This window comes from Schistocerca cancellata, chromosome 1, assembly GCF_023864275.1.
Source record: "Schistocerca cancellata isolate TAMUIC-IGC-003103 chromosome 1, iqSchCanc2.1, whole genome shotgun sequence".
NCBI classification, from domain to species: Eukaryota; Metazoa; Arthropoda; class Insecta; order Orthoptera; family Acrididae; genus Schistocerca; species Schistocerca cancellata.
The window spans coordinates 849,321,267-849,393,355 of NC_064626.1; positions in this window are offsets into that span (position 1 = coordinate 849,321,267).

Sequence of the window (72,089 nt, forward strand, 5' to 3'; positions counted from 1 at the left end):
CATATGAATGACATTCATTCAGAGCATGTTCACCAAAGATTGAATCTTCCTTTCGCGGTCTCCAACTCCTTTCATGCCCAGTCAGTTTAGTAGTTATAGCCCTACCTGATTGACCTACATATAATTTGCCACACAGATTGCAGATAATTCTATAAATTGCACGCTGTTATAAAGGTGGAATCATATCTTTACTTTTAACAGAATGTGAGCAACAGTATTCCTAGTGCAAAAATCTGGAGTATATTTTCTGGATTTTATTTCCCTGGCAAGAACCTGCGAAGTCCCGCAAATAGCAAGGGGGGGCTAACTTGTTATCAGTGTGGTTTTGTGCTGTCTGAAGTGGAAAAAGGAGAGCTGTTATCCTCTGTCTCTTCTCTTTGCTGAGGATACTGTTAATCAGTATTGTACTATAACGATTACTGTATGTTATTTTTTAATTATTTTCAATTCGTTTTCAGGATCGGGTTTGTTTTGGGGTACAGATAGCAGGCGGTGCACCACGGAGTGGAAAGCTGCATTTTAATGTGTTATAGGATGCTGGGAACTAAGTGGTATTAATGTTTCTGTTGAGGTTACATTCCTCTATATGTTAAATGAATGTTGTTGGTTACTGATGTCAATGGTGATGTCTAAAAGTTGATATAGTCTCCTCCCGACTCCATTGTAAACTTGATTTTACTGTGGCATGAATTCAAAAGTTGCAAAAATTTATTTAATAGTTTTGTGGTACCTGTCCACAAGCTCAGTACATCATCCACATACCTAGTCCAGTATTGTATTTTATAACTTAGAGGCTATTTATCTAAAAATGTTTGCTCAAAATTTTCCATAAGTATTTCAGCTAATAAGAGACTCAGTGGTGACCCCATTGCTAATCCATCTGACTGACTTTACAGGGTCTGCTGGAATTGGAATTTTTCTTTAAGCATGTTGTCATCCTTATGTCTTCTGTCTCTATTGTATTTGTTGTGGTTTTATGTAGCCATTCTGTTAAAATTTCCTTTGCCTCTGCAACAGGAATTTTTAGAAAGCAGGTTGCCAACATCAAGTGAGACTACTTTTGCTCTAGTTGGAATCGGTACATCTTTTAGTTTTTTCACTAATGCAAGTGAATTAGGTATTCCAGATTTTGGCTGAAATTTATTTTGTGTTTTAATTAGTGAATCTCTTGCTAATTTATGACTAGGTGTTGAAAACGAAGATATTAAAAAGCTTACTGGAGCACCTTCTTTGAGAAGCTTAGGTAATCTGTTTAACCCCCGGTGCTATTAGATCCATATTTGTGGTGTATTTGGCATACGTTCAGTTCCCGTATGTCATAATAAATACTCAACCTTCTGAACGGTGACAAAACGCGGTCGTACCAGTTTGATCCAGAGGTTAAGTGGCTATTACGGTTATGGGTATTACCGCTATTGTTCGCCAAGAAAGGTTGACTGCACGAAAATAGGCTATAAGACCATAACGGGAAATTAGTATACTGAATGATGCCTTCTTAAACGTTCTCTGTTCTACGTTGCCTGCCCACAAGGATTATAACACTAACATTTCTTAAATATTCCACACAGTTTCGCAACCGTGTCGCAGTTCATATATGGTATTATACGCTTTCTTTCTCGACACAGAGGCGAAGGTAAGCTATCCGTAGGTGAGAAAGCGACTATTTACCTAGGAAGGATTCCTGTGCAACGTCCTCGATGTACAGCGAACACTTCACTTGGTGATCTGCTGGTATGTTGCGGCGAATGTAACTTGAAAGAGAACACGGGAACAAAAAATGGTTCAAATGGCTCTGAGCACTATGGGACTTAACATCTGTGGTCCTCAGTCCCCTAGAACTTAGAACTACTTAAACCTAACTAACCTAAGGACATCACACACATCCATGCCCGAGGCAGGATTCGAACCTGCGACCGTAGCGGTCATGCGGTTCCAGACAAAAGCGCCAAGAACCGCACGGCCACACCGGCCTGCGAACACGGGAACAGTATGTGAATTCAAGTATATAACGAAAATCAGGGAAATATGTGGTTAGGTTCTAAAATTTTGGAGTGACTACCAGAAGGATTTCGACTCGCGCACACATGCGACGAGGGCTTACGTTTTAGGAACTAGAGAAAGAACAGTAAATAACCATTGACCGCAAAGACAGTTAAGTTAGCTTATTAATGTAAAATGATTGTTACGCAACATTGAGGCCCAGGTTCGAGGTACTAAGTGAGATGAACACTTCTGGTATGCTTGTCGGAAATCAATGAATGGTAAAGGTTTTTTCAGACATGTCAATATACGAGTAGTTATACAATGTGAAAGGCTGAAACGGACCAACCAGTAGCGACTCACTGTCAGAGCTTATATGATGAGTATCTCCAAAGAAGCACGGTTGGCATACGAGCAGCTGCATCCCTCAAGTAGCAGATTATTCTACATGCCTCCACATCGTGTTCGGACGAGAAACACTAATTTGTATCTACTTCATTTTAGTTCATTAACGGAAACTTATTTTAGCAAGAACTATAATATTTATGGCAATGTGTACATTAACAGAACTAGAGTGGAACATGAGGACTCGAACAAACACGCTTTCCATACCATCCTTTGCTTAAGGAAACACACACTACAAAGCTACCTGCTTCTGTAGAAAAATCTGTTATGCAATATTAATCTCAACAAAAGTAAGCGACTGATTTCGATTTCTTAAATGTCATCAAGCGACAATTTGCAGGTACAGATTTTACTTCAGTTTTTACAGCGTATCTAAGGGAGAGCGTAGCTCAGACTTTAAAAAGAAATGCTGCCAGTTTTTCCGTTTCCAGAGCGCCAGGACATGTAAATTGCTGGTGGAGTGGACATATCTTTTCAGCTAATAGAACAATTGTTTAACGGTCGTAGCATTTCAGGTAAGCGCGAGAAGATTCATACATATTATGTGACAAACTTGGTGATCTAACACTGACTATAGAAAGAAAACAAAAGAATGGCAAACAGTAGGAGGCAAAATTACCTCCGAATATCTTTAGGACTCATTCGAATTCGTTATTAGTGAACACTAATGATGTCAAAACATAAGAAAAACTTGATAAGACGCAGAAAAGAACCTTGGGGCATGACCGCTATACAGTGGGAACTAGAAAACATAAAGAAAAAATGGTTCAAATGGCTCTGAGCACTATGGGACTCAACATCTTAGGTCATAAGTCCCCTAGAACTTAGAACTACTTAAACCTAACTAACCTAAGGACATCACACACACCCATGCCCGAGGCAGGATTCGAACCTGCGACCGTAGCAGTCCCGCGGTTCCGGACTGCAGCGCCAGAACCGCTAGACCACTGCGGCCGGCCATAAAGAAAAGGAGATTCTGAAACGTATCATGTGAACTGTGAAAAGAGTGACCGCAAGAAATATTACTATTTACGAAAAGTTCGAGCGCCTAAATATTTTAACTCTTGAAACTTTGTGTAACTATAATTTAATGGAATTGGGATTCTGCAGATCTCAATGTGAACAGTGCTTTATGCAAATTTATAAGAAGTCCATTTAAAACGAGTACCAAGTTGGAGGCGCATTTACGCCGTTAAGCAAGCACCTACACAAAAGCTTTATCAGATGTGACAAGTCCACTGGAGTGGATTAAGGATTAAAAACGCTGACACCTCCTCGTGTCCGCATTGATCAAGCGGACAGAAAGACGCCCTTGTAACGAGAATCGATAGTCCAACAGCGTCATGACAGCAGACGAAACACGAGGTGACGTCTTTGGGATGGTGCGTGTTCAGCGACGTGCCACGGCGACAAACAACAGTACGTGGAGTGAACTGTCGAGGAAACTAATCCCGTTAACGGAGAACGTTAAAATGTTTCTGTTTTTCACCGAATCCAGTCATAGGACACTCGAGATTTTTAATAAGCTGCAAGAATGGAAAATTTGTGATTGCCGTGTTATTTCTTCCACGCAAAGTCCTTGCGGCTTTCTGCTTCTCCCACGAAACGCTGCCGAAAAAAATTCTGCAAACCGAGAAGACTTCTATAAGATTTCTATATTTGAATTGAGATATGAAAATGACGAATTACTCCTGAATAAGTTCACCTCGCAGATTCTCAGCATAACGAAAAAGGAGAAAGGTTAATGCGGTCTATTAAGATATGAACTGTACATAAGGCTGCTTTTCAAAAGCATTATTTTGAAACTTTTGGGTAAAAAAAAATCGGCCTAAGCGGCGAAACAAGATCACACTCTTACTGAAAAATAGAGTCCTGCATCGCAATAGACAATTCAAAGATATGGGCACTTTGTTAAGTACTATTTAGGAAATAGAGAGAATATCATTGCGAATTGGACAGAGAAGATGTAGGTGAAGAAAAATTATCCGACTTATCTTTCCACACATGAACATAGTGGCAACCCGTACGTAACGTTAGCTATGGGACAAAGCTTCCGGATTCAGAGGTACATCTTTTAGGTACCAATGTATCAGTTATCGCCATACACACACACACACACACACACACACACACACACACGAGAACGTGCGTAAGCGCAGGAACGCATAACCCACTGTATGGCAGTGAAACAACTCTTTCTCCGTCCATATCATTTGTTGCTAAATGGAAGATTAACAGACAAAAGTTTGTTATGTTTCAGAATGGAACATGATAATGATGGGGATGGATAGTTGATAAGCCTAATATTATGATCAGGCTTTCGTTCTTATCTTGCGCGAAGCAATCGTCAGCCATTCACTTAGTGTGTCTGAGACTGAATGAGCCTGACAACATTTTTGCTACCAAGCTGTGAATGCTACACGAGTGAGAAAATGACGCATCACAGAACAAGTACAATTTCGGATCTGTTAGTTTTTAACGTAGAGCAGATTTATTCTGTTGCAAAGCACGTACTAAACTGCTTGCAAGAACGTACAGTTTCAAGTGGAGAAAATTTACCAGAGAAATAATATTACCGAATTTCAGATGAAATAATTACTTTTCAAACATCTGCAAAAATAGTACATTCCGTTCACTTACTTGAATGTAACCCATTCAAGAGTAGTATTTTTCTTCACAACCGCCAAAAATGCTGACAAATAGGGTCACCATCATAAAAACATAACAACCACAAATTCTACGAAGCTTACTCACAGTCCTCACGGGTTAATGACTACTGGTATTTGTACACCAACTGGAATACTGTTCATCATTTGGCTGTTTTATGCTACAAGCTTACTGTTTAAAAGTTTGTCTTACTTCTCGTCGACAACAGTTTTCCATCCATGAAGACGGCAGGATGAGCATTGTGCGTGTATTAAAATTGGTATTCAACAGTATCTTTTTTCTTTTTTTATTGTCATTCGTTTTCTGGATATTTATGTCGTTAGCTGGTCTGAAATTAGAAATGCACAATTCAGAAATCCAGTAGTACCTTCGTTTCAATTTTTAACGTAAAAACACTGTTTAGACATTTAGCTTATCATATCTGATTATTCTTAATTGTTTGCAGTAAAAACTTCCACGTCTAATTTGAATATAGCATGACAAGCGTACCTGACATCAAAAGTTCAACGTTCGTTGGAGACTTCACCATTTTCGTATTCTCGTGTAGCACGGTGCAACTTCGTTGCGCAAAAGCTCCATAACAAATACGCGCTGATGTTTGCCCACACTTATTATTGTTGTTTCTTAGTGCTAAATATTATTATCATACCTATGTATGACTTTTCACTTTTAAAGTAGTAACGTAATATTCAGCGCCAACGATATTTGTAATCTGTTTAAGACTGTTTCCATCGAGTCTCTATAACGATTGTCCTATAGTAATATCAAAGTCTGGCAGTAATGTTTCGTCACTGCCTACGAGTTTAAACACGACAATACCGCGACGGTTTAATACTACAATATGATGAAATAATTTACACTACAATAAAAATTTACATTCCACAATAAACAGAAATGGTTCTCCTTGTTGTAATTTGTTTATTGTTTCTACTTCACATGAAATGGCGTATAAGAATTTCATAAAATATAAAAAGGAGACATACTACTGGATGTGTGTAATAAATATTTTCATCTGTTTTAAAAGAACAAAAACAATATATTGATCCACGCATTAGTTTTCATTTCTGTAGTATGATGAGTTAAGGAAAGGAGGTCACGTGACAAGGCAAATTTCTTTTAAATGCACGGTGCAACACTGGCGAAGTAGAATCTCAGATGGAAAATTTTATCGAAGGAAATACAGAAGGGCAAGGTGAGACTCCGCCTGGCACGGACATGGTGTTTATGCCAAGTAAATTTAATTCCCTTTTACATTAGCAGATGATGCAGCGTAACTAAATCAAGCATGAAATCGATCTGCTTATTAATTTGATTTATGTTGTTCCCATCATCAGTCCTAAGGTTGGTTTGGTGCAGGTCTCAATTCCAATAGCATTCCAGCTAGCCTCTCCATTTCAACGTTACTGCTGCATCCCACAACATCAACGATCTGTTATGTAACATATGATGATCTTATATCCTCCTTTCAAGACACTGTCCTCTCCATTCAACTGGTCTTCCAAGTCCTTTGCTGTCTCTGACAGAATTGCAGTGTCACTGGCAAACCTCGGAGTCCTTATTCTTCTCCTTGGACCTTAATTCCTACTCTAAATTTTTGTTTTTCTTTACTGCTTGCTCAGTGTACAGATTGGATGTTAGAGACAGGCTGCAACTCTGTCTTACTCCCAAGCACTGCTTCCCTTTCATAACCCTCGACTGTTGTAACTCCCATCTGGTTTTGTGTACAATTTATAAATACGAACTTCCAGCACGCTGAAGTAGCTCGGGTCAGCAACTTCTGTTAATCAGTAGAACGAAAAACTAGTCAAAGTTGCAAATTTTTACTTTTTATTCATTCGATGACTGGTTTTGGGGCGAGACCCATTTTCAGATCATCATAATATAGTCGAAAATGGCACTTCCGAAGATGTCAAAAATGTGCAATGAATATTTACAGCAATAGTAAATGTTCATTGCACATTTTTCAGACCTTCGAAAATGCCATTATCGACTACGTTATGATGATTTGAAAATGGGTCTCGGCCCGAAACTAGTCACCGAATGAATAAAAAATAAAATTTACAACTTAGACTGATTTTTCAATCTACTGAATTTATAAATAGCCTTTCGCTCCGTGTATTTTGCCCCTGCTACCTTCAGGATTTCAAAAAGAGTGTTCCAGTCAACATTGGCAAGAGCTTTCTGCAAATCTACAATGATAGAATCGTAGGTTTACCTTTCCTTAGCCTATCTTCTTGGATAAGTCGTAGGATTAGTATTGCCTCGCGTGTTCCTACATATCTCCGAAACTGTAAAGAATTCGTGCTAGTATTTTGCAACCATGGCTTATTAAACTGATAGTTCGGTTATTTTCATAACTGTCAACATCTGTCTTCTTTGGGATTGGAATTATTATATCGTTCTTGAAATCTGAAGGTATCTCGCCTGCCTCCTACATCTCGCATGCCAAACGGATGAGTTTTGTTATGGCTGGCTCTCCCAAGGCTAAAAGTAGTTCTAACGGAATATTGTATACTCCCGGGGTCTTGTTTTGACTTAGGTCTTTCACAGCTCTGACAAATTCTTCTCGCCGTATCATATCTCCCATTTCATCTTAGTCTACTTTCCCTTCCATTTCTATAATGCTGCCTTCAAGTACACCTCCCTTGTACAGACGCTCTAAACACTCCTTTCACCTTTTCCTTCTTTTCTTAGGACTGGTTCTCCATCTTTGCTCTCGATATACAACAGCTGCTTCTCTTTTCTCCAAAGGGCTCTTTAATCCTTCTGTACGCAGTATCTATTTTTCCCCTAATGAAACACCCTTCTAAATCCTTACATTTGTACTCTAGCCACCCCCGTTTAGCCATTTTGCACTTTGTCAGTCTTATTTTTTGGGCGTTTGTATTCGCTTTCGCCTGTTTCATTTGCTGCATTTTTATATTTATGTTTTTTATCAATTAAATTCAATATGTTCTCTTGTATCAAAGGATTTTTACTAGGCCTTGTCTTTTTATCTATTTGATTTCATCTCTGAAAGCTGCCAATTCGTCTTCTGCTGTATTTCTGTCCCCTGTTCTAGTCAACCATTGTTTACTGCTCTCTCTGACACTTTGGTTCTTTCCATTTGTGTATGTCCCCGTCTCCTTAATTTTCTACCTTTCCGCAATTTCTCCAGTTTTGATCTACAGTTCTTAACAAACAAATTCTGGTCAGAATCCACATCTGCCCCTGAAAATGTCTTACAATTTAAAATTCGATTCTGAAATCTCTGTTTACCATTACATAATCAATCTGAAACTTCTAGTTTCTCCAGGTCTCATCCATGTATACAGTTTGCTTTCATGATTCTTAAACCAAGTGTTAGTGATGACTAAATTTGTGCAAAATTCTACCAGACGGCTTCTTCTTTCATTCCTTTGCCCTAGTCCATATTCACCTAGCATTTTTACTTCTTTTCCTTTTCCTACTGTAGAATTCCAGTCCCTCATCACAATTAAATTTTCTTCTCTTCCAATTATCTGAATAATTTCTTTTATCTCATCATACATTTCTTCAATCTCTTCATCTACGGAGGTAATTGCTAACTGGCATGTAAACTAGTACTAGGGTGGTAGTCTTGGCTACAATATTGGGTTCAAAATTCTTTTCTCAGTAGCTTACTCTCATTCCTATTTTATTAATTGTACTCTTCCTGGATTACCTCTACTTGATTTTGTATTCATAACCCTGTATTCACCTGACCAGAAGTTCTATTCTTCTTGCCACCGAACTTCGCTAATTTCCACTATATCTAACTTCAAATTATCCGTGACCGTTTTTGCATCTTCTAATCTATATGCCCTACTAAGGGAGTCGACATTCCACACTCCGATCCTCAGAACGCCAGTTTTGTTTCCTTTAGTGACGACATCGTTCTGAGAAGCCCCCGTCCGGAGATCTGAATTGGGGCTACTAAAACTAAACTAAACTCCGTCCGAACAGGCCTTGGAAGGCCCAACGGCACCAACCGGCCGCCGTGTCATCCTCACACTTTGCCTCCGGAATATTTTACGCAAGAGGACGCCCTCATCACTTAACCATACAGTAGAGTAGCATGCCCTTGGGAAAAATTACGGCTGTAGTTTCATCTTGCGTTCAGGCGTCCGCAATACCAACAGAGCAAGGCCGTTTTGGTTGATGTTACAAGGCCTTACCGTCAATCATCAAGACTGTTGCCCGTGCAACTACTGAAAAGGCTGCTGCCCCTTTTCAGGAACCACGTGTTTGTCTGGTCTCTCAACAAATACCCCTTCTTTGTGGTTGTACCTACGGTACTGGTATTTGTATCTGTATCATTTTACAAAATGATAGAACCTGATGTATTTTGTCATTCTGTTTGAAAGTCTGAGTACGAGTGAGTGAAAATGGGGCAAAGTGGATGAAATTTATGTTCCATGTTTTACCTTCTGGAATATAATCTTAAACATTTTAACAACATTTTTCTGAAATTAGTGAAGTAAAGATAATAGTGGTATCACTGCGAGTGCCCTATAGATTCAACCAACCAACCAAAAATTATCTTCTAGAATGACTGTGCGCCTGTCAGAAAGTGCTTTGCTAGTGGAGAAGCTGAGAAATTTTAAGTATAAATTGTTAAAAATTAGCCTGTTCATCAAATTTCAGTCTGACACCCACTTAATCCCACTTTCAGAGATACCTGTAACAGGAGAACGATACCTACGAGAAATTATAGAGGGTTAGTTTTGTATGTTGCAGATCATCGAGAAATGTAGTTCAAAAATTTAATCTTCTCACAGGGAAAAGTGCATTGACTTAAAAGGTAATTCCGTCGTAAGACATACATAGAATGCATCGTCTTTCACTACGGGCCGTGAACGTACGACGTGGTGCTCAAATTTGAAAACCAAAGTATGTACCTATTGACGAAGAAAGCTGGGGAGAGAAACATCTTGATCGGAACATGTACTCCGAAGAAACTGCGGGCCACGAGGAGTCACTGCAGGAAGGATGGCAGGGTAGAGAGGGAGGGGAAGGGGTAGGCTCGGAATACCGGAGGAGATGAAACCATTCCAAGTTTGTGCTCCACGTCGACCGACCAGTCGGCAAATGGACTTCACGTTCTAATCTCTCTTCTCACCGACGAAATCGCTAAAAGTACTATTCACTGTCCTCCACAGCAGTTGCAGATGCTGTATGTCACCTGGCGTGTCGGTCACTCTGAGAAATTGGAGTTGAGAAGCACTCAATAATCGCAGTTGCACAGGTGACATGACTTCTTGTGGCTATATGTAGTGTCTATTTCTGTATTTGTATCAGCAGTAGAAACAGGGAGGATTACAACTAACGTCCCGTCGAAGTCTCCCAGAGAGGAAACGCTACGCTGATTTGGACAAGAACAGAGAGGAGTGGATTGTGGCTCTGCCTATGGAACCCTACGATCGTTGGAGGATGACATTTGAATCCCACCCGTCCAAACTACACTTATGCTCATAAATTAAGGAGCATTGCAGAATGTGGTGCCACAAAACTGGCGCTAATAGCATAGGCACACAGGGAACACACACGACACAGATCTGTAAGTCCACAGTATTGGTGATAAGTTGAGAAAACCGTCCCGAAACACATGTGCTACAAAACGCCATTGTTACCTGCGCATCTACCCTGACATCAATATTGAATATGATCACTATACACACCTACACAGGCCGCACAACGGGTTGACATACTTTGGATCAGATGGTCGAGCAGCTGCTGGGCTATAGCCTCCCATTCTTGCACCATTGCCCGTTGGAGCTCCTGAAGTGTCCTAGGGGTTTGAAGACATGCAGCGATACGTCGACCGAGAGCATCCCAGACGTGCTCGATCGGATTTAGGTCTGGAGAACAGGCAGGCAACCCCCCATTCGCCTGATATCTTCTGTTTCAAGGTGGGGCCGTGCGTTATCATCCATCAGGAGGAAGGTGGGACCCACTCTACCCCTGAAAAGGTGGAAATACTGGTGCGAATTGACGTCCCTGTACACCTGACCTGTGACAGTTCCTGTGTCAAAGACATGCAGGGGTGTATGTGCACCAATCATAATCCCACCCCATACCTTCAAACCACGACCTCCCTACAGGTCCCTTTCAAGGACATAAAGGTTTGGTATCTGGTTCCTGGTTCACGCCAGATGAAAACCCGGTGAGAGGCACTGTTCAGACTATACATCGACTCGTCCGTGAACATAACCTGGGACCATTGTTCTAATGACCATGTACTGTGTTCTTGACACCAGGCTTTACGGGCTCTCCTGTAACCAGGGCTCAGTGGAATGCACCTTGCAGGTCTCTGGGCGAATAAACCATGTCTGTTCAGTCGTCTGTAGACTGTGTGTCTGGAGACAACTGTTCCAGTGGCTGCGGTAAGGTCCTTAGCAAGGCTACCTGCAGTACTCTATGGCCGTCTGCGGGCACTGGTGGTGAGATATCGGTCTTCTTGTGGTGTTGTACACTGTGGGCGTCCCGTACTGTAGCGCCTGGACACGTTTCCTGTCTGCTGCTTGAGATCACACTTTGTGGCACAGGGAGGGCCCGTGCTACGACCTGCTGTGTTTGACCAGCATCCAGTTACCCTAGTATTATACCCTTCATAACGTCATCAATACGTGTTCTTTGAGCGATTTTCAACACACATTCACCATTAGCATGTCTGAAAACGCCTGTACAGTTACTCGCTGCACCGTACTCTGACATGCACCAACACACCTGCATATGTGAACTGCTGCCAGCGCCACCGTGCAACGACCGTAGGTCAAATGCACCGCATTGTCAGACCCCGAGGTGATTTAAACCCGCAAACCGCCCACCAGAGCGTTGTTTCACCATGTGTCAGCGTTATCCTTAATTTATGAGCATGAGTGTACGAATCCAACATCACTGCGAATATCCCACCTCGTTCGTGCTTGGTAGCAGAAAATTATATAGGGTTAATTATAGTGATTTACAAATTAATAAGTTTCGCATTTCACTCATTGCTTCAAACCTCAGGGAAAATGGTTATACCAGCCTGTAACGGTTTGCCTCTTGATCAAACAGCTGACTATAGTGTTAGTTTCTAGTGCCCCTTTCCAATCCCAGTCTCGTGCGTAAGTGCAAGTACAGGGCCACTATAAATTATTCATTCGTTTTCAAAGCTCTACATTTTTGAAGTATTTCAGGTACAAACATGATTCACGCATGAACAGAGCCACAAACTCACCGATTTTACGTTATGCCCACGAGTCGAAGTTACAATAGCAGTGCCTTGGCAAAATGGCAGGAATATGAGAGATGTTTAGCTGTTATTACAGAGCAGCCTGCTTTCAGAAGGAATTATGCGAAACAACCGTCAAGTAAGTAGAATATTATGGGTTGGTCGACCAAGTGTGCCAGAGGCAGAGGCAACCGTGGAGAGGGTGAAGGAAATCGGTAAAAAGAACCGGAAGATTACGGCCGACGCCCACAATTTAGCATCACAATGCAGCAAGCACTTGTGGACGGAAATTCTCCACCAAGCTGATTTCAGCGACGAAGAAACCTTCCATCGTCACAGTGTGAGAGTGTGGGGTGCTTTAAATCCTCATGGAATTGTGGCGCATGAATGACATTTGTCGAAGTTTAATTTTTTCTGTGCGGTATGAAGCTGTATGGGATGTTTTTCTTCTGTGAGGAGACTGTGACGGGTATCTCTTACCTTGATGTGTTGCAGTTGTGGTTGTTCCTCAGCTATAATTCTTTCCACAACTGAACGCAGATTACGAGAATTTCATCTTCCAACAGTGTGGGGCTTCCCTCATTGGACCAACAATGTTCGTCACTACCGAAACGACGAACTTCCGCTTCGCTGGATTGGGCGTAGTGATGAAGACGACGTGGTATCCCTTGTCACCTTGTGACTTTTCGTTTCGAGTAAATTCAGGATCGTGTTCACGTAGGCTCACTGCCAAGAACACTGGAGCAGCTCAGATAACGCTTAAGTGCTGCTGTTATGATCACTGACAGGATGTTGCTACATAAGGTACGGAAAGAACTTGACTACCGCTTGAACGTTTGTTTTGTGATCTGAGGGACAGTCACAGAACATTTCTAGTGTGTGAAAATGCAGACTTGTCGAGTTCACGATTCTGTTCATGAGTCAGTCATATTTGTACATGTAATACTTCGGAAAGCATAGAACTTTGAAAACTATTGAATCATTTACAGTAGCCCTGTACACAAAAATGGAGCTGACTGTTGTCTATTCTTTTGATTCAATCTGTGCAACAAGTAATAGAAAACAAATTTTAGTAGCCCCACTTTTTCATACTGCTTTCTAGGATTAACCTGGACCGTTCTTCGCTAACATTGAACTTAACAGTATGTTATGATTGTTCAGTCCCCTATCATTCTGCACTAGTTTCACTGATTTCCACATTCTAGCCGATCTGAGAACATACAGGGTGCCCATTGAGGGTTTTTGTCATACACGAATATCGTCTTCTTTTTGAACGATTCAACCCTATGGAAAGCCTGTAAACAAATGTTATCATAAATATGTTACCTGTGTAGGTGGGTTTTGTTTTTATCTAATTTTGAATCAAATTTTCGCTCGAGCAACTTGCTAGAGACTTGGGCGTAAATAACATAAACGCAAAAAACAAACGTATTATCTGATGTAAAAGTAATCGACAGCTGCGGGAAACATTTGATAAGTATTGTAACCATATCCACTGAGAAAATGAGAATCGCGCAGTGTGTCCAGTTACGCTGCGCCGTCGGAGAAAGCGAATACGTTGTGTACGTCGTCTAGGCGGTCTTCACCTGCGTCTTTAATGATGTTCCTCATTATACGTCTAGAGTCTTCTGCGTCTGTTTGCTACTTTTTTCTTCGTGTTTTGTTCCTCTTTCTCCTTAAGCACAGCATTACGTGGCATTACGTCTTTAGCTCGGCCTTTTCCACTGCCATTTGCCGCGCTAACCATAAAGTCGACGACAAACGCCAAGTAGCAAAATATGAGACCATGAGAACCATCAGCAAAGATGGTGGAAGGTGTGCGACAAATATTTACCAGCACTCCAAAAATTTGTAAAATGCAGAAGACGTAAACAAAGGGTGACGCAGAGAACTGTCTGGAACATTACAAACAAATGTCTTCGTGGGGTCCCACAACGGGTGCAGTTGTTGCAGACCGTGGGTCACCAGGATTTCGGGCTTCGTTGCCACTTTTGCACAGAGTCCCGGAAGTTCTAGGTGAAGTCGGCACTTGACAGGCTTTCGTCTGTACTGACGAAGCGAAAGTTCACCTACGAGTTAGGTGAGTCACTGCGTACGCATTTGGGAACAGAAAACTCTCATGTGATCGTGAAATACATTAGTGATTGCCCTAAATAGAATGTGTTTCGTGCTACTCCCGTGCACATACCGCATTTCTTTGTCGAGTGGTTATAGTACAGTGTACTTGGATATATGGAAAGACAATGATTTTTTTAAACCATGACGATGTGCTAACATTCATATGCTGGTAATCACCATAGTACTAAGGTTTAACGGTGCTCACTGAATGAGCCCTACATCATGACTTTCTTCTTCTTATGGTCCTTCACGATCACCTGATGTAACTTGAATTTTTTATTTGTGTAGTCACATAAAAGATTACATGTTCATGCCCCCTTTGCGTAAACTGAAAAAGGTTGTAATATAATGCCCATAAGGGAACTGACCGAAGTACGAATGTGTGTTAGGACAGTGCTTTATAACATTAACTTCGTTAGGATCATTGGACCGTTCAGATAATGAACCCCCAAAAGAGCTTAACAACTTTTCTCGGCGAAGTCAAAAAACTCTCTTACAAGATACAGGGTGACTCCGTGATGATGTTACAAACTTTTAGGGATGACAGAGAAGAGTAGACGTATCAATTTGAGATAAGAAATGCTCACCCGGAAACGACCAACTCGAAAGTTATAAGCTAAAATCCTCCTGATACCTCTGACAGTGGACCTTTTCTATTACAAACTCTTTGGTTTCCATATTTTGTGAGGAATTAGAATGGATTAAACGAAGAAAAAAACGTCCAATAAACATCTGATCCAAAGTTCATACGTTCGTACGTGTTTTTAATGTGTCGCCTGTTGTACATGAATAGGTGCACTATAAAATTACGGGGAAATTTGTGTCTGTGCTAGCTGAGTATCCAGCATTGCCTATGTATGTATTTACTCCAGACTTCTATTAGTCCATTTGCTCTGCCTCCTTTCCCTTTTCATCTTCTGCTTCCTCTGTCTATTTCCTCCAACCCCTACTTATCGTCCATCTCGTCCTAGCCCTCTTTCCGTCCATCTGCACCTTCTCCCTGCGTCCATCTGCTTCTTCCGTTTCCCCTTCCTCCTCCTCCCCTCTACCTTCACATCACCCCTTTCTGTGTCCATCTCGTCCTCCCCCTCTCTCTCTGTGCATCTCCTCCTTTCCTTTCTCTGTTCGTCTCCTTCTCTACCCTATGTCCATCTCCTCCTCTTTCTGTTCTGGTTACTTCCCTCTCCCCCTGTCGTTGTCCATCTGCTTCTCGCCCCTCCCCCCTCCCAGTATCTATGCCCATCCCCTACTCCACCCCTATCTGTGTCCACCTCCTGCTTCCCCCTCTCTTATCTGTCGCTGTCCATCTCCTCCTTCGCCTTCTCTCTCCACGCTATCACCTCCAACGCAATAGGAGGTTCCTGGTTCTTCACCCCACAGTATTTCTTTCCAGATACTAAGTAATATGTGCACCAGGTTCTGTTACAGCGATACAGGGGTGTAGGAAGAGCTTTTTACTTGTGGTTTTGCCCGCGTACGCTTATGTCACATATTTAATATATTTCACACATATTCGTACGCGTGTTTCACCTTATCTGTAGCGAGTTTTCCTTGCAGTTTCGTTTTTACGCAGCTCAATGTTTATGACTACATATCTTCTGAACTGCGTGTCGTACAACGCTGTATTATTGCAAGCATATTCTGAAGTATGAGTGAATACTGATTGCAAAATTTGTTACAAATAGTATTAGTAATAAAGAAGTAATACGTTAAAAGGTCATGTCTGATGCGACAGTCTTACTGTATGAGCGGCGAAAGTGTAAACGTTTTCAAATTACCTTCCACTAGGACCGTGGAATGCAGTCAACGACTGTTATATGACTTTAAAAATGATGGAGAACAGCAATCAGTCGTCCTTTCCTTTCAGGCTTTATTAAAGCAATTCTAGATATCTGGCAGTCCCTATCCATTATCAACGCAGTATATCAGTTTTAATACATGTTGTAGTACGTCAATCCCTGTTATTCGGACTCCAGACACAGTTCATTAAGGCTACTGTAGTAGATTTGCTTTAATAAAGCGTGAAAGGAAGAGACGACTGATTGCTGTTCTCCATCATTTTGATAAACTTTTTTCCTTTCATCATTTTGTGAGGTTGTGGGCTAGAAAAAGTCTTTGAAAGTTTTGATATTATGTGCAAAGTTTATTGCATGTTACTAAATGCTACAATTCTAAGACACTGGATGAATGTAGTGTAAGATGTCGTTGTCTCCTGACCTTCATTGCTTACATATTCCAACCTCACAATCATATTCTGCACATCAAGACACTTCATTCGAACCCAAACACGATAAGATAAAGTCAGTGTTGTATGAATTCATGCAAACGATTTGCAAATAACAAGTAAGCACACCGTGGTTGAAATATTCGAGGCTGGCGTACACACATACATTCCAGACACGACGGTCACAGGAGCTTTTAGTTCGGGAGAGCAACTGCACACCAGGAGGCTGGCACGAACCTATCTACGTCGGCCGGTGACCACCCGTAGAGCAGACAGCGTTTGCCCAAGTGAAAGGACGACCCCGTGTTCGGCTTAAAAGCAAATTCCACTACATTGTGTGGGAGTGCCCAGCCTACGCATTCTTTACAAATATAGCACGTAGTTTCAGAGATTTTCACAGGGAGACAGCAAACGCCAAACGCCGATGCTACAGATTTCCGGATTGGTCGCCTTAATCGAAACGTCATTCTCCCATTTTAGAAGAGCAATACTGATTGGCAGACGATTTCTGACGCCTTGAGCTGAAGGAGTAATGGAAGAGACTGAACGATATACCTCTTCACGTCTGGTGTGGAGAGGGGCCATTCCATTGTCGCTCTTGGAGCGAGAACATGTAACGAGAGCGTGTGTGCTCGTATGTGTACTCAAAGAGCGAGGAACAAGTCTCTCCTCAGTACTTCACTGGGAGAGCACCTCTGTCGAGAGCGAATCGGAGTGCAACTCTATATTGAGTCCTTGCGATTAAGCGTTGTTCACTGTGTTGGCCGCCACACTTATTCTGTGGTGTGAATGGACAGAGTAGTTACACGCCTGCGAGCGAATTTTTGAGTGGCATCGCGGTGCACTGGTTATCTGACCGGTGTACCACGCCAATAGCTACACTAGGGGCGAATAGGAGTCCTTGACTTCATCAAGGCATAGGGAGAGTTTGATTGGCGAAGGTCAATCCAGATAGAACGAGAGTTATCTTATTTGTCAGCAGCGAGCGGTGCAGACAGCAGTCATCGCAGCTTACGGTATTGTGCGCTACAGCTCTTGCGAGCCCCATATTTCCTGCACAACAGTACACTTCACTGCATTTCACATGCGACAGCCTCGACCGTACGTAGCAACATTCTAACAGATAATTGTTCAAGTTGAGTAGGCGCGGCTCTCAGCCATTCTGCCAAGTCAATAACAATCTTAAACTTTGAATAGAAATTTCATTAGCGAATCCTATCCTTAAGAGGTAACTTCACATTCCGAAAAGAACGTGTTCAGTTCATAACTAAAAGTGCCATTGTGATTCTTCAGAATTTTTGCAAAATAAGTAATAATTTTCGTTAGTTTCATGTTTTTCTTACACTAACTAGCACTACTCCAGTACCCAAGTATCCCACTAGTTACGTAAGAAATTTTGTGAATTTTTGTGTAATTTCCTTACAGCGGACGATTCCAGAAAATATTTATTGGTGAAGGTTTCCAGGCATTTCTCTTTAGAACGTTAGGAGCGTCTGTCTTTCTGTAGTAGTGTGGGGGTGGAAATTGTATCTTGCAGTAGCCACAGGGTAAAGGGTACATCTCAGATTAATCCGTTGCGTAGAATGATAGAATAGCAACCCCACGCTGAGAGTAGTCTTGCTATTTGCTTGTCGTGGGCTACGCACCTTTTCCACCCACACCCACACTCCCACCCCTTTGAGAAATATGTGGATCTTATCTACACAGCGGCCCTTTCTAGACGGTAAGTGATATGTGTACCAATTTTTATTTGAAACCCATTCAGTGGTTTAGGAAGAGAAGTGTAACATAAATACGTAGACCCACTTTTATAATACGTACGGACTTCTCTGGCTGTTTACCCTGGTCGGAGCAGGGACGCAGCAGCCTCCCTTGCGCCCACAATGCGAGTCGGCCGCGATGAGTGGCACAGTGTGGACTGCGCGGCGAGTGCATTAGCGGATGCAGGGCCCTCAGCGCGGGCCGTAAAGCGCCGGCGACACATTGCTCCGGCGGGCTGCCCACCGCCGCAGGGCCATCAATTTTTATGTCGGCGCTCAAATGGCCGGCCGAGTTACGGTCGCGCTTACACGCAACTTACACTGTTTTACTGCACATCCGTTTCATTACAGCTGGTGTCAATCCTCAAGTCGCCCCCCTCATTCGGCACACCCCCACTCGAGCCTCCACACTACTGTACCACCACTGCGGGATGAAAGTGTTTCACGTCTGAGATGCGCGTGCCACTATCCTCGTTTTCACTAAAAGAAATATAAGGAAACGCCTTGAAGATGCACGCACTCTGGCAGTAAAAACGCGCTTACATAAGGCGCTTACGACACTGTATTTATGAGCTCGACTGCTTGTGAGAAAATGTGCGGCGCTACAGGCGCGATTTATAAATCAGTACGACAGCAGTTTCACCATCAGAACTACTGCTGACTGAAAGTTCGAGAAGAAGAGAAGAAAACAACGAATACGTTTGGCCGCAGTGTTGTGACGTCACGAATTCTGACAAGCAAGTCGTATGCGAATCGGAGCAATTCTACATCCTGCCGATAGACGAGAGCTGTATTGCGGAGTTCGCCTTCAACGGAGGAAATCAATGTACCTCGTAGAGTAATGGAACACTTTTTTTTCTGAAGCAGGTTGGTTTTATTTAGAATTCCAGTGAACTATATAATTGCCTAGTCTTTTGGCTACAAACCCTATTTTACAATATAATCGTCATTCAATGCGACTGCCTTACGCCACCTTTTGGGAAGGCTTGTATGCCCGCATGGTGCCACTCTATCGGTCGACGTCGAATGATGATGTTTCGGATCGTGGGGCGCTCAACTGCGCGGTTATCAGGCCCGTACAAATTCCCAATCTTCACTCAGTCTAAACTCGCCACTTTCATGAGTGATGATGAAACGATGAGGACAACACAAACACCTAGTCACCTCGAGGCAGGTGAAAATCCCTGACCTCGCCGGGAATCGAATGCGGGACTCCGTGCTCGGGAAGCGAGAACGCGACCGCGAGACCACGAGCTGCGGTCTCGACGTCGAAGCCAGCGTCTTGCTGCATCAGTAACCTCCCCATCATCTACGTGCTGCTTCTCATGGAGTGCAACAACCATTGAGCCAAACACATGGAAGTCGAAATGTGCGAGATCGGACTGGACGGTAGGTCAGGAAGAATAGTCCAACTAAGTTCTGTGAGCTTCCCCGGGTGCGCAGCCATGTGTGAGGCTGAGAAGGAGAAGTTCGTTTGCATTTTTGTGCCAACGAACACGCTGAAACAGTTTCTTCAGTTTCCTGAGGGTAGCACAATGTACAGTACTGGCCATTAAAATTGCTACACCAAGAAGAAATGCAGATGATAAACGGGTATTCATTGGACAAATATATTATACTAGAACTGAGATTACATTTTCACGCCATTTGTGTGCATAGATCCTGAGAAATCAGTACTCAGAACAGCCATGTCTGGCCGTAATAACGACCTTGATACGCCTGGGCATTGAGTCAAACAGAGCTTGGATGGCGTGTACAGGTACAGCTGCCCATGCAGCTTCAACACGATACCACAATTCACCAAGACTAGTGACTGGCGTATTGTGACGAGCCAGTTGCTCAGCCACCATTGACCAGACGTTTTCAATTGGTGAGAGATCTGGATAATGTGCTGGCCAGGGCAGCAGTCGATCATTTTCTGCATGCAGAACGGGCCGTACAGGACCTGCAACATGCGGTCGTGCATTATCCTGCTGAAATGTAGGGTTTCGCAGGGATCGAATAAAGGGTAGAGGCACGGGTCGTAACATATCTGAAATGTAACGTCCACTGTTCAAAGTACCGTCAATGCGAACAAGAGGTGACCGAGACGTGTAACCAATGGCACCCCATACGATCCCGCCGGTTGATACGCCAGTATGGCGATGACGAATACACACTTCCAATGTACGTTCACCGCGATATCGCCAAACACGGATGCGACCATCAGAACCTGGATTCATCCGAAAAAATGACATTTTGCCATTCGTGCACACAGGTTCGTCGTTGAGTACACCATCGCAGGCGCTCCTGTCTGTGATGCACTGTCAAGGGTAACCGCAGCCATGGACTCCGAGCTGGTAGTCCATGCTGCTGCAAACGTCGTCGAACTGTTCGTGCAGATGATTATTGTCTCGCAAACGTCCCCATCTGTTGCCTCAGGGATCGAGACGTGGCTGCACGATCCGATGCAGCCATGCGGATAAGATGCCTGTCATCTCGACTGCTAGTGATATGAGGCCGTTGGGATCCAGCACGGCGGTCAGTATTACCCTCCAGAACCCACCGATTCCATATGCTGCTAACAGTCATTGGATCTCGACCAACGCGAGCAACAATGTCGCGATACGATAAACCGCAATCGCGATAGGCTACAATCCGACCTTTGTCAAAGTCGGAAACGTGATGGTACGCATTTCTCCTCCTCACACGAGGCATCACAAAAAAGTTTCACCAGGCAACGCCGGTCAACTGCTGTCTGCGTATGAGAAATCGGTTGGAAACTTTCCTCATGTCAGCAAGTTGTAGATGTCGCCACCGGCGCCAACCTTGTGTGACTGCTCTGAAAAGCTAATCATTTGCATATCACAGCATCTTTTTCCTGTCGGTTAAATTTCACGTCTGTAGCACGTCATCTTCGTGGTGTAGCAATTTTAAAGGCCAGTAGTGTAATTCAGAGTTGATCGTTGAACCAGGAGAGAGGACATAAAATAGAATAACCCCTTCAGAGGCCCAGAAGATCGCCGCCATAACTTTAACGGCTGAGGGTGTGGCTTCGAACTTTTTCTGCCGAGGAGAGGTGGTATGGCACCACCCCACGGATTGCCGTTTTGTTTCCGACTGGAAGTGATGAACCCATATCTCATCGCCTATGACGATGTTCGACAAGAGTATGCCACGATCTGCTTCGTAACGCGCAAGCAGTTCAGCACAGATGTTCCTTCGCTGCTCTATACATTCTTTCGTTAGGCGGTGAAGAACCCAGGGGGCACACACCTATCAGAGTCCCAACTGGCGGACGAGTGTGTCAACACTTTCCAATAGAGATGTCCAGTCGAGCAGCGAGGTTTTGCACCACAAGGAACTCAATGACAGCTCTCTGATTGGAACGCACCTCCGTTACAGACACTATCGGATTTCATGAAAGTGTAGGGGCTGAAGCGGGAATATTCTACCATGTCCTATAAAAAAGTCCGCATGTTTTCAATTGAAATTGGCCGAGAAAGGTAGTGCTGTATTACTTATTGAACGACGCTCGTACATATACATCTACACTTATATTCCGCAAACCATCGATTTAACGTACGGTTCCATTCGCCTTTGATCGAAGGAAACATTACTATATTCCTATACACGTGTCCTAATCTCTCTTATCATGATCCCTGCAAATCATGTAAGCTAGTGTCACCACAACAGTCACACAGTCTTTCACAGGTTCTCTGAATTTACCCAAGAAGACTTCGCGAGAAATACACTATCTTTGTTCCATGGGTTGCCAGCTAAGTTCCCCGGTCTCCTTTGTTAAACTTTCGTGATGGTTATTCCGACCAGTTACGATCCTAAGCCGCGCGTCTCTGAATTCATTCGATGCCTATTATCGTACCAGTTTGAAAAGGACTCCAAAGACTCGAACAATACTCTGTTATTACTCACAATAGCACAGTGTATGTGATTTTCGTAACAGACACATTGCGTTTTCTCTATCCCCTCTGGGGTCGCCGCATCCCATATATCTGTGGCAATCGACTTCTATCTTCCCATCCTTCATCATCTTCATTTGTTTCTCCTTTTCTCATGGCCTCCGTTACCACATCTAACCAGGCAGCCTTCGGTCTTCCTCTTTTCCTTTTTCCCACAAGAGGGTACAGCAATTCCCATTATAACTTTTCAGACGCTTTAGGAACACCACCACTGGTCACAATGACGTCAAATTGCAACGGAATACTATCGGAGAAGAGGGAAAACGTATGCCAGAAATAGTGTGAAAAGTAAACAATAGATGGCGCTGTATATACGAAAATGAAAACACCTGTCATGTGTACGGCCCGTTGAAGTTAGTATAAACACGCCGCGGCTTTTCCCCCTTTCGCATCTGCGACGTTCGCCATGACAGTCTCAATTGGTTCAAATGACTCTGAGCACTTGGGACGTAACATCTGTGGTCATCAGTCGCCTAGAACTTAGAACTACTTAAACCTAAGTAACCTAAGGACATCACACACATTCATGCCCGAGGCAGGATTCGAACCTGCGACCGTAGCGGTCACGCGGTTCCAGACTGAAGCACCTAGAACCGCACGGCCACACCGGCCGGCTGACAATCTCAATGCAGGATCGCGCTCTGCTTGGTTCAAATGGTTCAAATGGCTCTGAGCACTATGGGACTTAACTTCTGAGGTCATCAGTCCCCTAGAACTTAGAACTACTTAAACCTAACTAATCTAAGGATATCACACACATCCATGCCCGAGGCAGGATTCGATGATGATGATGATGATGTTTGGTTTGTGGGGCGCTCAACTGCGCGGTTATCAGCGCCCGTACAATTTCCCAACCGTTTGCTCAGTCCAATTTCGCCACTTTCTTGGATGATGATGAAATGATGAGGACAACACATACACCCAGTCATCTCGAGGCAGGTGAAAATCCCTGACCCCGCCGGGAATCAGGATTCGAACCTGCGACCGTAGCGGTCGCTCGACTCCAGACTGTAGCGCCTAGAACCGCACGGCCACTCCGGCCGGCGCGCTCTGCTTCTAAAGTTGTATTACAAGAATGACAGCTGTGCACACCTTGCTCTTCAGAGTTCCGGACACTAAAGGGCTTGAAAAAAGGCGTTGGTCCGATGACTGCCGTGGGTGATGAGAAAATCATTCGGAAATTCGAAAAGACGGTCTTTTGTGTGCAACCTGGTAGACGGAGGAAACAAATTGATTCGACGTCAGTGGAAGCAGTGGCCACAGCAATGCAAGAGCAGTTGAGTGATGGTGTGCAAACGTGTCGTGCACGGAGAACTGCCCGAACATTTGACACATCCGTGAGCACGCTGCGTAAAATCCTACGAAACATCCTTCTTTGCTAGCCATTCAAAATTACCCATGTGCACGAGTTGCTTCCTGTTGACCTGCCAGGAAGAGAGACCTTTGCTTTAGAATTTCTTGCTCGAATGGAAGTGGACAATGATTGGCTGTGGGAGATTTTATGGACAGACGAAGCCCAGTTCCATTTGACATAGAAGTGTCGAATATAGGCAACGGAAAATCCACACGCAAATCAACCAGTACCACTTCATCCTGAAAGGGTCATTGTGTGGTGCGGGTTTAGGGCAGCATTTATCATAGGGCCATATTTTTCGAAGAGACAGGTGTCGTGTTACATGTACCGTCACTGGTAAGCGCTGTGAGTGTCTTTTGTGCAACCATGTCATTCCAGCTCTCCAACAGCGTGGATGTGTGGATGGGACCAGTTTTATGCAAGATGGCGCACCTCCGCACAATGCAAATCCAGTTAAGAAGCTGCTGAAACGCCATTTCGGAAATGATAGAATATCAGCCGCTATTTCCATACAGCCTGGCCGCCCCAATCACCTGATCTTAATCCGTGTGACTTCTGGCTGTGGGGCTATCTGAAAGATGTTATGTTCAGTGTTCCGATTGCAAACTTAACTGCATTGAAGGTACGCATTGCGCAACATATTCTGAACGTGACCCCGGAAACACTTTGATCAGCTGTGGAACATGCTGTTTCTCGATTTCAACTTGTTGCAGAAAACGGTGGACAGCATATTGAACATTTTTGGCGCCTGTCACACGGAAATTAATAATCCGATTTATATTTTGACGCTTTTTGATGCTTTTTATGCGTTTTTTGGCCTCAGGGCAATTAAAAACCGATTCTTTCCTTCTGATGTGATACGACCTTGCCGTGGTGAATGGCGTTACGTTACTAACACTGCCACATCTGTGCACCCATGCACATTGAGTAGTATAGTTTGTTTAACGTCAAACATACAGCTTAGGTTCAAATGGTTCAAACGGCCCTGAGGACCATGGGACTTAACATCTGAGGTCATCAGTCCCCTAGAACTTAGAACTACTTAAACCTAACTAACCTCAGGACATCACACACATCCATGCCCGAGGCAGGATTCGAACGTACAGCTTAGGCATTGTTGTATGCCCTATTTGTCGTTTGTAATCGACCACTATTAAATTACGATGCTTACAAAAAGACACCACACACATCCATGCCAAGGGCAGAATTCGAACCTGCGACCGTAGTAGTTGCGCGGTTCCGGACTGAGCGCCTAGAACCGCTCGGCTACTTGGGCTGGCTCTCCAATAATATTCCATTGCAATTTGGCGTCATTCTGACCAGTGGTGTTAATTCTACAACGGTTTGAAAGTTTAACTTTAATTATAATCACCCTGTATGTTCATACCGGGCAAACTGCCGTTCTTATGTCCTGTCTGTGATGCTTTCTTGAGCCTAGGTCATTTCGCTAATCGTTGTATTTTTAACGTCTGCTCGACGAGATATTCTGCACGATCTTCTGAAGCAGACGATTTCTACAATTAGCAATTTGCTTTTTTTTAAATTTTATTTTACTTTTTTTACAGGAAGCACTCAGCACTCATCCGTAAGTTGTTACAATCTCTATAAGACTTCTATAGACCATCGCTACTTTCCAACTTTGCTTAGAGAGACCGCAGCAGACGGTTCAGCTTTTGGACTGCTGTTTTCCCATGGTCTATTCGTGGCTATATTTCTCAATTACTGAACCCTTTCAACACATCTAAGACCTACGTTCGCCTTTTCCAATACTGATTATTCTTGGTGGCCTCCCTTCGTATCGCTTCTTAGCGTTAACGCTAAACACCTATACTATGTGACCTATTCAGAATCTTCACCACTAATCTTATAATCGTGTAGTTTGATTTGTAATGGGCATTATCTTATATTTAATATTTAACTAGCGAACATGGCAATGCTTCGCAATTGCTGAATATCTATGGGAATTGGATATATATCGTAATCTCCTTCCCCCTTCCCTCCCTGTCCCCCTCCTCCTCACACTTATATTTGTCTGTCTCCTTGTCCTTCCCCTCTCTCTGTCCATCGCCGCCTCACCCTCCCTCACTCTATCTCTTTCTCTCCTCTCACTGTCCATCTCCTCTTCCTCCTCCTCATGTCAATTTTCTCGCCCCCCCTCCCTCTCTGTCCATCTCCTCCCCACACTTATATCTGTCCATCTCCCTGTCTTTCCCCTCTCTCTGTCCACCGCCACCTCACCCTCCTCTCGCTGTCCATCTCCTCCTCCTCCTCCTCCTCTCCATGTCAATATTCTCCCCGCCTCCCATCTCTGTCCATCTCCTCCTCACACTTATATCTGTCCATCTCATTCTCTTTACCCTCTCTCTGTCCATCGCCACCTCACCCTCCTCTCACTGTCCATCTCCTCCTCCTCCTCTCCAAGTCAATATTCTCCCCCTCTTCCATCTCTGTCCATCTCCTCCTCACACTTATATCTGTCATTGTCTTTCCCCTCTCTCTGTCCATCGCCACCTCACCCTCCTCTCGCTGTCCATCTCCTCCTCCTCCACTCCATGTCAATTTTCCTCCCCCCCTCCCCTCTCTGTCCATCTCCTCCTCACACTTATATCTGTCCATCTCCTTGTCTTTCCCCTCTCTCTGCCCATCGCCACCTCACCCTCCACTCGCTGTCCATCTCCTCCTCCTCCTCTCCATGTCAATTTTCTCCCCCCCTCCCCTCTCTGTCCATCTCCTCCTCACACTTATATCTGTCCATCTCTTTGTCTTTCCCCTCTCTCTGTCCATCGCCACCTCACCCTCCTCTCACTGTCCATCTCCTCCTCCTCCTCTCCATGTCAATTTTTCCCCCCTCCCCTCTCTGTCCATTTCCTCCTCACACGTATCCTGTCTGTCTCCTTCTGCTTCCCCTCTCTCTGTCCATCGCCACCTCACCCTCCCTCACTCTATTTCATTCTCTCCTCTTGCTGTCCATCTCGTCCCCCCCCCCTTCGTCTACATGTCAATTTCCCCCCCCCCCAATTGTCTCTGTTCATCTCCTCTTCCCACGTCTCTCTGAACTCGGCAGCTTAAATACATTTGTTATTTGCAAACGTATCATTGATTGGGAACTGAAGTTGTTTGGAGTGAATGGGTAAGCTGGTTACAGCGTATGAGAGAGGCCTCTCCAGCTGCTGGTTCTGTGAGGATAGTGGCTTAAATGACATTATTTCCCATACCTTTAATTTGTGAACGCGCAGGACTGCAAACTTTCGGTCGATTGGGGTTCTATAGTAGTATACTAATCAGTTGCCGATAAGCCATAAATACAACTGCCTTGCATTCTGTTAAAAGTGACTGGGTGGTAGAAAAGAATACAGTTCATCGTTGTGAATACAGTTTTTGCTTAAAATTATACGTGCAAGGAAAACGGATATATATGGGAGAAACAATTTGTCTAATGGTTGAAATGTCCTGCTATCCTAGTTAAAACTGACTGCAAGAAAGAAAACGAAACTGCACATTTTTACAGCACAGGGCAGCTCAACATTTTCTTTCTCGCGGTTGTTTTTAACAGAAAACTTGCACGTTATTGCTAAAAATACATAAATTATGTCCGTTTGGCTGTTTATTAGAGTATCACGTAAAAATTGGGAATGAATTGGTAACGAAATGCTTGAGATCTTTATTGAAAATCTTTTTAAATATTATATACATTTTATATATTACAGATATTTAAAATATGTAGATTATATCTCTAAATGCTTATTAGCGTTGTTGCTGTTGTGGTCTTCAGTCCTGAGACTGGTTTGATGCAACTCTCCATGCTACTCTATCCTGTGCAAGCTTCTTTATCTCCCAGTACCTATTGCAGCCTACGTCCTTCTGAATCTGCTTAGTGTACACATCTCATGGTCTCCCTCTACGATTTTTACCCTCAGCGCTCTCCTCCAGTGCTAAATTGGTGATCCCTTGATCCCTCAGAACATGTCCTATCAGCCGATCCCTTCTTCTATTCAAGTTGTGCCACAAACTCCTCTTCTCCCCAATTCTATTCAGTACCTCCTCATTAGTTATGTGATCTACCCATCTAATCTTCAGCATTCTTCTGTAGCACCACGATTCGAAAGCTTCTATTCTCTTCTTGTCTAAACTATTTATCGTCCACGTTTCACTTCCACTACACTCCATAAAAATACTTTCAGAAACGACTTCCTAACACTTAAATCAATACTCAATGTTAACAAATTTCTCTTCTTCAGAAACGCTTTCCTTGCCATTGCCAGTCTACATTTTGTATTCTCTCTACTTCGACCATCATTAGTTATTTTTCTCCCAAATAGCAAAATTCCTTTACTACTTTAAGTGTCTCATTTTCTAATCTAATTCCCACAGTATCACCCGACTTAATTCGACTACATTCCATTATCCTTGTTTTGCTTTTGTTGATGTTCATCTTATATCCTCCTTTCAAGACACTGTCCATTCCGTTCAACTGCTCTTCCAAGTCCTTTGCTGTTTCTGACAGAATTACAATGTCATCGGCGAACCTCAAAGTTTTTATTTCTTCTCCATGGATTTTAATACCTACTCCGAACTTTTTTTTTGTTTCCTTTACTGCTTGCTCAACATACAGATTGAATAGCATCGGGGGGAGGCTACAACCCTGTGTCACTCTCTTCCCAACCACTGCTTCCCTTTCACGTCCCTCGACTCTTATAACTGCCATCTGGTTTCTGTACAAACTGTAAATAGAATTTCGCTCCCCTACCCCTGTCACCTTCAGAATTTGAAAGAGAGTCTTCCAGTCAACATTGTCTAAAGCTTTCTCTACGTCTACAAATTCTAGAAACGTAGGTTTGCCTTTCCTTAATCTTTCTTCTAAGATAAGTCGTAGGGTCAGTATTGCCTCACGTCTTCCAACATTTCTACGGAATCCAAACTGATCTTTCCCGAGGTCGGCTTCTACCAGTTTTTTCATTCGTCTGTAAAGAATTCGCGTTAGTATTTTGCAGCCGTGACTTATTAAACTGATAGTTCGGTACTTTTCACATCTGTCAACACCTGCTTTCTTTGGGATTGGAATTATTATATTCTTCTTGAAGTCTGAGGGAATTTCGCCTGTCTCATACATCTTGCTCACCAGATGATAGAGTTTTGTCAGACCTGGCTCTCCCAAGGCCGTCAGTAGTTCTAATGGAATGTTGTCTACTCCCGGGGCCTTGTTTCGACTCAGGTCTTTCAGTGCTCTGTCAAACTCTTCACGCAGTATCATATCTCCCATTTCATGTTCATCTACATCCTCTTCCATTTCCGCGATATTGTCCTCAAGAACATCGCCCCTGTATAGACCCTCTATATACTCCTTCCACCTTTCTGCTTTCTCTTCTTTGCTAACTGGGTTTCCATCTGAGGTCTTGATACTCATGCAAGTGGTTCTCTTTTCTCCAAAGGTCTCTCAATTTTCTTGTAGGCAGTATCTATCTTACCCCTCGTGAGATAAGCCTCTACATCCTTACATTTGTCCTCTAGCCATCCCCGCTTAGCCATTTTGCACTTCCTGTCGATCTCATTTTTGAGACGTTTGAGTTCCTTTTTGCCTGCTTCACTTACTGCATTTTTGTATTTTCTCCTTTCATCAATTAAATTCAGTATCTCTTTTGTTACCCAAGGATTTCTACTAGCCGTCGTCTTTTTACCTACTTGATCCTCTTTCATTCCTCAAAGCTAACCATTCTGCTTCTACTGTATTTCTTTCCCCCATTCCTGTCAATTGTTCCCTTATGCTCTCCCTGAAACTCTGTACAACCTCTGGTTCTTTCAGTTTATCCAGGTCCCATCTCCTTAAATTCCCACCTTTTTGCAGTTTCTTCAGTTTTAATCTACAGCTCATAACCAATAGATTGTGGTCAGAGTCCGCATCTGCCCCTGGAAATGTCTTACAATTTAAAACCTGGTTCCTAAATCTCTGTCTTACAATTATATAATCTATCTGAAAGCTTTTAGTATCTCCACGGTTCTTCCATGTATACAACCTTCGTTCATGATTCTTGAACCAAGTGTTAGCTATGATTAAGTTATGCTCTGTACAAAATTCTACCAGGTGGCTTCCTCTTTCATTTCTTAGCCCCAACCCATATTCACCTACTACGTTTCCTTCTCTTCCTTTTCCTACTGTCGAATTCCAGTCACCCATGACTATTAAATTTTCGTCTCCCTTCACTACTTGAATAATTTCTTTTATCTCATCATACATTTCATCTATTTCTTCATCATCTGCAGAGCTAGTTGGCATATAAACTTGTACTTCTGTAGTAGGCGTGGGCTTCGTGTCTATCTTGGCCACAATAATGCGTTCACTATGCTGTTTGTGGTAGCTTACCCGCACTCATATTTTTTTATTCATTATTATACCTACTCCTGCATTACCCCTATTTGATTTTGTATTTATAACCCTGTATTCACCTGACCAAAAGTTTGTTCCTCCTGCCACCGAACCTCACTAATTCCCACTATATCTAACTTTAACCTATCCATTTCCCTTTTTAAATTTTCTAACCTACCTGCCCGATTAAGGGATCTGACATTCCACGCTCCGATCCGTAGAACGCCAGTTTTCTTTCTCCCTTATTAGAGTATCTCGTAAAAATTTGAAGAGAGTGCTTCAAGAGTTTTTGGTGTTTTTTTTTTTCTAACAGTGTTTCCCTCTCATATGTTATATACTTATATTTACATTTAACAGATGGCTCTCCAGTAGGTACCCTGTATTCACCTGACCAAAAGTTTTGTTCCTTCTGCCACCGAACCTCACTAATTCCCACTATATCTAACTTTAACCTATCCATTTCCCTTTTTAAATTTTCTAACCTACCTGCCCGATTAAGGGCGTATTAGAATGCAACGTTGTGTCAAAATTTCAAACCTATCGTTGAAGTACTTCCACCGAACAAACAAACATTTACATTTTTATTTATACAGATGGCAGTTGTTCATTACATGTAGGGCAACCCTTGTGAAGTTCTTCTGCAGTTCCTTCCGATCTTCCATCGACGATACTGGTCTGTAGACAAGTCAGCGTACAATCTTATAGGGCTACTGTTCCTAACTGATAAGTAGTTTATGTACTCGTATACTGGGACATTTTATAGTCCTTATCTAAATCTATCACTAATGAAAAAGAAATGTATGACTTTCAAAAACACGTCCACAACAAGGATGAGTTATCAACAGCTGAGATGAGGTATGATTGGGTCTTTACGACAGCGCCTATTCAATCATCGCAGCTTGTACGTGCGACATGATTGCAAAATTCGAAAATTATTTTTGTTCCGGAAACATGTCTGGAGATTGCCTTTCCTGGCTGCTTGGAAATATATGACGGATATGTTACCAGACGGAAACTGGTCGTGAAACTAACCAAAGCTAGTTTTCGGTGGGTGGAGGGGCTGTAGTTGGTACTTCCCCTGCCAGGTGTCTTTGCTGTACACGGTGTTTTGAATCAGTTGATCGTCAACCGTGCGGAATCGTCGGTTACGTGGATGTACTTTTTTCCTAAATGCCTTTAAACCTCCTTCACGAAATGCAGTTGCATGCATGAGGTAAGATTTCCAGAAATTAGTATCGTTCACAAGATGTGGTGTTACGGGCATGGCCTAGAAACTAAAGAACAATCGATATAGTGGAAGACTCTTCAACATGACCTAAGAAGCAAACAGGTGAATATCAACTGCAAAACCATGTTGGTTTTTTTACCTGACACGAAGGTGAGAATCCTCCATAAATTTATACTCCAAGATATCACACATAACCATTACTACCATCAAGTGCTGAAACTATTGCGCGAGATGTTTCGGAAATAAACCATCTGCTTCGTGTCAGTCGAATGGTTGGTTCGTTCTCCAATAAAATACTGCCGGTCCCAGGTACTGAGATTTAAGCAGAGTTTTGGCAAAAAAAGACTATTTCTCACCCATTATAACTAGTGGATCTGCTACCATCCACCTTCAACTTTATTCTGTTCCGTAAAGTGGAAAGGAGAATCTAGATGAAAGCATTTTTAGTATAAAAAGTGAAAAATGTTCGCCGAACACGTGAAACAGCTCGTACGGAAACGGTACACTTGAAAGTAACTAAAGCTTTCGAAAGAATGACGATTGGTGAAGTCGTTCAAAAAATATGCAGGATAGGCACGCAGTAGGCCCGCCCATAGGGACGAGATTTTATGTCTTTGCTTGAAGACAGACTCGTAAGCCGAAATACTTGGTCCTAGCTAAAAGTGAAGCAGATCGTTCATCAGACTTCTCTTAAATTCTTTAATAAGGAAATTTTTTGCCAAGGGGTGACGGCAGAATTTGTCACGACAAGCAATGTACATATTTTTCTCTTTTTGAGAAACATTCTGTAAATATATTCTTTCTAATCAAGTAGACGCAGCAGCAAAGCTGTGAGTATAGGATTCACTTCCTTGTATGCATTAACTGGATTTTTGATCGTCAGTCTTACGGAGCTATTTGTCTATACCGAAGAAAGCCCTGATCTCATTACTACTTCTCGTGTGCTAGTGTACAGTTGTCCATCTCTTCAACGACGGAGGGTTGCTGCCAACCTGGTGAGGCGTTAATATCGGATGTCAAATCCTTCAGTCTCTTTTGCATATCATTTGAGATATCTAAACTGAAAGCAGGACAGCATTACGTTCCCACGTTTGGCACAGCCCACTTCTGGCGAAGTCCCAATAGCAAGATATCGGCAGTCATAACAAGGTCTCTTATTTGTAGCACAAGGAAACGTTGGATCTTTCTGTACAATAACTTGTTTGTTACTGCAAAACTTTCCTTTGCCTCTAGCAGTACTTCGTATGCGTATTTTCATAGTGATGATACAATATTCAGCTGCGTCTGTCGTCGATTAACTTTCCATTAGGTCGGCTACGTTTATGAAAGAATAATACACTTTAAATATCTCACATGTGTTCCTTCTCCATTGCAGCACTGTACTGATGAGAAATTTTAGAGGACACGTTCAGGAGACAGTACACAATACTTCCAGCTGACTGTTTTTGTGTGCTTTTTCTCACGTCACGCGAAGTATAACCTGTTAGTTGGTAATGATACATAAACTGTAGCATAAAACAAACAAACAGACTAGTGAGAACAGCCTGAATGCTTTTGGTAAACTAAACAGTGTTTAAAAAACTACGCTTCTGACGTGTCTGAAAACGAAATCTACAATCGGAGTGTTTATTATGCTTAACTTATGGCAATAATACGTGGATTTTCAAGACGAAACCATTCAGAAACTGAGAGCTGCGACTTAGGAATTAAAAGCAGATACACGGAAACAAAAAAACGTAACAGGGAACTGCCTGGACTGGAAGACGTGATCATATCCATGGTTAAAAGGAAACGAAAGTTGACGAGACAGGCAGCTAGGTGATTGGATGGATTAATCAAAGATATTTTTTGCTTCATTTTAAGAGGAAAGAAAAGATCGATACGACGATCGAATGGAAGTTGGGTAGGTGACATGCAGGCGTAGCAGGGATGAGTGTAGCTTAGACCATAATGTGTGAGTTTAAAGGACGGTTTTATCCAGCTGTGAAGGGTAGATGGATGCTGCAGCTGCTGCTCGTGATGATAGATCTAACCTGGCTGGAGTTCGGCAAGTGTTCCTGCAACTTGGCCTTCGTTATGTTGAGTATACTGCTTCTGGATTACGTTGCAACTGGATGCTGTGAACAGTCCTACACGCTGAGGCGTTTTCCAAGAGAGATGATTATTTATAAGACTTCATGTCGCCGTTCCGGAAAAAGAACGACTTAAGTGTCAAAATGGAAAGTTTACAGGAGACGCAGGAAATCAAACGGCGTTGTTTTAAAATTTCATTAAACAAGGCTAAAATTATCTGTGGAACTGAAAGTCAGCCTAATTGTGACATTAACAAGGGAAAATTCCCAGGTGTCAAACGATCTTGATGAAACTTGGTAATTTCGCAAAAAGCTAATTTTTTGTTTTAGGTTTACAAGGGATATCTTCGGAACAATGATACATAAAAAAGGTATTTCATATAAAAAGTGATATGTATTTAACGTTCTTGATAACTGTGTGATCAACTTTTGTAATAATTTGAAATTTTTCAGAATATCGCATCACCATTAATTATCTTGAAAAGTAAAAACTCTCATTACAACATGAATTAAAAAAACTTTCAAGCCACATACGTATAAGCCAGCTTCCGAAATACCGTTTTTGGAAAATAAACTATAGACAGTGTGTCATCAGAGTATTTTCAACAACATAATTAAAAAATATATAAATATTCATTACTATTCTAATTATTTATTTTACTTGCATGTGTTTGATGTGTTGTTGTTATTTTACGTTTTACATTCATTTCTGTCTTGTTTTTTGGTTTACTGTTGGCAAACGTGTATTTTGTTAATTGAAAATCATAACTAACTCATTATTATGGTAGAAAATAATCACAAAAATGATAATCTGTAAACAAATGCTTAAACCATTCACCACACACATGAAATGAACGAAATTTCTTAATGTAATATATAGTATACGACGGAGAAGACAAAATAAAACAAAAATCAGCAGTATTTCAAATTGTCACTGGTGATTTTCTAAATATCCTGATTTGTATCAGGCCTATTTAGTGCATTGGTAAGCCTTGGCCAAGAGAACTGATTACGTACTAGTGACTTCAGCGTGATTGTATTGTTTCTCACATGGAGATTGGCATCATAATCATTCAGTAGAACTAGCTTTGAAATTCTTCTCACATAAACTCTTCCAACAACGAGAGATCCATCACGGCTGCATCTATGCTGTTGAACTCTTTGGGATCACCAGATGAACAAATTCCTTGTCCTCAGGTACGATGCTCTAAACGGTTCTTTCACACTGACCACGCACAGAATCTAACACAGAGGCAAAGAAGACATCTTTCCAACATCTTTTGATCCGATCAGACGCTTTCTTACCAGATTTCGATGCTGTCACAAGAACACTGGGAGCTTCAAAAATAGATTCTCGAATTCTGCGTCCAAACTCATCATTAGTTTCTTTTAAAACTATTAAAAGGTGGATGGTCAGTATGAGGTAAACCATCCTGAGCGTCGTACACAACGACAAGAAACATCCCAAAAGGCTCGATGGAACAGCTGTGGGACGTATATAGCTTTCGATGTTGAAGAACTTTGTGAGAAGACTTTCAAATCTAGTTATGCTGAATGGTTATGATGCCAATCTCCACTTGAGGAACAATACAAACAACCTGCAATCACTAGCATATAATTAGTTCTCTGTGCCAAGGCTGAACAGTGTACTGAAATATGCTTGATACAAATAGGATATTTAGAGGATCATCCGTGACAATTTGAAAGCCTGCTGAATTTTGTTTTACATTGTCTTCTCCGTCGTGTATATTACATGAGGAAATTTCGTTCATTTTATGTGCTTAGTGTATTTTTTAGCATTTCTTTGCATATTATCGTTATTGTAATTATTTTCTATCATAATAATGACTTACTTATTATTTTCAACTAACAGAATACACCCATGTGAACGCTAAGCTAAAAAACGAAAAGACCATGAATATAAAACGTGAAATAACAGTTACATATGAAACAAATATAAGTAAAATAAATAAGCAGAACAGTAATGAATGTTTCGAATTTTAATTAGGCACGTTGAAAACACTTCGACAGCACATTGCATGCAGTTTATTTTCCAAAACTGGTATTTCAGAAACCAGCTTTATTAAACAGGGATGTAAATGGCTTGAAAGCTTCCTTAATTTATGTTGTAACAAAAGTCCCAATTTTTTCGAAATTAATGAATGCTGGTGAGGTATTTTGCAAATTTTCGAATTATTACAAAATCTGATCACATAGTTTTCAAGAACATTAATTATATATCACCTTTTATACGAAAAAAGATTTTCGTATATCGTTGCTCCGGAGATATTCCCTCTAAACCTAAAATGCCAAATTGCCTTTTGGGGTTTGTTTTACCCCTTAAAAATGAATCTGGACACAAACAAAAAAGTCCGTTTTGCACTATTTTGCCCCCTCTACATGCCTGACAACTTTCATCAAGAATGTTTCATCGGAATGTTTCCTTGTAAGTATTTACTACGAAATAGAAAAATTATTTCTGCTCATCAGGTCCCATTAACCTCCTTGAAACCCTTTTGTCAAATATGTCATTGTTCTTCTGACATTATTAAACAAAATAACAAATACAGCCAAAACAGCTGTATGGGAGAAGTTAAATGTATCTCTAAACCACTATGTTTTCGCCATTCTTACAGAGTTTCGTTGTTCTATTATATTTTTTATATATTATTTGCGTCTTGTGAATGAAATAAAATGACTCACTGAGGGAAAGAAAGAAGCTCCAGAGAAACGACATATTACTTTTATGTAGAAAGAGAATCTTAGAAATCCTTGTAATATTTAGAAATGATGTTGCTAACAAAATTATTTAAATATCGAATCTTGTTTTCTGGAAGGGTAATTTTCGTAGTAGAAGCAGGTTTCAAATGCAAATTACTTCCATTTACATTCCCTATTAAATGACTGTTTCTACCTTTAATATGAACTTGTCCCCACTCGCACTGTTTGTAGCTATTCATAACTGAAACACGTCCCTTCCCTTTTCACGTAGAAATAATTTAATTTCAGACATTTTGAATATATTGCCGTCGGTGTCCTTCGTCATGTAATGAGCCATCTCTTTATGCAAAGCTTTAATGCCCATTACTTCTGAAAAACCCATTTATCTAAGATGTAGAAGATATCCCTTTTTTGCATTTCGGGTCACTGATATCCAATGATAAGGTACATAAATAAGCCCTCTTATATGCACTCTTAAATGATCTCTCAGTGACACGTGAAACTGCATCTCCCTCGTTCTGGGAACCATCACGAACCAACGAACCGAATATCCACCCACTGTAACGTGTACAAATACGATGCAATCACATATCCGAAACAGAAAACGAAAATTTTAATCAATGTGATTTTTACAACGGAAAAATTTTGTTACATGATTTCTACGAATCACACTCTGAGTGTTTGGTACTTACTTTTCCTTCTGTTGTCCTCCACAAATTTTGGAGTATAATACGACATTAATCCCAGGAAGGTTCGTAGATAATTCTTCAAGATATTGTAAGACGGAAGTTGCTACGAGGGTTGGCCAGAAAGTAATGCACAGCATTTTTTTCTTCAACTATTCTTTATTAAACATAACGAGGATTACACACAGACGAAAGAATGGTGTTTTATCTACACGCCCTATTCTTCCACGTAACCTCCATCCCGTTCTATGGCCCTCCTCCAGCGCGAAACAAGGGGGTGTATGCCCTGTCGGTACCAATCCTTGTCCTGGTGGCGGAGTCAGTGCTTCACTGTGTGAATCACCTCCTCATCGTTCTCGAAATGTCTTGCACGAATGGCATCCTTTCATGGCCCAAACAAGTGGAAGTCGGAGGGGGCTAGGTCAGGTGTGTCAGGTTTGACAGCCGTGGATGGTCTCCCCGACCGCTGCAATCGGGGAGCTCCGCCGAAACGCCTTCTGACGACCTCACCCTCCGTGCCCAGCGACTAACTGTGCTCCTATCGACAGCGGGTGCTCTATAGACTTCTCACAAGCTTTAGTGAATATTCCCCATAGTTTCTTTCTCTGCACTGAAAAATTCAATGACGGCACGTTGCTTGTAAAGCAAATTACCTACAGACGTAATTTTGAACTGTCTTGCAGCTACGGTATCTGTCGGAAGTGTCGGAAACTTGGCGTGCTCACTCAGGAGACTTCAAGTAATACAAACGTAACGTTTCGCCTTCGTAGCTGAGAAAAAAAATGCGGTGCATTACTTTCTGCGCAAATCTCGTATTCCTACCACGTCTCTGTTTCCAATTTCCACAATGTGTGTATGGACACTCATTGTGAAATTGTAACAGTTGAGCCTCGATTTGTATGAAAACACAGATATTTGTCGTGTTGGTACTAGTAAACAGCTTGTAAATCATAAACGGCTTGTTGCATCTCCTTATTTTGAGCCAATTGCTGGGCCATTTTTCTCTATTTCATTTGTATTAAAAGAGAGATGTTCGTCTCCTTGGCTGTAGTAATACAGCTTGTAAATCATAAACGACTACTTGTGTGTCCTTATTTTGCGCCAATTCCTTGGCCGTATTTCTCTATGTGACTTTCTTCCTGATGTTCTTGACATGCATTTGTAACTTTTCCTTCTCTTCATCAGCAGCGTTTTTGTAAACTTCACATTGGTCGCACTGATCCTGCTTTGGTACCAAAAATCTCATATTAAAGTCGGTATTGAGTGTAAGCGCTTAGCCGTCGTAATTTGCAGCTGGCAGCTTAGTGGAAGATCGCTCTGAAGCGTAATTTCTGTTCATTTCTACGATGGATAATCCACTGTCGATGAATTCTCTTGTTATGGCACTCTTTACATAGTGACTCTCAATAAGGGTAATTGAGTTTATGTATTTCCTAACTCACTCCGAGATATCTGGATCAGTCTTCCGATGTTTTCCATGACGCCCGCTTTTGTCCACAGGTGCCATCCCAGTGGGTCATTTTCGTTTCGATAACAGTACGGTTCTGCCTTTGGGTTGCTGCCAAAGTGTTTAACAGAAATGTTTTGCACACACAAATCTTGTACTCATTTTTCTTCAAGTGGAAAGCGTTATTATGCTTTCTACTTTTTCGGGCAGTAATATTTGAGACCGTGCGTTTCAGTGCATGAATTCAGAAAATTCCGTTGTCTTTGTAACGGTACCAGCACACAGTAATTCGTGATCAGCAGACGTCTGTAATCTTCTGATAGTTTCCTTGTACCAGAGAGGTTACGTTTATCAGTAGACGCAGCCCCCGTTTTTCGAGCCTTGACAGTTTTGCCCGTTCTTGAACTACAGCTTTTCCAACTGTATCTCAATACTTTAGCTTAAACTCTGCCCCAATTACTAATATCCCGTATTCTTTTCAGGTTTTTTAATGGGAGATTTTTCTTTATAGGTGAGACATCTTTTACTCGTATTTGACGATTCGTCGTTGCTTGATGGTTGATAATTGTCACTTGAACCAGCAGACAAAACTGAACTGCTTTCGGAACTGCTGCTCATCAAAGGGGATATTTCTGACATGTTGTTGTTGTTGTCTTCAGTCCAGAGACTGGTTTGATGCAGCTCTCCATGCTACTCTATCCTGTGCAAGCTTCTTCATCTCCCAGTACCTACTGCAACCTACATCCTTCTGAATCTGCTTAGTGTATTCATCTCTTGGTCTCCCCCTACGATTTTTACCCCCCACACTGCCTTCCAATACTAAATTGGTGATCCCTTGATGCCTCAGAACATGTCCTACCAACCGATCCCTTCTTCTGGTCAAGTTGTGCCACAAACTTCTCTTCTCCCCAATCCTATTCAATACTTCCTCATTAGTTATGTGATCTACCCATCTAATCTTCAGCATTCTTCTGTAGCAATTTCTGACATAGTGTTCAAAAATGATTCTGGTGCGCTTGCCGTTTCAACCGTGAACACATTTGAAGTTTCCGTCATTTGTGTCACGTTGAACTTAAGTTTTGATGGTGATGCCTGTGGTTCTACCTTGTTCTCTTGTCTGTTTGTTATTTGACAGCGTGGTATTGGTGGCTGTTCCTCTCTATTTCTGACCCGTGTCTGAGTTTCACTTATCATGAAACAATTTACCTCCTTTGTCGTTTTGTTATCCTTCAAGGGCAAGGCGCTTGGTTTTCTTTGCGCGGTCGCTCACTTTTGCTCCTGTAAAACAAAAATTAGATTGACTTAAATGTATTCAAGCCAGTTTGCTTACATCAAGAATGACACTAAGAACTCTAACGTTATTTAAACTTTGGGGCAGTAATGACACTAAGAACGATTTGATGCAGAAGTTATTCAAACATCAGGAAAACAGTGACACAATGTACAAATGGCTCTAAGCACTATGGGACTTAATTTCTGTGGTCATCAGTCCCCTAGAACTTAGAACTAATTAAACCTAACTAACCTAAGGACATCATACACATCCATGCCCGAGGCAGGATTCGAATCTGCGATCGTAGCGGTCGCACGGTTCCAGATTGTAGCGCCTAGAACCGCTCGGCCACCCCGGCCGGCGACACAATGTACACTTGACGTTATTATCGCACCTAGAGATTCAGTTGAAACGATTCTCAATCTGCTCTGCTCAACACCTGGATCGCTATTTCACAGGATACGTTACTTCATTCGCCAAACGGAAAAACGCAGTTGACATGTATGACGACGTTCTTCCCATCAGTCACAACAATCTGTATTTTACAAAGACGCAACTACCCTCTAGAGACACTACTTACACTGAGGTGACAAAAGTCATGGCATTTCTCCTAATATCGTGTAGGACCTCTTTCTGTTCGGCGTAGTGCAGCAACACAATGTGGTATGGACTAACAAGTCATTGGAAGTCCCCTACAGAAATATTGTAGCATGCTGCCTCTATAGCCGTCCATAATTGCGAAAGTGTTGCCGGTGCAGGAGTTGTGCACGAAATCACTGTACGAACTGACCTCTCTGTCATGTCCCATAAATGTCACATGTGATTCATGTCGAGCGATCTGGATAGCCTAGTCATTCGCTCTAATCGTCCAGAACGTTCTTCAAACCAATCGCGAACAACTGTGTTCCAGTGCCATGACATCGTTGTTTAGGAGTATGGAGTATATGAATGGCTGCAAATGGTCTCCAAGTAGCCGAAATAATCATTTACGGTCAATGATCTGTTCAGTTGGAGCAGAGGACCCAGTCCATTCCACGTAAACAGGCCTACACCATTATCGAGCCACCACCAGCCTCCACAGTACCTTGTTGACGTCTTGGATCCATGGCACACTTGAACCCTACCATCAGCTCTTACCAACTGAAACTGTAACCAGGTCATGATTTTCGAGTCGTCTAAGGTCCGAGCGATTTGGTCACGAGTCTAGGAGAAGCACTGCGGGTGATGTGCTGTTAGCAAAGGCACTCGCTTTGGTCGTCTGCTGCCACAGCCCATTAATGCCAAATTTCGCTGCGCTGTACTAAAGGATACGTTCTTCGTGCATCCCACATTGATGTCTGCTGTTATTTCTCGTAGTGTTGCATGTCCGTTAGTACTGACAACTCTACGCAAACAACGGTGCTCTCGATCGTTAAGTGAAGTCCTTCGGCCAATACGTTGTTCGCAGTGAAAGATAATGTCTGAAATTTGGTATTGTCATCTCGGCTATGGGCTTCCCGTTCACCACCTTGTTCCTTTAGACTTTTTTGCATGGGGGTACATTAAGTTGAAAGTGCACACTAGCAAAGTGAATGGTCTGCCTGGTCCATGGAATCGTATCAGGGAAGCAGCAGGTCACATTACGGCTGAAGTGTTAAGACCTACATTTCGTTCCACTACTGAAAGATGGAGTATGTATTTTGACCTAAATGACGGTCATGTAGAAGGGGAAAAGAATATGTGTGTAAAAGTTCACAATAAAATTGATTTTTCGGTCACTGTCTTCCTTCATTGAAATGGATAGCGACTTTAGAGACTCCCTGTACTTAATTTCATTCATAATAATCGATGTTTTGAAAGCCTGCAACCATGGCATTTATGGTTTCAATAATGAAACACTCCACGAGCTAAGTAGCTTTCGTGCTTAGCTCGACGCATTTCGAGAATTTATTCTCATTGTGAAGTTAAATAATTACATAAACATGACACAAAATACTTATGTAATTATTTGCACTTAACAATGAGAATAAAGTCTTTAAATGTGTCGTACTAAGCACGAAAAATACGTGGCTGTTACCGTGTTTCATTATTTAAGTAACGTAGTAAATACGTCGCCACATAAAGGATTTACTTCAATTTGCACTTCAGTAAGAGACCATCAAATGCTTTTCGAATGTTTCTGGCTAATCTGAGCGTCTGAATGAAATCACTAACTCCGAACGACGCATTTACTGTCTAATATTCGAAACGTTATACCTGCGCAATAGCTTTTCTCTGAAAGTAATAGTCCGTACTTCCTGTTAATACAGTTACTGCGACCTTTTCAGAAACAACTGAACAGAACTGCTACAGAACATAGACTGTCCCTTGCTGTGAGGACAGGCACCTCGTCAAGAAATAAATATTGATTTTGCACGCCTTATTAGCAAACTCTGGATCCACGCAAACGAGACGGCGTAGCGACATTTTTAAGGAAAAAATCGTATTTCAGCGCATAAATTTTGCAGTATAGGAATCGTGTCAAATCTGATTGTTAGCTGTCGTGAAGAGTGAGCTATCCGACAAATAACGCTAGATGCTGCTTGATCATACACGACGACAGTTTTATTAGGAACACTAGTTATCGATTTGTTGACGATTGGTCTTAAATGAGTGAACGTTCTTTCCATCTGCGAGGACAAAAGTGTGTCAGTCAACAGCTCCTGAGAGTTTCGCATTGAATAAATGTCCTCACTCCTTACTGTACCATGCTACTATATCGTACATGGAAATATGTAATTAGTGAAGTGTCCTTTCCGGAAACTCGCGACCTGATTTTCAAACGTAAACACCAGAAATGACCCTGAAGCATCGACGTAAATTTCAGTCAAAATAAATAAACGTAATCTTTCTGATATTTAACTGTGAAATGCAACTCTTATTTCGAAGTTATGTTAAATCTGATCTCTTTCGCAGTACAGTGCTTTGCTTGTAATGGTCATCTAATTTGAGACTGTGAGTCGGGACTGTGATTCAACTAAATAATATATGATAGCAATTGCAGTTCACATGAAACACCCCATTACTGTAAAATACCTTATCTAAACAGTTGGTTTTAAGTATAATAGCTGTTGTACGCAGTATGAATTTATATTATACACTCTGAATGTCCATATCAGATATGACAATTTTGCTCAGATAACGACACAATTAAAAGAGCTTGTCATTCACATAGAATAATATTTCATCTATATCTGAAACTGAATACGGGCGTGTGTAATGGATATTATGCAAGCTTTTGAAACAAATTCTGCAATGGTCTGAATCTAAATCAGAACGGATGTTACTAGTACAGTTCCGTTGAGAGATTCAGCCAGCAACGGTAAATTATTATTCGCATTAACACTCTTACAATGATTCTGTTTTAACAAATTATCGTGAAAACTCCCTAACATTACAGTCTGTAATGCTGATTAACGATAGTTTGGTGCTGTAGTATAGTACTGGCTGTAGTTACGAAAAGCATTTTTGCGATAATGCTTTGACAGCGGTAGTCAAATTAAAACTTAATAAACATTGTACGACAGCGGTTAATCGGATGCCCGTATCCATTCGCAATGTTGGAGTGAAATTACCAACTGTTCTCACTGAATGACATCTTCCTGTTCGCTGTTAATTCTATTGCTGTACAGTGTTTTGATATTTAAACATACATGCAGTGCAGTCATTGTACATAAACGATCTTTTCCTTCTAGTGTCTGCGCATAATTACGTATGATTCTTAAACCTCGTATATGCACCCACTTGTATTAGAAACCCATACCTTCCCAGAAATTCTGGATGCAGCAGATGACGCTGGTTGGTGAAACACTCTTATTTTAATCATGTTTAGTACAGTAGATGTAAACATAATAAGTTTGGAAAGATATTTTGTTGGAGGTGAATACTATCACAGTCTGACTGTAGGTTTGCAGGAGGAAGCGTTTTTTTTTCTACTTGTTTGAATACTTGCGTGTTACTCCTTATTTTAAATGTTTCTACTTTTGTTCTGTTTCCTAACAGCTGCCCCATAATCTTTATTTCCTTTCTCTTGATTTTATCACTTGATATTGTCAATCCTATTGCGAGGTGCCGGGTTGGAGATGACTTTGTACCTCTTTAATTCAGATGAATTTTGCATGAGAACGAGACATGCGCTGGCCCCCCTCCTCATTTCCCAGCTAATTAATTATGTGTACAACGGTAACGGAAGGAAATGATGGTGGACCCTGTTAGTTGGCAAAATAAGGATTGCACACTGACCATAATTTAATAAAAATCGTAATCTACTCAAAAAAGAGAACTTTATCATAATAAAGAACAGTAAATGGGATTCAGCCTATACCTACGAAATGATATGCGGATTAAATATTGCAATGAGATTTATTACTCGTATATATCAGAACATAATTGCACATGATTGCCGACACACACAGTAAATTAAAGGGTAGGGTATACTGAAATATTATGAGAATAGGAGTTGGCTTGAGAACAAGGGGATCCTACTCTCTGTGACGCAATAGATTGACGATAATGACTGGAGGTCCTAATGAATCAAATATTAATCTCCAGACTATTAGCAGTATCGCTGTTAGTAGTGAGAGCTCAAATGGGATCACATGGCGAAACAAACAAGGTGGACTTGTAGCAAAGCGAGCGCGCGTGCTGCTGAGGGATTCAGTATAAAATTCATAAGGTCCTACAATGCCGGAGCCGCAAAATACTATACCAGTACTGAAATCTGCAGCGCGTCGTCGGTAAGCAGCGCCCTGATGATGTAGGCGCCGGCTTCTGCTGTGCAGCGACTGTGTCAACCCCTGGCCGCGAAGGCTGTCTGAGAATTCTAAGTTCGTCCGAAAACGAGCGACCAAGTCGCGAGACCGTCCGACTCTGAGGAAGATCAGACCCCGAATTCCCTGCCCGCGCAACGCAAGAGCGAAGCCAATATTGCTCTACCCCTACTCCCCCTACTGCGAATCAGCACTCAGTTCTGATTCCAAAATTCCCCCACACTGTCTCAGAACATCATTCGCGCCAATACGGATCATTCCTTCCAACTTCGAGCAGAGCTTTATGACGTTAACTAGCCTCAGTTTAAGTTGACCAATCATGCCTCTGCTATTCAGCTGAGGACACTGAACTTGCTGTTTGACCGGCTACGAAAACAATCTGCCTAGACCACCGGCCATCCGGTGCCAGACAGTCGCACTCAGCAGGGCACAGTCCACAAGTTTTCTCCCAATCAAGAGGACAATGCAGCCAGTCGGTGCCAGGAATCTTCGTTCCGGACGCGCCAGAGCGGTAAACACATAAACTGCGGCGACACTCACAAGTCTCGCAGGTTGTTTCGCCCTGCATACAATAGGATTTAACAACAGTGAACCGTTGCGCGATCGATAGCTCACGCCACGTCTCCTGAACACAACCTTCAGCGTGAAGGGGGCGTGGCACGTTTGTCACGAATGCCGTTGGGACCGTTTACCGGGTGGGGGCAGTCAGTGAAGTATCACAAACAGCACAGGTCTGCGGCTGTTTATTCAAACGCCCGTGTGACGTCCAATTTTGTGTGGCTGAGCGTCTGCATGACACGAGGGTCAGGAGGCGAGCGATGGGTAGCCGTCATCCACACACCTCCTGGGGGTTTCAAATTTTTCTGCTGTTTATCATATCACAGCGGCTTTCAATGCTCGGTGAGCTACTTTTAGTTCACTGTTTCGCTGCCGAGACCACGCGGCATTTGAAAAGACTGACCTTCCCACCCGCTACAAGTATGATAATTGTGACTGGTTCGCTTCCTGTGCATACATGTATCCTGCTGCTTGTATATTGGACTCGGATCAGTTTATTGTTGTTGTTGTTGGCCGGTGTGGCTGTGCTGTTCTAGTCGCTTCAGTCTGGAACTGCGTGACCGCCACGGTCGCAGGTTCGAATCCTGCCTCGGGCATGGATGTGTGTGATGTCCTTAGGTTAGTTAGGTTTAAGTAGTTCTAAGTCTTGGGGACTGATGACCTCAGATGTCGTTACTGTCAAAACATAATACCTTCCACTTTGGAACTGTCATAGAGCTATAATTTGACTGTGTGTTTTAAATAATTGGGGTTTAGTACATTTTTTGTATGTTCAGTGTCATTATTTGTGACGTACAAAGCATTTTTCTGCCTGGTATTTTGTGTACTAAATCGCCAAGTTGCTTTCTTTAGTTATTTGGAGCCCGAAAGCTTACGTGCCTCACTGGGGCAAATCTTGTTGCTTGTATTTCGGTGGGTTATACATCCAACCCAAGGTTGTGTTCGTATAGGTGAGTTTCATCAGCCAGTCATTCCTGTCTTTATTCCATCTATCTTTTCCGCGCCTTGCGAAGGTTAAGTATTTACTGTTTCTGTCTCGAGGTGTGATTTGAAGCTTGATCTCGGTTGGCCGCAGAACTTTTTTACATTCACATGTAAGTGGAAGTGGTTACCTTGGCCAGTTACCTTATTATCTTTTAGCGATTTTTCGTAAATGTTTGTCTACGCTGCCAGCGTGGGATCTCATGACTCATGTTTTACTCGTTTCACTTAAAAATTACTTCTCTGTTCATCAGGCTGTCATCGTATGTTTGTATCCTGGGGAGTGTTGCCACTGGTTGCTTGGTAAAGGTGAGTGTGGTGAGCAGCGTATCGGGCCTGCCCTAAGTAATCTGGGGTCCATTCGTCCGGACTACATTGCCTGACACGTGGTGGCTTCATATCGAGCAGCTTTAATTATTTCTTTGTTTCCTTTAAGTGAACTTTTTTTGGTAAACCCCAATTATTTGTAATATTTTAGTCAAACACATTCTGAAGACGTTTCTGGTCTACCTACACTACATGATCAAAAGTACCCGGACACCTGGCTGAAAATGACTTACAATTTCTTGGCGCCCTCCATCGGTAATGCTCCAATTCAGTATGGTGTTGGCCCACCCTTGGCCTTGATGACAGCTTCCACTCTCGCAGTCACAGGTTCAATCATGTGCTGGAAGGTTTCTTGGGGAGCGGTAACCCATTCTTCACGGTGTGTTGCACTGAGCAATGGTATCGATGTCGGTCGGTGAGGCCTGGCACGAAGACGGCGTTCCAAAACATACCAAAGCTGTGCTGTAGGATTCAGGTCAGGATTCTGTGCAGACCACACAGGGATGTTATTGTCGTGTAACCGCTCCGCCGCAGGCCGTGCATTATGAACATGTGCTCGATCGGGCTGAAAGATGCAATCGCCATCCCCGAATGACAATGCATGGCCCCACCGAGCTTTCATCGTGGAGGCGTACCTTGAAACAGAAGATATCAGGCGAATGGAACGGCTTGCCTGTTCTCCAGGCCCAAACCCAATCGAGCACGTCTGGGATGCTCTAGGTCGACGTATCGCTGCACGTCTTCAAACCCCTAGGACACTTGAGGAGCTCCGACACGCATTGGTGCAGGAATGGGAGGCTATACCCCAGCAGCTGCTCGACCACCAGATCCATAGTATGCCAACCCGTTGTGCAGCCTTCGTACGTGTGTATGGTGACCATATCCCATATTGATGTCGGGGTATGTGCGCAGGAAACAGTGGCGTTTTGTAGCACATGTATTTCGGGACGGTTTTCTCAACTTATCACCAATACCGTGGACTTTGAGATCTGTGTCGTTTGTGTTCCGTATGTGCCTATGCTATTAGCGTCAGTTTTGTGTAGTGCCACGTTGTGTGGTACCACATTCTGCAACTATCCTTAATTTAAGAGCATGAGTGTCTTTCAGTGTCCTTCTGTATTAAACCGTAGCAGTTGTTTCTGTGTATCGTTCAAGTTTCAATGAGCTACATTCCTTGGCAGCGAGACATAATAAGTTTTCCACACCATGTAGTTTGAAGCTTTTATATATTTTCTTGGTCAAAAACATTAGACGGCTATTGTTCTTCATGAAAACACAGTTGCAATGATTAGGCTTCTTACATTTCTGTTGGTTTTATCGAAATTCGTATCATTACAGTTCAGCAGTAAACGCTTCCTAAAATTCAGTGAAACATATGTGTAGCTACTTCAGATAGATGAGGGTTCTTGCGTTTTATTAAACTGTAGATTGGCCTATCAAGAACAGTCAGAAATCTGTTGGATTTACCTAAGTTAAGAAGGACGGTACATCATTCAGACTGTGTAAAGCGGGTACCTCTGAAAGCGGCACGTCTATCATATCTGATCAGATGCCAGGTAGCAAGCATTAGCTGAAACTCGAGAGGATGTTTTGTGAGCGCAAGTCTAGCTCATTTTGCCGCTAATTACCATCTTTGAGTGCAAGTATGTAGCCATACAGATTGCTTTTGGGCACTGGAGTAACGTTTCCTTAAAGTAACTCTACAAATTAATTTTCGTGTGTAGGAGAAGTACGGAGAAAAATCTTAACTAAACCGAATTTAATATAGCAAGACAGTTTACAAAGAAACAGTAACTATAAATGAAAGGAAACCACAGCACTGCCGAGAATGAAAGTTAATTTAAACTCGGAATGACCGTGTCTTTTATTTCTCCGCTGGCGACCCTACGCTGCCGCCCGCTGTCTTGTTCTGCTTACCGTCTGCGCTGTTGTGTGTATTGTCTCAGCTCGCTGCGCGCGTTCCCAAGAAAACCTGTTTAAATATCATCGTAAGTAATAAGAAAGCATCAAGTACGAAATGCAATTTCCTTCGGCACGCAGCGGAATCCGTGCTTCTCATGTTTGATTCAACGAACATTACCAGCATAACAGCGGCGCTGAGAACAGGTTTCAGTTCCAGAAAAAGTTCCCGGGACGCGCAGTGAATATTAACCTTCTCCAAGAGACTATTCCACAGGCCGCAATTTAGTCCAGCCGTTACTTTACTTGCCAGTCCAGAGCCATTTCCAGAGCTTAAAGCACAACCATCGACGTGTTATTTCTGCACGGGGGAGACGTTCCCCTTAATGGATGTTCATCGCCATTTTGACTAAAATTAAACCCACGCTGTGACACCGGAAAATTCCGTTTCTGACGGGGTATAAACGACGTGTCGATTTGATCGATGATTCGTACTCAATTAATAACCTAAGAAGACAGATCCTACATGTAACTTGCAGCAAAGCTATAAGTACACTGCGCAAATGGCCTCCAATCGATCGAGAGAAAGAAAAGGGGATCGTTATCGCGTTCATTTCCCCCAACCCTTCCTAAAGTGGAGCGCATGATCATTAGTGGTCGCACACCACAGATACATGTTTGCCAGCTCTCAGTGCTGTCTATTTCTCTTTCTCTCTAGCTTCGCACTACCGTCTCCCCTCTCTCTTACTCTCACGCACGCACACACAAGCACTATCACGAACAGCCACACTGGAACACTAATTAAACTCATATTTTTCACTATTGCCATGATAGACTATGTAACTGAAATTTATAGACTTATAAGAGTCTTACTAATTTCCACCAAAGGGAGTTTACAGTACATCATATACACTGAATATCGTGTTATTGCTTTGGAGCCGAAAAATCCGATATAAGCTGTTAGAGAATATTTCGAATTAATTTACGCGATAATATTATGGACACACACACATGCACACAAACACACACACTCACACACACAAACACACACACACGTACACGTACACACTCTACGGGTGTATTTTATTTATTTATTTAATCGTATGGTAATTTTATACAATATACAGTTGATATAAGACAAGTGATTTTATACAATATACATATGATGTAAGACAAGATTAAACCTTAAAGTCCGTGTTTTTCAGCCAATTAATTAAGCTGGGTGTGAGAGTGAACAAGTCGTCGGGAATTTCAGGGTATGAATGAAGTTGACAGCGTTGGACTAGATGTTCAATTGTCTGCTCTTCTTGATTACATTCACACATTGGTAAACTGATCCAGCCCCATTTGTACCTGAAGTAGCTACAACAAACACGTCCAGTCCTTAACTTATTGAGGCGGCACCAGAGGTTCCTCGGTAGGTCAAAACCTTTTGGCTTCTTTGTGAGATCGAGTTGATGGGCTGTTCTTCCCAATGTTTTTGATGACCATTCATGCTTCCAGCTTTCAGTTAGATCAAAACCATCCGTGACGAGTTGTCCTGCAGTAACACTTGCTGGTCTTCTTGGTATTAATCGTTGCTGTGGCGGATGACAGAATTCCTGGTGCAGCTGTAGAGAGGGTGATGCAGAGATTTTCTTGGCCTCCCTCAGTAGAGCTAGATTCAGCCTTAAGTGAGGTGGAGGGATGTGACTCAATACAGATAACCAGTGGCATGGGGTTGATTTGATGGAACCGGTAATGCAGCGCACTGTGTCGTTCAGTTTTGTGTCTACCTTCTTCACATGTACACTTTCCAACCAGACAGATGCGCAGTACTCGGCAGCAGAGTACACAAGACTGGTGCCAGTTAAACGCAGACAGCCATCAGAGGTTCCCTCGGTGGTACCACTGAGCTTATATACACTCCTGGAAATGGAAAAAAGAACACATTGACACCGGTGTGTCAGACCCACCATACTTGCTCCGGACACTGCGAGAGGGCTTTACAAGCAATGATCACACGCACGGCACAGCGGACACACCAGGAACCGCGGTGTTGGCCGTCGAATGGCGCTAGCTGCGCAGCATTTGTGCACCGCCGCCGTCAGTGTCAGCCAGTTTGCCGTGGCATACGGAGCTCCATCGCAGTCTTTAACACTGGTAGCATGCCGCGACAGCGTGGACGTGAACCGTATGTGCAGTTGACGGACTTTGAGCGAGGGCGTATAGTGGGCATGCGGGAGGCCTGGTGGACGTACCGCCGAATTGCTCAACACGTGGGGCGTGAGGTCTCCACAGTACATCGATGTTGCCGCCAGTGGTCGGCGGAAGGTGCACGTGCCCGTCGACCTGGGACCGGACCGCAGCGACGCACGGATGCACGCCAAGACCGTAGGATCCTACGCAGTGCCGTAGGGGACCGCACCGCCACTTCCCAGCAAATTAGGGACACTGTTGCTCCTGGGGTATCGGCGAGGACCATTCGCAACCGTCTCCGTCTCCATGAAGCTGGGCTACGGTCCCGCACACCGTTAGGCCGTCTTCCGCTCACGCCCAAACATCGTGCAGCCCGCCTCCAGTGGTGTCGCGACAGGCGTGAATGGAGGGACGAATGGAGACGTGTCGTCTTCAGCGATGAGAGTCGCTTCTGCCTTGGTGCCAATGATGGTCGTATGCGTGTTTGGCGCCGTGCAGGTGAGCGCCACAATCAGGACTGCATACGACCGAGGCACACAGGGCCAACACCCAGCATCATGGTGTGGGGAGCGATCTCCTACACTGGCCGTACGCCACTGGTGATCGTCGAGGGGACACTGAATAGTGCACGGTACATCCAAACCGTCATCGAACCTATCGTTCTACCATTCCTAGACCGGCAAGGGAACTTGCTGTTCCAACAGGACAATGCACGTCCGCATGTATCCCGTGCCACCCAACGTGCTCTAGAAGGTGTAAGTCAACTACCCTGGCCAGCAAGATCTCCGGATCTGTCCCCCATTGAGCATGTTTGGGACTGGATGAAGCGTCGTCTCACGCGGTCTGCACGTCCAGCACGAACGCTGGTCCAACTGAGGCGCCAGGTGGAAATGGCATGGCAAGCCGTTCCACAGGACTACATCCAGCATCTCTACGATCGTCTCCATGGGAGAATAGCAGCCTGCATTGGTGCGAAAGGTGGATATACACTGTACTAGTGCCGACATTGTGCATGCTCTGTTGCCTGTGTCTATGTGCCTGTGGTTCTGTCAGTGTGATCATGTGATGTATCTGACCCCAGGAATGTGTCAATAAAGTTTCCCCTTCCTGGGGCAATGAATTCACGGTGTTCTTACTTCAATTTCCAGGAGTGTAGTATGTTGTTCCTTGCAGCAACTTCATGAAAAAGCTTGGTGATGTGCTCTTTGTAGCTCAGGGTTCTATCTGGAGTCATTCCGAGATATTTTGGGAAGGGATTGTACCTCAACGTCTGTCCATTGAGCAGAACTCTTTGTTTGTAGTTCGCGGCACGATTCGCTAGATGGAAACAAGAGACTTCAGTTTCTGATGTGCTTGGGATCAATCTCCAGGTCTTAAAGAAAGTTGACACCTTCTCCAGATCCTCCGTAAGAATTCGTTCACCATCTTCGAAATGACTGCTCTGTGCTACCAGTGCGATGTCATCAGCATAGATGAATTTAGTTGATGTTGTGTTTGGTAAATCATTAATGTATAAAAGGAATAGTGATGGGGCTAAAACTAATCCCTGTGATAGTCCATCATTTAGTTTCAGTTCGTGGCTTTTAGAGCTGCCTAAAAACATTTCACATTTACTTTCACGAAGCATGCTGGATATTAGATCAGAATTTCTCGACTTGGTACAACTTGCAGTAGCTTGTAGATCAGTCCCTGTCGTCAGACAGTGTCATACGTGGCTCTCAGGTCGATGAAGACAGCTGCTGATGGCCTTGAAAACCTGCTTGAATATGGGTAGTTAGGGCAAGAACTTGATCGGTGCAGCTGCGTCCTTGTCTGAAGCCAGCTTGCTCAGGAGAGGTAGCCGCCTCGAAGAACGGTGCTATTCTGGTTAGGAGGACGCGTTTCCAAAAGTTTGAATGTACAACTGAGCAGTGCTATGGGGCGGTAGCTTCCACGGCTACCTTCAGGCTTGTCAGATACAAAAGCTACACTGTGAGGGTCGTGCAGTCGTGAAACTGTCAATATCCGATGTACGCCGAAAATGTGGCACCAGCATCAGATAGTACTCTGCTCAAGAGACTGTAGAAGTTCTGAAGGTCTCTGGACCTACATCTGCATTGGAGGAAGCGCTGTAACGTACAGGAGTTGGAAAAAAATATCGAAACAACGCGAGAAATGTACGCTGTAACATAAATGCAGATGTTAGCCAAACCTGCAGGTTGCGTTGTTGTATTTGATCACGAACGGCAGCTGTGTAGTGTTTTCAACAAGAAGCAAGTGTCAGTCGTTTTCAGAATAGTATTATACTTGTATGTATTTGTGTGTCTTAGTTTGGAGCTAAGTGAATTCGAATGTGAGCAAAAATTGTTGGAGCTCATATGGTGGGTGCTCCGTTAAATAAGAGAGCCAAAGTGTTCGGTGTTGCAAGAGGGACCGTATCGAAGATTTATACCGCGTACAGGGAAAGTGGAAAACATCATCCGGTAACTCACAACGCGGACAAAAGTGTGCGTCGAATGACAGTGACAGGCGGTCATTGAAGAGGATAGTGGGGAAAGACACGAGGACGATAGCTGCAAAACTCACCGAAGACTCGCGAGCCCTGTCAGCAGCAAAACAACACGAAGGAAGCTCCGCGAGCTGGAAGTTGCAGGACGAGCTGAGATTCCAAAACCACACATCAGTGATGCAACTGCCAGTGACAAGAAAACGTTGTACCGAAGCCATAAAACCTGGACTATGGGGCAATGGAAGAAAATAATTTGGTCGGATGAGTCTTGTTACACACTGTTTCCAACTTCTGGTAGAGTTTACGTCCAAAAGAGTGAGACTTGGGAGGGTTCGGTGATGATTTGCCCAGCCGTAACGTGATATTCTATGGACACTATAATTCCTCTGCATGGTCTCGTTTCTGCCAAGGATTATGTGACTATATTGGTTGATCATTCACGTCCCATGGTACAATATTTATTCTCCAGTGGTGAGGCTGTGTTCCGAGAGATAGGGCCCCTGTTCACTGAGATCCCATCGTACATAACTGGTTTCCTGAGCAACAGGATGAACTGTCGAATCTCCCCTGGCTACCACAGTCGCCGCATCTCAATATTATTGAGACTTTGTAGTCTATTTTGGATAGAAGCTTGCGTGATTGCTATCCTCCCTCATCGTTACCCCTATCTTATCAATATTTTGCGGGAAGAAAGGTGCAAGATTCCCTTGAAAAACACACCGGACCTGTCTTTATCCACTCCGAGACGATTGGGGGCTGTTTTGGACGCCAACTGGTTTCCTGCACCGTTTCAGACATGGTAACGTGTTGTGTTTCTATATTTTTGCCCACCCCTGTATGTTCCACAGGGTACTTTTTATTGTACCACATCTTAAAGATGTCTTTAGATATCTTTTACAAGTGAAGGATGCGAACAATAATCGATTACTCTCGATGCTTCGCCTTCTGAAATGGGTGGGTGCATAGACAGCCGAAGAATGTTAACAGTTTGCGTCCTGAAACGAGGTCCTTGGAATTTCCTGAGCTAGTTTAATGCGCTGTTATATTTTGCTAGCGAAATATTTAAGCAGGTTGTCATTGAAAATGGTTTTCCTAGTGGAGGTGGGTTCTGCACTTAAGAAACGTAAAATATAGTATCAAGTTATAATGATTGAAAAGCCGTGGATTCAAATCTCTGTATTTCTTCTCGCTCGTCCTGAGGCTTTATTCGTAGCACCTTCTGTATCTGTTGTGGACAACTACAATTTGCTTCTAAAACCTCCCTTTTATTTATCACATAGTGACTGTGGTAACCCTTAGCCTCATTACTAATAGTTCTTGTGAAAAATGTGTTCCTCATATATGCAATTCTAGGGATTTAACTGACGAAGTTAAATCACTGAGACTAGACGGTTGTGATTCACTAGTCACCTGTGATGTTGTTTCTCTATTCACCAAGGTTCCCCTTTCTGAATATTTGTCTCTTATTGGCAAAAATTTTGATAAAGAAGTTTTTTCTGTGTTAAAATGCGTTCTGACTTCGATTTACTTTTTATTTAATAATGAATATTTTGAACATAGCGTCGTGTCGTCATGCTGTAACACGCCGGGTGCGTATTATTTTACGACGATGATGCTACCTCTCTCATCTTCATTAATCAAAGGAGACATATTCCAATGACTGACAGTTAAAGGAAGCGGGTTGATGGGTTTGAGTGAGAACAGTTCTTGTTAGCAGATTGCAAACACTTTTGAATATGCGCAGTTTAGCGTTATTCAACACGCTACCATACGGCATCGATATTCCCACACTGAAACTTTCAACTGAACAAACGCGACGCGGATAATCATATTCAAAGCGAATTAGGAATTTTATCCGAACAGTTCCGGTACGCACACTGTCTCAACCCAACCGTTAGGCAGGGAATCACAGACTGTGCTCAGCTAGACAGTCTCGCTCAGTGCTCTCGCCCTGCAACAATAGTCAGACATTATTCAAAACGTTCTATGGACACCAAAACATCTATGGACACCATTCTTTGTTCAACAAAGACATACAAAGAGACATACAAAGAAATACCTGATTTGGATGTCTTTGTTGAACCAAGAATGGCTAACTAAATGCTGCTGTCAATCGTCAATCAATGATTGACAGCAGTATTTAGTTAGCCATTCTTGGTTCAACAAAGACATCCAAATCAGGTATTTCTTGCCACTTTTATAAAGTTATGTCACAGTATATGTCAATGGACTTGAAAAGACAAAAAGAATTTAATTACTAGTATGAGGACAGTGTAAGAATAAATTTTCATGTCGAGTTCAGTTTTTGTATTTCTCCAGTGTTGATACAGGGTGTTTCAAAAATGACCGGTATATTTGAAACGGCAATAAAAACTAAACGAGCAGCAGTCTGTGGGTGCGCCATTCTGTACGTCGTCTTTCTGCTGTAAGTGTGTGCTGTTCACAACGTGCAAGTGTGCTGTAGACAACATGGTTTATTCCTTAGATCAGAGGATTTTTCTGGTGTTGGAATTCCACCGCCTAGAACACAGTGTTGTTGGGAGACGAAGTTTTCAACGGAGGTTTAATGTAACCAAAGGACCGAAAAGCGATACAATAAAGGATCTGTTTGAAAAATTTCAACGGACTGGGAACGTGACGGATGAACGTGCTGGAAAGGTAGGGCGACCGCGTACGGCAACCACAGAGGGCAACGCGCAGCTAGTGCAGCAGGTGATCCGACAGCGGCCTCAGGTTTCCGTTCGCCGTGTTGCAGCTGCGGTCCAAATGACGCCAACGTCCACGTATCGTCTCATGTGCCAGAGTTTACACCTCTATCCATACAAAATTCAAACGCAGCAACCCCTCAGCGCCGCTACCATTGCTGCACGAGAGACATTCGCTAACGATATAGTGCACAGGATTGATGACGGCGATATGCATGTGGGCAGCATTTGGTTTACTGACGAAGCTTATTTTTACCTGGACGGCTTCGTCAATAAACAGAACTGGCGCATATGGGGAACCGAAAAGCCCCATGTTGCAGTCCCATCGTCCCTGCATCCTCGAAAAGTACTGGTCTGGGCCGCCATTTCTTCCAAAGGAATCATTGGCCCATTTTTCAGATCCAAAACGATTACTGCATCACGCTATCTGGACATTCTTCGTGAATTTGTTGCGGTACAAACTGCCTTAGACGACACTGCGAATACCTCGTGGTTTATGCAAGATGGTGCCCGGCCACATCGCACGGCCGACGTCTTTAATTTCCTGAATGGATATTTCGATGATCGTGTGATTGCTTTGGGCTATCCGAAACATACAGGAGGCGGCGTGGATTGGCCTCCCGATTCGCCAGACATGAACCCCTGCGACTTCTTTCTGTGGGGACACTTGAAAGACCAGGTATACCGCCAGAATCCAGAAACAATTGAACAGCTGAAGCAGTACATCTCATCTGCATGTGAAGCCATTCCGCCAGACACGTTGTCAAAGGTTTCGGGTAATTTCATTCAGAGACTACGCCATATTATTGCTACGCATGGTGGATATTTGGAAAATATCGTACTATAGAGTTTTCTAGACCGCAGCGCCATCTGTTGTTGAAAATTGTAACTACTGTAATTTCGAAAGTTTGTCTGCCTGAAAATGTACTGTTGTCCCAAGCATATTGCAACAAACGGTGTATTTCTATCGCTGCTCGTTTAGTTTTTATTGCCGTTTCAAATATACCGGTCATTTTTGAAACACCCTGTATTATGTAACTGTAATTTATAACGAAATATTTTCTTATTGCACGCTACGCCTTTAATGTTGAAATTTTGCTGCAATAAACTAAAACATCTTCATTCACTACCTTAAATCTCAATCTTCTCAAAATAGTGTCCATCTTAGAAAAACCATCTCATTCAATGCACAATGAGATTCTTTCTATAACAGTAATATCTTCCATCAGATCAATAAAATAATTCTCTACAGCATTCTTCTTGTACAAGCTTACTGCCACGACAACTCGTTACAGCCCCCTATCTCCTACCCTCGCAATCAACACTCGCGATCAACACTCGCGCATCTTCGCAGAGCAGAGATGACCTAACTAGTGTCTGGGCAGCACAGCATCTCTGACGAGACTGTGCTTACGTAGCGAAACGATACAGATATTATATGCGAATCCTAAGACATCCAAAACTCGAAAATTACCTATAAAGTACACACACATCTTTCGTCCTCACATAGTCACAAATCTCAAAATTTATGCCGACATAAATTTTACTGTGAAACCGACCACCTGCGAAGAGTCCCAACAGAGAGGCAAGACAAAAAGAGCAAAAATACATACTATGAAACTGACACGCCTTTAAACTATTCGCACTGAATAGGTGTAACATGTAAAAATATCTCTTTAAATTTAAAGTGTGTGTCACATCACTAAAAAACTTCTTTGTACTATGACCATGAAAATGTTGGTAGACAAGGATAAAAGTAACGCTCTTAAACTTTAATTGTCTGTGACAAATGACATTACTAATTACGGAAGATGACAATCAACAAGCATATTTTAGTGCACAACCACTGTCTCTTTATTTTCATAAACATGTATGATTTGATTTGGAAGAAAGGTCATTAACAAATCGATGGAACCTGTATGTTTACTAGTAATGCATTAACTAATAGTAATTCATGTTGTGCTACGGAGTAATGTAAGTGAGCGGATCGCACTTTGTTTTGTCCATTTATCAAATGTTAAATTCTAGCATGGGAATGAAACAAAAGTAATCATATCATCAATGAAATAGCTTCACCAAATGGGTAAACATCTTGAGTTAAATATACGGACGTTAACAATAATTAAACTCAGAGATGTAAAAAGAAAGTAGAAAGGGAATAGGTTTGTACCATGCAGTGTACAGATCCAGTTACATGAATGCAGAAATACCGTAAAATTTGACTTTTGTATTGTACCTTTTTCTCACAGCTTTTCACTACATTCACAGGTGCTCTGCTTTTTGCAGTGTAACCAAACCGACACTATAAGTAGGTCACATAAACTCGAAGAGTCAGGTGTCGCTCTAACTCATGTGGGTTTGTTGATAAACAGGCACTGTGTTGCCTGCTGGATGATGGCGTTGCCAGTTCATGCAGTGTAGCCATGTGCGTCGCCACTGAGCATATCATGAACCAGCGCATTCCTCTCTGGAAGGTTCGCCAACTGTTGGCCTTGCACGTTGTGACGTCGTAGATCTCTCATGAACCTCCTCCCTACACGGTCCTACAGCGTTGCCAGCTGGTGCCTCGTGAACAACAAGAAGGAAAATGGGCAATATCATTTTAAAACAAACTCGCGCTGCTGCCTCATAAGATTAACAGTGATGCGCAAGTTGGTTTAACACTGGGTCATGATGTAACTAGAGTTACAATATATTTTAACCAACTATATATTGCCATGTTCCACACGCAAAATACATTTGGCGTGCTAATCCATTGTTACTGATAATTCACTAATCACAGGGACCATGCTCAACCAGTTTCTTATATTCCATCGCTGGGAAGTATACTCAGCCAGTCTATTACGTACTAAAACAAACATAATATGAATATATCATTACTACAACATCATTCACTTACAGTTTCATATTTTTCATATGTCGATGGTACAATTTAATATTCTCCACATGATGAAATCCAAAATATTTTTTGCCATAAAGTTTCTCGAACTCAAAAAAAATTGGGTGCACTCTTCTCTGAATTTTAATGGCGCCAAGTAATAATGGAACAGTTTCTTAATTTCGTTCTTTGTCGCTGAGGTTTTGAAATGCAATCATATTAGTACACAGTCTCCGATTCTGTACACAACGGGTTTCACCAAACTGTCATGTCTTTCTTTTTTTGCAGTTGCCATCTTCTCCATCTGCTTCTAGGCCATTTGTTGTCGTCCTTTTGTGGTTAATTTATTTTGTGACAGAAAATTAGTAATCTCGTCGAAAATATTATCAGGTTCTTTGCCATGTAAAATGGCACAAGATGGCACAAGATGGCAAAGCAGTACCATCCATGCACTAAAGTATTCATTACGTCTTCAAAGTCAGATAATTTATGAATTCGGTTTTTGTGTTTCTTCCTACAGTATGCTAGGAACAATGGTCCTAAATGTAGTTTGACGCAGGCCTGTGTGTTGATGTATCAAAATGATGGGTCTTTGCTCCTCAATAAACGGTTTCCAAACTGTATGGGGAAACTATGGTCCATTATCCGACAAAACACTTTGCAGCCAAGTGGTATTCAGAAAATAGCCTTCTTTCAAATTATTAACTATGATCTTAGTGTTAGCTTTTCCCAGCGGAAAGAAGAGAACAACTTTTGAAAATACCTCCAGCACTACCACTGCCAGAAATTCCCATCAGCCATTGGAAGGTGTCTAAAAAGATCCAAACCAATGATTCTTCCTACAGTTTGTGGGAGAATCCGTATTGTAGACAATTTAGTACATTGACTTAAGTTATGTTGTTTAATCATTCCTCATACTTGCCTTAACATTTATCAATAATCATTTGTCTTCTCGTTGTTGTAAACATGTTCTTGGACCAAAATGTCTAAAACTGTTATCGATATGCTATCAAATCATCGATGTCTTATGTTGGTATCCAAAGACTTCATGCTTCTGAGTTCAACTCCGTTCTTCGGTGTAAGACATCTATATGTATTAAGTAATATTGTCGAATTTTAGTGTTTGTTTCATCTGGATAAATCGTCGTTATTGTTTTTTATATCTCATCTGCTTCTCGCTCTGCTCTGATACTGCATAAAAGCGAACGAATTCCTGGTTCTTTTTCTACTTCTCTCATAAAATTAATCTTGATTGCCTTTACACGTGGTGTCTCAGAGCAGATGTCTTTCAAATGTTGTGGAAGACATGACAAAGCATTTCTTTCTAAAATCTTTCATCTGATGAGTGCCTGCCCAATAACACCACTTCTATGCCCAGTGGCAGCAGATGCATGCAGACTATTGACAAGGAAATCAGATACCTCTTCTGTTTCACGAAGCTGTTCACATAAACTCTCGAGATCGCGGTAGTATCACTTCCAGAATCTAAAACTGCTGTAATCTTCCGACAACTTACACCGAATTCAATAACTAGATACAAAGCCTCGCCTATAGTTTGCACACCTTATCTCAGCAGTTTAGCTTTAATGTCTTCAGTTTCGCATCTAATCACTTGTGCTCACACATCTGACCCATTCAACTGTTGACATGTTCCTGAGCAGGTCTCATCCAAACATAATTTATTTTACCAGCGATCACTAGCGTTATTGTTGTATGTTATCCATATCATAGATCAACGATTGATCCTGAACTCATCCAATGCCGGTTCTATCTGCCAAAATCATTTTCCCTCCTCTCATCATTTTCAAACTGGTTATCACTGCATAATTGATTTTGCAAGTGTTCATTTCTTCACTTATCATTATACTGCTGTTGATTGTCGGTTTGTTGATTCCACTGTAGATGTCCAAAATCATCTTGCCACAGCGCGTCACATCAGTGAAAATGTTGATTTTGACCTGTCCTATTTTGTTACGACCAAACAGGCGTTCCTTCATTGCCGCTCGCTTCTAAACGATCTACAACTCTTATTAACTCATGAAAATCATCAAACGTTCATGAAGCTGTTTCCTTACTTTGGATGGTACATGTTTTATCAAAATTATGATTAAGTCATCATCACTAATAGGATCGATCAGATAACTGTTATGTTTCGTGTGCTTCTGAAGGAAGTTACGCATCAGGCATTTGTGGTTATCGTAATTGCGTATCAAAATAATTTTTCTTGGCTGTACATTGTTTCTCATCATTACTACAAAATTAGCATATGTTATCTGCAAATTATATCAAACTAGAGTTCAAAATGACATTACATCTATATTTCTTGCTATTTTTGTTGCATTTATCACATGTATTATTGCTTGTTACATATTTCTTATGAACTAGACATCACAATTAGTATTTTAGTGGTTTCATTTAATGAAAGGCTAAGGTACGTGGATACCATTTTTTGGGGGAGGGGGATGTTAGGTGGTTGGGTATGTTTGTATGCATTTACATGTGCATGCATGCGCATGTGTGTGTGTGTGTGTGTGTGTGTGTGTGTGTGTGTGTGTGTGTGATAAGTGTTGGAGTAAGGGCTTGGTTTTACAAGGTTAATGATTCTTTAGAATTCTGAAAAAGGTTCCTCACTAATTCTGTTTATTCATTTTAAATGGTGTGGTGACTTATGTTTGTGGATGAGAATCTCTAATTACCCCCGAATGTCTATTTCTATCCTGTTATCTATGGTTTGTAGACTGTCTAGATTGTTTTTATGTCTGTAATGGAATGGCTATTTTATACTAGGTGCGCAGAAAAACTGGATTTGCGTGGACTTTAAAGTGTAGTATGTCAATGTACTCTTGGTTTTGAAGTTTCTTCCTGTTTGCCCTATTTGGTTGGAGGAACGGTACTCACGAGTTAGTTTACATATTCAGATTTATGATAAGCTGGACTGTGTGTTTCAGCGCTATGAATTGAATTGTTTGGTAGTTGCATTTGTCGTTTGTGTGAAAATTTATTTTGACGTTGTCTGATGTAAACAGCCTTGCAGGTTGATAGGGAAAGATAGCGAGAAACGGTAGAGAGACATATTTGTTTTTTGTGTTAGTGAAGACTGGTTTGTTGATGATGTTTGTTGGTTTTCGCTTTTGTATGTAATTTGTCAAATATGGATGGGTCATAAGTATTGTTGTAGGTTATTTATAGCCTACTGCTATTAAAATATTTAATTCTTTAGACTCTATAATGCGTTCAGCCTGAACTTTGTTTCGGAACAGTTAGAGATTTCGACCCATAACTTTACGTCTCTGAACTCCATTTCAAATGAACAAACAAATTTTAATGAAGAACCCTTTTATATGAATGCGTGGTGTCTGTTCTTTCGGACATGTCATGTAATTGATTCGCCTTGATCGATGTTCTTTCGGACATGTCCGACAAAACAGACACCACGCTTTCAGATAATCGATTCGCTTCGATGGACAACTAATCCACCACCTTCAGCGCGGACGCACGAGTACATTCTACGCCTGCAGGAATATCAAAGTAGCGAGCATGGAGGACATGGATGGGGACTGCGGGTAGATGGTGCCAGGTGGGAGTATGGGTCTCCAGAGAGACCTGCCGAGATAGTCCGAGCAGCTGGGATAAACACTACCTCGGCGTGGCGCAGTGGTTATCGCAAGTGCGTAGTAAGTCAGTCGGCTTTCGGCCGTGGCCGCGTGCGCAGCTACTCCGCCAACGCAGCTGTTTCCTTCCGCATCGCGTCCATCTTATTGTACCCCATGGCGCACTCTTACCGCCGAGCGACATTTAGTTACATTCCATACCGAACATGGGCTTATGAAATTGAACAATTAATTCCTGAAGAGCTGCAGCAGGACCCACAAGAAGTGATAGGTATTCCCTTCTGTGTCACCGGCAGCATCGTCTACATTAAAATGACCATAGATGAACCATGCGCTGACGTAATTCGACAGCATGCACACGGGCTAAAATTCAAAGATTCTGACGGGCATATTGGGGAGGTGACAGCAGACCACCTTGGTTTCTGTTTTCGAACAATTCTGGTTTTTGAACTCCCTTTCGAGGTGCTGCAAGACGTGGTCGTGGATGCCTTCCGACCCAACAGTGAAGCTGTGAACCACATCGCGGAAAAATGGCAGATGTTCACGGCGAACCAAGTTTTAAATAGTGTTCGACAGATCAAGATCGGCCGGCCACTGTGGCCGAGCGGTTCTAGGCGCTACAGTCTGGAACCACGCGACCGCTACGGTCGCTGGTTTGAATCTTGCCTCACGCATGGATGTGTGTGATGTTAGGTTAGTTGGGTTTAAGTAGTTCTACGTTCTAGGGGACTGATGACCTTAGAAGTTGTCCCATAGTGCTCAGAGCCATTTGAACCATTTAGATCAAGATCAAACTTTCCAAACACATACCATCCTACCTGGCGATAGATGGTGTGCGAGCCATCGTCACATATGATGGGCAACTGCAGACATGCACAGCTTGTGAACAAAAGGGCCCTGTTAGGTGTAATTGTCTCTGTAGGCATTTGCTCCAGATCCCGACCATTGTAGCAGCTCACCTCTTTACTAGACAACTACGCCTCCGCTGTGCACAACCAGGACAAGTCACTTCAGAATGCGACTGTTCTCCAGCTAGCACTCCACATCAGAAACGACAGTGTGGTACACCAGCACTGTCTCCTCTGACAGCCACGAGAGCTACAACCCTCCAGAGCTCGATGAACAACCCACCCACTGCGGTGGACATCGAAAGAATTGTTGTGTCTAGCTCTGCTTTCCTTCAGATGGGCACAACGTCAGATGACAAAAGACCACATTCCAACATGGAACAGCACCTCCAAAAGCAATGGTTGACTTGAAGATGGAAGAAGCGAAGTCGAACTCCCTCTGACAACACACTCCTTCATATGGCATCATGGATACTGGACCAGATGCTGGATACTGATCTCAATTTGAACTACCCAATGACGAGAGCAGCCACTCCTGATGTCACATGTGGTAGTGTCCTTTCTGCTGCCTGTGATCCCGCCTGACAACGACGGATCCCTTGGAGGGAAGTTCCCCAGATCTCACTGTGGTAGTGTCACCACTTCTAGCTCTCGGTGGGCATAACAGTCGCCAGCTTCCAGTTTCAATCTCCTGGGATGATGACTCGACAGAGCAGATCGGGATGCTGGCTGACCTGTTCAATAGTGCCCAACAGTGGTGACTGACCCAGCTTCCACCCAGTGTTTGGGGCCACACTGGCTTCACCAGATATTTCACGCCAGCTATACATCTCTGCAGGACCCTCCATGACAAAAAGGGGAGCGCGTCCACAACACTACCGCGTTGTGACAATGAATCTGGCCACCATTTGGGCTCCATCTAAACCTTTAATGTTCAGAGACACCATTTAACTGCAGATGTCGACATTGTCCTCCTCCAAGAAGTGATCGTCGCTGATTTCTAAGCTGCAGCTACACATTCCACATCTCCTGTGCCTCAGACAATGGTAGTAGAGTGGCCATACTCCTCCTCACAGGCCTCCCCACTGAAGATGTAGTGTATCTTCCTAATGCTAGGGGTATAGCCACCAAGCTATTTGGCATCCGCATCCTAAACGTGTATGCACTGTCTGGTTCAGGTCGACGTTGTGGGCGACACATTTTCCTTGCTGACGAGGTAATGGCGCTTTTTTGAGTGGATGCTCTGCTCTTCAGTGGGGGTTTCAACTCCATTCAAAGGCCTACTGATCAACTCCCCCAGCATTCCCTATATGGTCATCACTGACCCTTGTCAGGTCTTACACACATGACCATATGCCTCACAAAACGCTGTCGATGTACCACCTTCTCACAGAACGCCAACATAATCGTCGAACTCTCATACACAACCTCACAGATGCACAAAGATACTATACTACACAATGCGTAACTGGTAAGGCTTCTCATTCCCATTTCACCTGACGTTAACCGAGGAGGTAGCGGGCTCACTGTAAACATCGTACTGGAGGAAGTGGCTCAAGAAATTCAGGAAGACGTGACCACAGATGAAGTCATAGACGCTATTAAGGCGGAAGCCGCCAATAATTGCCCCAGAGCTGACGGTCTTCCTCGAATTTTGCAAGTGTTTTTGCTATGTTTTGGTTCCCAGTTGGACGTTCATCTGTCGTGAACTGATGTCCCCAACCACGACGATCCCAACCACCTTCCCTGAAGGTGTCATTATTCTGGTCCCTAAACCATATGGGCGATCGCGGATATATGATACCGGACCATCACTCTATTCAATAGTGGCATGAAAATTTCATTCGTTTGTTGGCATCACGTCCCTTGATCCGAGTTTCTTGGGTTGTGACAACAATATTCGTACGACACTTTGCCATTACAGGGACATGATTGCATTCGTAGGTCGCGACATTAGTCTTGTGCACTGGCATCGCTTGACTTCAGTCAGACATTCGACTGCGTCGATCACACCTTTCTGAAGATGGTCCTCCACCATATGGGTTTTCCAACTGATATAGTAAGAGTGGTAATGCGTGTCTTGAGTAGTGCAACTACATGAATACTCTATAACAGGCACTTCACTGTGCCTGTAGCGATCAAGCGTTCAGTCTGAGAGAGTTGCCCATTTTCTACGACACTGTATGCTTTAGGGTTAGAGCCCTTGCTCATGGACTTTGCCAATGCCTGGTCGGCTTGTCATTGCATGGACACCGCTTTTGTTGTACGGCCTCTGCTGACGATCTTGTCCTCTACCTGCACAATGAAGATGATGTCTTCATGGCTCTGACATGGATGGCGACATGATGAGGCATCGGGCAGTTCACTTAACGGTTTCAAATCGTAGTTTGTCCTCATTTTTAAGGGCTTGCATGAGAGATGTATCGATCCTCTAACTGTGACCACCACCGTCTGCTGCTTGGGCCTTGATTATATGAATGATCTTCGTCTTTCGGCGGCAACTAACAGCAGACGTCTCCTCCAGACGATCAGGGTTGGCCTTGTCGATCACCAGCTTAGATCACTCGACGCTGTACAGCGTGTGCGATACCATACCTCTCACAAGTCAGAAGTGCTTCTGGTCTCTATTACCGTCGCCCATCGCATGCTGATGAGGATAGGATCCTTTATCTGCATTGGAATGTTATTCGAAGTCCTATATGTTTCCCTTGCCATCCCATGGGAGCGTAGTGGTGTTGGCTTATTCCATGTGTTGAACAGAGTTATGGCACTTTTTGTTGGCTCCAAACAGAAAGTTCGGCGCTGTTACCAACGAGCCTCACTGGATTGTTTTTACTTGAATATGCGCCAGTCTCCATGTCAGTCCCATTATGTTATCAGACCTGCTTACCATTTCTGTTTGTCCCATTCTCTTACACCACATTCACCTGCCCCCCCCCCCCCCCCCCACCGTGTCCCAAAGAACCCACATAACATTTCATTAAGTGAAGCCATCAAAATGCTAAGCATTCGTATCTAATTCATAAGCAAGAATAAACCTGATAAATGTAATTATGTAATTTAAATACCAAGAAATGTAGAAGAAATGTCGTTTTTAACTGTGGTGTAACAGATTTTGTTCAAATGGTTCAAATGGCTCTGAGCACTATGGGACTTAACTTCTAAGGTCATCAGTCCCCTAGAACTTAGAACTACTTAAACCTAACTGACCTAAGGACATCACACACATCCATGCCCTAGGCAGTATTCGAACCTGCGACCGTAGCGGTCGCGCGGTTCCGGCCGGCACAGATTTTGTAAACAGCACATGTTATTTTTTAAGAGTGTAATTTGTCCTTCAAGACCACGTAATTTTCGAAAATGCGAATATCAGCCATAGGAAGTTTCTGCTTCAACGCAAAATACTCTTTTGTTTTTTTACATCACGTAAAGCACGCGGATGCTTTAACCTGTTGAGTCCAGGAAGCAAGCGCATCCAAGAGCGTAACTCGCAGCATGTGACCAAGACATCTAGGGCGGTCGCCATTTACTAAACGCGAAACAGTAATCAACTCGGCAGGATATCTATGTACCCGAATAATTTGTATGAGAATTTTTAAGCCAGCAGAGTGATTTTTCTCTGGATGAAAATTAATTAATGCAGCTGACTCTGGGAGAATGCATGGGTCAGTGAGAACACTTTTTATAATGTCTTTTTCTGTGAGAGTAAAAAGTAACACAACCAAGTTTTAAATCTTTATTACCAGGAGACAACAACATTAACTCAACACAATGGCCTCAATTACAAATGTTCAGATGTGTGTGAAATCTTATGGGACTGAACTGCTAAGGTCATCAGTCCCTAAGCTCACACACTACTTAACCTAAATTATCCTAACGACAAACACACACACCCATGCCCGAGGGAGGACTCGAACCTCCGCCGGGACCAGCCGCACAGTCCATGACTACAGCGCCTTAGATCGGCCTCAATTACAGTAGAGGTTCAAAAATCCCCCCATTGGCTTGTAAACAGAGCTAAACCGATGAGTCATGTTCCGTCTAATACAGTCACGGCTGCAGGAGTGTCCTTAATTCCTACAACTGCTGTTGCTATCCGGGTAATCAGGTCCTCTTCTGTTTCAACAAGGGTTTTGTAAACAAGATTGCACATCTCTCGTCACACAAAAACGGGTGAGATCGGCAATCGAGTAGGCCTTGGTATAGGACCACCACTGCCAACTAACTTCTCTGGAAACTGTCAGTTCAAGGATCGTTACACAGGACGACTGAAATGTGCTGGCACCCCGCCATACTGGAGCCACGTGTGCTGTCTTGTAGCGAGTGTCGCGTCATGTTATGACGAGGATATGGTTATAATTCCTGTCATTTAATGGCCTCGGTAGGAGATATGGCCCAATTAAAATGTTACCCACGACACTTGCCACACATTCGCGTAGAACCGCAACTGATGAGCGCGAGGCGGCCGGTGTGGCCGAGTGGTTCTAGGCGCTACAGTCTGGAACGGCGCGACCGTTACGGTCGCAGGTTTGAATCCTGCCTCGGGCATGGATGCGTGTGATGTCCTTAGGTTAGTTAGATTTAAGCAGTTCTAAGTTCTAGGGGACTGATGACCTCAGAAGTTCATTCCCATAGTGGTCAGAGCCATTTGAACCATTTTTGATGAGCGCGAGTAAATGTGGCAAATGGATTAATCTTATTCAAAACATGCGAATTGTGGATGTTGAAGACCGAATAACGCCCGGACGTTGCTTCATATGTAATCACAGATGACAGAAATGTATGACACTGTTCCAGGTACCACAGCGAAAACTGCGTTCTGACTAGATAATAGTCCCATTCCAGGCTGAGCACACGCTGTAAGTGAAATTGATTAATAATTACTCATTAAGGACGTTTGTTACATTCTTATGATTCGTCCCCGTGTTATCCACAATTGCACGAGTGCTGAGAGCGATTACGCCCTCTACCGGATTAAAAATATTCTCACAGGTAATTGCGACATTGTTTGTGTTTATTGTGTATTGAACCGGGTGCCTAGAAACGACGGAGAGGCTTCGTTCCGCCGTAGCTCTCAGTGGTACACAACTCCACAACAGGCCACAACAGTCCACCCACCTCACCGCCCCCCCCCCCCCCACTGAACCCAGGGTTATTGTGCCTTTCGGCCCCCAGTGGACCAGCTCCCCTCACCCTGGGAACGTCAATGTTTGGGTGGTAGAGTAATTATGGTGTACCCGTACGTGGAGACAGTGTTTGCGCAGCAATCGCAGACATAGTGTAACTGAGGCGGAATAAGGGGAACCAGCCCCCATTCGCCAAGGTACACTACTGGCCATTAAAATTGCTACACCAAGAAAAATGCAGATTATAAACGGGTATTCATTGGACAAATATATTATACTAGAACTGACATGTGATTATATTTTCACGCAATTTGGGTGCATAGATCCTGAGAAATCAGTACCCAGAACAACCAACTCTGGCCGTAATAACGGCCTTGATACGCCTGGGCTTTGAGTCAAACAGAGCTTGGATGGTGTGTACAGGTACAGCTGCCCATGCAGCTTCAACACAATACCACGGTTCATCAAGAGTAGTGACTGGTGTATTGTGACGAGCCAGTTGCTCAGCCACCATTGACCAGGCGTTTTCAATTGGTGAGAGATCTGGAGAATGTGCTGGCCAGGGCAGCAGTCGAACATTTTCTGTATCCAGAAAGGCCCGTACAGGACCTGAAACATGCGGTCGTGCACTATCCTGCTGAAATGTAGGGTTTCGCAGGGATCGAATGTAACACATCTGAAATGTAACGTCCACTGTTCAAAGTGCCGTCAATGCGAACAAGAGGTGACCGAGACGTGTAAGCAATGGCACACCATACCATCACGCCGGCTGATACGTCAGTATGACGATGACGAAGACACGGTTTCAATGTGCGTTCACCGCGATGTCGCCAAACACGGATGCGACCATCATGATGCTGTAAACAGAACCTGGATTCATCCGAAAAAATGACGTTTTGCCATTCGAGCAGCCAGTTTCGTCGTCGAGTACATCATCGCAGGCGCTCCTGCCTGTGATGCAGCGTCAAGGGTAACCGCAGCCATGGTCTCCTAGCTGATAGACCATGCTGCTGCAGATGTCGTCGAACTGTTCGCGTAGATGGTTGTTGTCTTGCAAACGTCGCCATCTGTTGACTCAGGGATTGAGACGTGGCTGTACGATCCGTCACAGCCATGCGGACAAGATGTCTGTGATCTCGACTGTTAGTGTACATGAGGCCGTTGGGATCCAGCACGGCGTTCCGTATTACCCTCCTGAACCTACCGATTCCATATTCTGTTAACAGTCATAGGATCTCGACCAACGCGAGCAGCAATGTCGCGATACGATAAACCGCAATCGCGATAGGATACAATCCGAACATTATCAAAGTCGGAAACGTGATGATACGCATTTCTCCTCCTTACACGAGGCATCACAATAACGTTTCACCAGACAACGCCGGCCAACTGCTGTTTGTGTATGAGAAATCGGTTGGAAACTTTCCTCATGTCAGCACGTTGTAGGTGTCGCTCTGAAAAGCTAATCATTTGCATATCACAGCATCTTCTTCCTGTCGGTTATATTTCGCATCCGTAGCACGTCATCTTCATGGTGTAGCAATTTTAATAGCCAGTAGTGTAGATGGAGAACCGACTTAAAAACCATCCACAGGCTGGCCGGCACACAGGACCTCGACACTAATCCGCCGGGCGGATTCATGCCGGGGAGCGGCACGCCTTCCCGCTCGGGAAGCAGCGCGTTAGTCCGCGGGACTAGCCGGGCGGGCAGTTGCGACTTCAGAGAAAACTGTTTCTCTGTCCTGTGCAACTTCCCAGAGTTTGTTGGTTTAAATAATTGTCACTCTGTAGAAGAGTTAAATGGCAGTTATTTATATTTTACCAACATTCAGCTTGAGGCTTTCTCTAAGAGGCGATACATCAGCACCGTGAAACCTGTGCGGCTGGTACGGTGTCATAGGAGTTAGTCGGTTCCGGCGCTGCTGCTTAAGAACCTCCCTTATCAGCAGCGGCGAGGGAAAGGCGCGGAGACTGGCGAGCGAGAAGCGCCCGCCTATCTGGCGGCGCAGCGACAGCGGCGGTGATCCGCGTCGGCCGTAATTCGCAGCTTGTCCGCGATAAACGGACAGGGCGCTCTAATTAGGCTCTAGCTCACGTTGATGTGCCGCGCGGCGCGGCGCGGCGCGGACGAAGGCAAACGTGCCACTTTCACACGCGCCTTACGTAAGCCGCCGCGCCGCGCCGCTCTGCGTCTCATATTTCAGCGAAAGCTGCGCACCCTGTACCACACGTGACCACTGCCAACTTTCCACGGGGTTACGGACACCATTAGCTATTCTGCATTTCAACTAGCTCGCCGGGGCAGGCCGCCGCTGTTGGATAACGGACCACTTTCGATTGCACTTAGCCTTAATGACCGACGCGCATGTGAGCTGCGTACACGGACGTTTTCCGCGGAGAGTGCCGCAGTATTGGAACTGTGAACAGCGAGCGCCCCGCCTTCTGGTGCAATTACTCACGCTCGTGGTTCGTAGGCATTCTAGGGGATCGTAATTACCGTGTAGCGGTCCTCACAGAAGGGCAGCTCAGCATACCGGATGAAAGTATTTAGATCAACATAGCTAATTTATAGCTCACGTTCAGGTTAATGAGACTTCACAACAAAGTGACAACGACACGACCATATTTTATTTCCTTTGACCAACTCCATAGCAGCGCATCACGGACATTTAACCGTAGGGTAATCACCTATGGGTAAGCACGGAGGGATGCTCACTAGGATACAAGCACCTGAGACAGTTACCTAGAGAACCTAGAACTGGGACGTTAGCAAGGATCGAACCCGAGTCAAAGCTGAGCAGTCTCGTGCGTTATCATCTACGCTATGAGAACAACTGACGCTAATTGTATTTCGCGTATATGTGTAGATGAATCTCAGATTGTTTTCGGCCTCCACTACTGTCCCGAACTTTACTTTAGTGCCTCCACTACTGTCACGATCTTTACTTCGCTGACAGAACTGGAATGGGGCCCACTCAGCGCAGTGAGAACGCATGATCAGATTATTTTTTTAATTTTGTGTTTAATTTATTTGCCTTCAGAAATACAGACTATAACAATGCAGCAAATGAAGTGGGAAAAAGGGAATACAAACGTCTAAAATATGAGACTGACAAGAAGTGCAAAATGACTAAGCAAGTATGTTAGGGGACGAATGCAAGGCTGTAGAAGCATGTATGACTAGGCCAGATATGGGTGCCGCCTATAGGAGATTAAAGAGACCTTTGGAGAAGAGATGTCAGATGGCAAGCCAGTACTAGGCAAAGAAGGGAAAGCTAAAGTATGTAAGTAATATACTGAAGTGCTACACAAGGGTAATGAGTTTTAAGGACAATATTACTCAAAACGAAAAGCAAGGAGATGATGAACTGACAGATTTTATACTGCAACAAGAATTTGACAGAGCACTGAAAGACGTAAGTCGAAACAAGCCCTCTGAAGTGAACACATTCTCTCTGAATTATTGACATCCTTGACAGAACATGCCATGCTAAAACTATTTCACCTGGTGTTAAAGATATAAGAGATGTATACGAAATACTTCAGGAGGAATGTAGTAATTATAATCCCAAAGAAGGTAGGTGCTGCCAGGTGTGAATATTATAGATTTATCAATTTAAAAAGTCATTAATTCAAACTTTGACATAAATCATTTATAGAAGAATGGGAAAACTGGCGGAAGTTGACCTCGGAGAAGATCAGTTAGGGTTCTGGAGAACTGTACAAACACGCGAGGCAATGCCGAGTCCACCGGTTATCTAAGAAGACAGGTTGATGAAAGACAAAAACACGTTTTAGCATTTGTAGATCTAGAGAAAGCTTTTGACAATACTGTCAGCAATACATTCGTTCAAATAATGAAGCAAGAATGAAATGCAAAGAACAAACGGTTGTTTGTAACTTGTAGAGAACCAGAGTGAAAAGACAGCCAATTAGTAATTGAGAAGGAAGTGAGACTGAGTTTTAGTTATGCTCGATGCTATTCAGTATATATATTGTGCAAGTAGTAACGGAAACAAGAAGAAAAGGAACTAATTTTTGGAAGAAAAATTTGAAACTTTGTTATTTGCTGATGACATTCTAATGCTGCCAGAGACGATAATAAACTTGGGACAGCAGTTAAACGGAATGGATAGTGTTTCGAAAATAAGTTATAAGATGAACCTGAGCAAAAAGTAAACGAGAGTAATAGAATGTAATGAAAATTAACAGGTGATGCTGACCAAATTAAATTA